We start from the raw sequence: 61,652 nt of genomic DNA, 5'->3' as shown, positions 1-61,652 counted from the left end.
TCCCACCAATCATTGTTGTATCGCTAGCGCTGACCCAATTACCCTAATATAGACGTGTAATATATTAAAATTTACGGTAGACCATGACGATCACAAATAAAAGGTCTATTTTAGGGTAAAACTATGTTATTACCAAAAAAAAATAGTTGAAACGTAAAAAAGCTTATTTTTTTACTATTATTTTCAAACATTATGAATAAAAATTCTAAAATAGCAAAAAGGATGTGTATAAAAACGATAAAAAAAGAAACCTGCATTGTCTACGGAAAAAAACGTCGCAAAAATCACGTCGTTAGCCCAACAAATAAAAAAGTTATAGCCATTTAACGAACACGTGCTAAAAAGGGCTAAACGGTGTCTGGTCCTGAAGGCTCAAAATAGCCCGGTCCTGAACTGGTTAAAGGGATCCTGTCATCAGCATCTTACCTTATAAAACCTCCTGACCCCTTAGTGGCCGCAGCTGTCCATAGTTCATTGATGTGTTCTTCTCTCCTCACGTCCTCCTCTTGCCCGAAATATTGTCATTGAAACTTTTACCGCCTTTTATGGTAATTTATTTTAACTTTCTGACGCAGGATCTTAACTACGCCCACCTACGCCGCCTGTCCAGCCCTAAATGGCGAAATCTCGTTTCAAATATCGCGCATGCGTGCCTCACCACCCTTCCCTGCTTTATTCATACTGAAATATTTAACTGCGCATGCACCGCGCGGGTACACACCTCCTTTCGTCGTCGTTGTCGTAGCTTACCTCTTCACTGCTTCGTTCACTCTGCTGTCAGGAGACGGGGGCTGGATTAGAAGAGGAACCGACGGCATATTATGACGTCACACTGAGCGCCGAGCATGCGCAGTCCAATAATGTGAGAACAGCTTTCATGTGCAGTGGAGTGAGAGAAGCTGTCAATCAAAAACAAGGAGGCGGAGTCAACTCTGAAACGCCGGAGGAATGAAAATCGGACTCTTTTCGAGTGAAGATTTGACTCTTTTGTGCTCATTTGCATACGTCGCGGGACCACTGAAAACCGGAATACTAAAAGGTACAGAGCCGACTTTGAACATATTTATAGGTTAGCTAACAATGATTTTTCACCCACTTCCACAAGGTATTGCTGGCTTGATACCAAAAATTCTGGTGACAGGTTCCCTTTAACCCTGTGTAGTTTGATCCATTCACACTCTCATCTATCTGTCCCCTGCTTCTTGCCAATCCTCAAAATGTATGTTAGGAAGAAGTAGGGGAGTAGAGGAGCATGACGGCAGGATCAGACTACACAGGGTTTGTTTGCTGTCTGTTAGCATAAATATGCATAGGAACTGTAAACATAAAGAGATTTTTTTGTTAAAGACTTTTTAAAAAGTTGCTTCAATTTGGGTGTATTGCAGAAATAAAAATGTTTTTGAGAAGACGGACGTTGCTGCTAATGACTAATATAGGCTGCGTGGTTAAAGGGATTGTTCTCTTTGAACAATCCCTACTTGTTAGAAGGGTCCATTGACTATAAGGCTGGATTCACACGACCATGTTACGTCCGTAATGGACGGAACGTATTTCGGCCGGAAGTCCCGTACCGAACTCAGTGCAGGGAGCCGGGCCCCTAGCATCATAGTTATGTACGACGCTAGGAGTCCCTGCCTCTCCGTGGAACTACTGTCCCGTACTGAAAACATGATTACAGTACGGGACAGTTGTCCTGCAGCGAGGCAGGGACTCCTAGCGCCGTACATAACTATGATACTAGGAGCCCGGCTCCCTGCACTGAGTTCGGTCCGAGGCATTCAGGCCGAAATACGTTCCGTCCATTACGGACGTAACATGGTCGTGTGAATCCAGCCTTAGTGTCCATCTGCTGGGACTCCCATGGATCAGCTGTAATCTGTGGAGAAACCTGTCAGAAAGTGTTCAATTTCCCTGCAGCGCCACCACAGGGGAAATGAAACATTACACAGTGCCCATTCAAATCATTAGATTGTCTGTGTAATGCAGGACAGGACAGGTCCTCCCAGGTAGCCGCTCTCCGCACTGGTCAAGAGATGTGTATGGCTGATCAGAGGATCCCCCTCTATTAACTATGAATAGGGTATATGAAAATGGACTTTCTAAACTACGCAGCCTCTTTAAGGGGTTAAATAGGATTCCCGACTAAAAGTAGAACAGAAGCCAAAGTTTTTCAGTTATGTTATATATATAACATAACTGACAAACAAATAAAACAACCCCTTCTGTTATCTGTTATGAAAGGTATGCAGTAGTTGGGGCAGGAAGCAGATGACTCCATGAACTTCATAGCGGCTGTACTGCAGCTTGGCCGCTATTCCGTGACAGGAGCCGTCTGTCAAGTGCCCGGAGGCAGCCGGTGCAGCTGATCGGTGGGGAGTCCTGGTGTCAAATGCAATTGCGGGAATCCGATGGGTTGCCATGGCAGCCGGGGGCATAACAAAGGCCCCCAGGTCTGCACTGGCTATATACTTATTAGGACGTGCCAGAGGCATGTCCTAATAGATGCCTATCAGTTTTATACTGACAGGCAGTAATGCTCTGGTGTACGAAGTATACCAAAGTATTATATCTGGAATCTAAAGATCGCATAGTGAAGTCGACTAGTGAGACTGAAAAAATAATTAATGTGAAATAAAAATTAATAAAAAGGTACACATTAAAAAAAATAAAACCATTTTTTTGCCATAAAAAAATTGTTTTATTCAGTAAAAGTATAAAAATAAAATAAAAACTACACCTATATGGTTTCCCTGCAATCGCAATGACCCAAAAAATAAAGTTAGTGTATTATTTAAACCGCAAGGTGAACGGCGTAAAAAAAACCTGCAAAAGCCAATGGCATTTTTTCCCATCCCCCCCCCAAAAAATAATCAAAATGTAATCAATAAGTCCCATGTACCCCAAAATGGTAGCAATGAAGTCCTGCAAAGAACGAGCCCTGATATGGCGACATTGATGGAAAAGTACAAAAGTTACGGCTCTTGGAAAGCAGCGATGCAAAATAAAGTTATTTTAGTTTAAAGGGAATGTGTTAGCAAAACATGTTTTTTTTTTTTTAGTTAAACAATTAGTGTGTAGGTGATTAAACATTGTTCTAATTTTTTTTATTTTTTTCACGAGTCAGGAAATATTATAAATTGGATTAAATTTATAATATTTCCCAGTGCTGGTCACTAGATGGAGCAATTCCCAAAATTGCAGCATTGCATGTGGTAAAGCAACCACATTGCTTTATGCTGCAAAATTGGGAAAAAATCCCTCGCTCTAGTGAGCTCTCAGAATCCCCCCCTCCTTTATCCTGGCTAGTGCCGGGAGAAATGAGGGGATTGAACGGTCTAACCTCCTACACTGTGTGTCGCCATTTTTTGAGCTAACACACAGTGTATAAGGTTTACATACAGTAGTAAAACACACTGAAACACGAACATACATAGAAATCACTTACCTGCTCCAGTCGCCGCCGCACCCTCCGGTCCATCCGCTCCGTCTGCTGCCGCTGCTCCAAGTGCACAAGTCCGGAAGCCGCGACCGGAAGTAGTAATCTTACTGTCCGGCCGCGACTTCCGGTCCACAGGAAAATGGCGCCGGACGGCGCGCATTTCAAAGTGGACTGTGTGGGAGCGGCGCATGCGCCGTTCCCACACACACGGCGTACACGATAGTGGATGGAACGGGCCCCGTTCACAGTCCCTATGGGACTGGAGCTGCCGTATTCCATGTCTGTATGTGTCGTTAATCGACACATACAGAAATGGAAAAAAAAATGGCAGCCCCCATAGGGAAGAAAAAGTGTAAAAATAGAAAAAAGTAACACACAAACACACAAATAAATATAAACGTTTTTAATAAAACCCTAACATAAAACTGATATTAAAAAAAAATAATTTGGTGACACTGTTCCTTTAAGTGTTTTTATTCTGCAAAAGTAGAAAAACATAAAATATACATATTTGGTATCGCCGTAATCGTGCCGACCCATAGAATAAAGGTAACATGTTATTTATGCCGTAGACAGTAAACGGCGTAAATGTAAAATGCATAGAACAATAGCTAAATTACTGGGGGTTTTTATATCCCCCCCTCCAAAAAAAAGTTAATAAAAAAATTCTATATACCTCAAAACGGTGCCATTGAAAAATACAACTCATCCCACAAAAAACAAGTCCTCATACAGCCATGTCCACGCGAAAATAAAAAAGTTATAGCTCTTTGAATGTGACAATGGAAAAACTAAAAAATTGCTTGGTCATTTGGGCCCAGAATGTAAGCAGGGGGAAGGGGTTAAAGCTCTGCCTCATTTACTTTAATGGGGTTAAGCTGCGGCACCAGGCACGGGCCATGGACAAAAGTGGTTTTGTTTCTGAAGGAAAAAGTAAACCCTTTTTTCTAATCCTGGACAAAATTATCGACCGGCTACATAACACACAAGATAGTTTATCACACTAAGCACCTTCCACTTTAACCACAAGAGGCGCTGCTGAGCACAACCACGGTAGTTGCACTTTCCACTTTAGCCACACGAGGCGCTGGTGACCACAACGCTGCTTTAATACTGGGTGGGAGGTCTACACGTGTGGCTGACAGCTAGTTCCGGGTCATGTGATTACCGGAGAACGCGGCCTCTCTGTCACGTTCCGGTTACCGGCGGGTTACAGTCACGCTATTGTAGTGTATACGGGATACCGCGGCTTGTCAACAGCCATGTCGCTTCTCCACGACAGCGAAGCCCAATCTTCTGTTCCGATGTTTCGGGACATCAGCGCCGATGATGAGGAGCAGCAGCCGGCGGAGATCGAGTCCCTGTGCATGAATTGCTATCAGAATGTGAGTACAGGGGCGGCTGCTTTTATTTGGGGTCGGTCTAGAGCAGTGTGCACGGGGGAGGCTGCAGCCTGGACGTGAGCGCGCACGTCTAAAACTAAAACAGGTGTGTTTATTGTTTTACCAAAGTTTTTTTTTTTGGGGTGGTCACAGATGAGTCAGGTTTTGTTGGGGCTTCTTTCCCCGAGATGGCCCCAGTTCTCCTACGTGAAGCGTCTTCTGCACAGCGTCTGTGGCATTTGGAGGATCTTATAAGGCCGTGTGCTGCCGACCTGACACCGATACTCCTGTATACACATGGTGGCTTTCATGTCTGTCCTGTGGCTAGTGAATGTTATGATGTCATCATTCTAATGTGCGATCACTTTCTCTGCAGGGGATGACCAGGCTTCTTCTCACCAAAGTGCCTTTCTTCAAGGAGATCATTGTCAGTTCGTTCACATGCGATTCTTGTTGCTGGAGCAACACTGAGATCCAGTCTGCTGGCCGCATCCTGGAGCAGGGGGTCCGATTCTCACTCAGCGTCACAAACAAGAGGGTGAGGCACCGTGTAAAAGCAAAGGGGTATTCCTAGAATCGACAATTATCACCTATCCACAGTCTGATTGCTGGGACCCCTACAGATTGAGAGAATGGGCGTCCTGACCCCCCCTCCCCTATTTTTCCTCACTGCGGAGGACATTGAATAGAGCGGCGGTCAAACTTGCCCGCTCCGTTGAAAGTCGATGGGAATGATGGAGACAGCGGAGTACAGCTCTTGACCATTTCCGTCAGTCCCATAGGTGTTGAATAGAGCGGCGGACACATGCTCCACCGACGCTCGATTCAAGCTCCTCCCTGCATGGGGTGCAGTGAGAAGGATCTGGAGGCTTGGGACCCCCGTTCTCGTGGTCTATGGGGGTCTCTGCAATCAGACAATTATTACCTTTCCTGTGGATAAGTGATAATTGTCGATTCTGGCAATAACATTACTCGTTTGGTATAAAGGGAAATACTTTGTTTCTAACAAACACTTTAACAGGGAGACAAAAAGTTCTCCCTACTATCACAGACCTATATGGTAGGTCCTACCTTTTTGATCCGCACCTATCTGGAGAACGGGCTCCCAACTGTTTCTATAACTCATAGAATGGGGAGCCGCCCCTGCTTTCACTCTCCGCTGGGGTGCAGCAGTCCTTGGCCGACGTCACCAGGCCAAGTGGGGGTCAGGGCAACCCTGTTTTCTAAATAGTTATGGGTCCCCGATGTAGGACCTGCCCCAATCAGACATTTATGGCATATCCTGTGGATATGACCTAAATGTCTGAGGTGAGAATACCCCTTTAAGAAATAAATTCCCAGAGTGCTGGATCCCAGCCACCATCTTTGTTTCCTTGGCAGCAGGACTGGAGGTGATTGTGGCAGGTACTAAAACATAATACAGCACGTCGGTTCAATGTGAATGACAACACCGGATCTCCACAAGAGAGGGGAGATCGGCCATTGTCTCCCACATATTGCGCCCTTTGTTGCTCAGCAACAGTCCAAACACATTGGGACCGCAGTTTAGTAATCTGTGCAAGTACCGGACCCCCCACCACCCTGAATTTAGATCACTATAGAGCCCTATCACTAAGGTTGGTTTACTAGAACCAGGTGCGGTCAGTGTCTTACATGACGCTAGATGCCATAGTATTGGCCTCCTCGGAAGATGCCCGGTTCTTGTTTGCTTAACCTTGGATGTGACGGTCCTGCACATAGTGGATTCTGTATGAAACATTTGGTTTTGTCCACGTGATGGAAACCTAGGATATTCATAGTGTATAAATGCTTCTCTTGTGTTAATCGTATGGCAATATCTAACGTTTCTTTCTGGTCAGGATGTGAACCGTGAGGTAGTAAAAACCGACTATGCAACCACACGTATCCCTGAGATAGATTTTGAGATTCCTGCTTGTACCCAGAAAGGAGGTATGTATAAGTGTATATAGTCCACCTGTAGTCGATAACATGTACCATGGCTTACGGTGTGTTTTGTCTTCTACAGCTCTCACCACCATTGAAGGAATCTTAGAAAGGACCATTGTGGGTTTGGAGCAGGAACAGCCCCACAGGCGGGTAAGAATTTACTGCTGCGGTAGGACCAATGTTAACCGTACACTTTACTGATGGATCGCATACGTGGAATTTCCTTGTGAGTTAAGCGATTACATTTCTCTAATGGAAATAAGCAACCGCAAAGTGTTAAAGGCTAGGTTCACATGTCGTGGTCAAAATGTGTTTTTGCTGCGATTTTACGAAGATCACGGCAACAAAAAACGCATTTTGATTGCGACGTATGGGCAACTTCATTTCATTGTGAAGGTCCCTCCTGCGACTAATTGACTGAACATCAGAAATCGGTGAAAGGACAGGGCTACACTGAGCCTGGTTTTTCACATCACGGTAAAAAAACGCATTTTGGCGCGACGTGTGAATTCAGCCTGATACTTTTTGTAGTGTTACTGATTGATTTTAACTATTGGGCCACAGCTGCTGTCCAAATAAATACATTGAGTTGTATTCAATCTTGCGGACTGCAGCCGTCACTCAATAGTTAAAATCAATCAGTAGCGCTACAAAAAAAAGTCTCCGCACTTGCTAAAGTCATTGTAATGCATGCTCGCCTGTGCTCCTCCAGAGCTGCTGTTCTGGCTCTTTGCTCTGGCTAATGGAGAGGATTAAAGGGGTTGTCCACCTTCTGATGACCTATTCACCGGATAGGTCTTTAGTATGTCATCGATGCGGGTCCAACACCCGGACCCCACACCGATAAGCAGCTCCGGTGGCCTGCGGGCACTGGGACATAGCATAGCGGCCGTACTGCAGCTTGGCCGCGATTCCGTGGCCGGAGCCAACGGCTTCCAGCATGTACATCCGGTGCACGGTGGCAGCGGACCAGCTGATCTGTTCGGGACCCGGGTGTTGGACCCCCACAGATCATGTACTAATGACCTATCTGGTAGATAGGCCATGAGTTGTCAGAAGCTGGAAAACCCCTTTTAAGGATTTATCAATAATGTCGCAGGGAGATCTGGTGATGTATGAGGGTATGTTCACATGCTGAACAAAAAACGGCTGAAAATACGGAGCTGTTTTCAAGGGGAAACAACCCCTGATTTTCAGCCATTTTTTTAAGCAACTAGCGTTTTTTGCGGCTGTTTTTGGAGCAGTTTTTCTCTTGAGTCAATGAAAAACCGCTCCAAAAAATGGCTCGAGAACTGACATGCACTTCTTTTTACGAGGCGTTTTTTTTACGCAGCCGAATTTAAAAACGGCTGCTTAAAAAATGCCCCGTGGGCACGGAACGCTGTTGTTCCCATTGAAATCAATGGACAGATGTTTGTAGGCGTTCAGCCCCCGCATTTTTAGCCGTTTTTCAGGCCAAAAAACGGCTGAAAATAGCCCGTGTGAACATACCCTGAAAACTATAATTAATTTGAATCTCCAAAAATTTCTCGGCTGTATTCAAATGGGGAGCAAATCATCTGTGACGGTATTTCGGACCCTCTTACTCCAGTTTTAGAGATGAGACACAGAAATCTTTCCTAGTACTTTGTATAATAAACCATATAGGTAAGTCTTATTTGTATGTACTAAATTACAATAAACCTTTTGATATTTCAATGTTAGCGAATGTTCCTGCTACAATTACCTGGTCATGACTATTGTATAAGAGTTGGATATATTTTCCTTTTAGGCTGAGAATATACAAGTTGCAGAGAAAATTGATGCGTTTATCACAAAACTTCAGAGCTTAAAGGACGGAGAGATTCCCTTCACGTTTGTAAGTAGATTGTTCGCTGATACCTGAATATCTCTTAGAAGAGTGGGTCTAACTTTAAAGGGTCGTCCCATTAGGGCAAGCCCTGACATTATGCCCTATTGGTGCTTATGGGCATCATAGATGTAGGTCTCGAGTGCAGAGCCGCTGCAGGAGAAATGTGCCGCCATCCATAGCTTTCTGTGCTGTTGATAACTGACCTTCCGTCTCTAGATGGGTGGGGTCCCAGTGATCAGATCACAATCCCGGGCTGGGTCCTGATCGCAGTCTTCCTCTCAGCCTTTTTCTGGCAGCTGGGACAGAAAGCTGGTGATACAATTCAATATGTGCTATCCGTCCTTCATTTCTATGTGAGTAACACCGGATCTCTGCTAGAGCGCGGATATCTGCCGCTGTCACTCATGGATCGCATACTTTGTAGCTACGCCGTGGTCCAAACACAAGCTCAGCTGAAAAATGATTTATTATGGCAATTGAAAGCTTTCTATATGAATGATTCTAATCACCCCAGGAAAGTTTTCTCCTATTACTAATGGGCTATATTAATTTCACACACACAAAATTTTCTTTAGGGGTTCTTTTTGAGATCTTTTTATTAACACTGGCTTTTGGCTCTAATGGAAGGCTAGCCGAATGTATGTATTCTTGGACTTCGGTTTATTACCAGTGTCTGGTAATAATGTAATATAAAAAATATACTGCCACAGAACTGTGAGTTTTAAAGGGATTGTCCCTCCTGTACACCCTTTTCAGATTAACACCACCCGGCGATCAAGTGGTAACCTGCAGGGGAAATGTAGCATTACATGGCTGCCATTCAGCTGTGTCAAACCGTGTAATACATGGTCGCATTGAGGGGGGTTGTCTAGATGTGAAAACCTCTTTAAGGCCTGTTCACACGAAGTGTCTTGCAGGCAGAAAATTCTGCCTGGAAAAATCACCTCAGGTTTTTTTGGGGCGTCTTTCCGCTCGCGGGGGAAAAAACACCTTTACCTCCCATTGAAAACAATGGGAGCCAATTTCGGTCTTTTTTGCCACGGCTTCCGCGGCAAAAGACTCTGTGTGAACTGGGCCTTGGGGTACGAACAAACACAGCGTGAGCAGGGCGTGTAAAGCAGCGCCAGGAAAAAAACAAAAACTTTCAACCTTACCCCTTCCCTCTTCTCTGCGTGTACTCCAGCCCCCTGGGATGACGTTGCAGGCCATGTGGCCACTGCAGCCTGTGATTGGCTGCAGCGGTCACATGGGATGAAACGTCATCCCAGGAGGCCGGACTGGAACCAGGGAACTCTGGGTAAGTCGAACTTTTTTTTTTTCCCTCGATTTTTGGGGAAAGCCCGCAACAGAGCTGCGATTCTGCAGCATTAATTGACCTGCTGCAGCTGTAGAAACCGCGCCGCAGGTCAATTTATTTGCGTTTTTTTGGTGGCTTTCCCCCCCCCCCCCTTTGTTGGGATGAGACTTGTTGAAATCTCGCTCACACTGTGCTCTACTGTATTACGCTGCAGATTTTCTGCAATGAATCCGCTGTGGAAGAAGACGTCTGTTATCTTCGCTGATTTTCGGTTATTTTTCTATTAATTGCCCAGCGCTAAGTGACACTGATAGAAAGGGCTGTAGCCATCTGTATAAGTGGGGACACACAAATTAGGAACACAATTTTTTGGGGGTTATGTTGACAGCACGACTATATTAAGTGTCCTGCATATAGGCGAACTGTCTTCGTAGAGCGTGATTTTCTCATAGGCTTATATGCAGATCATATAATTACTTGTGGAAGCCCATATACTCCTCTAGACCATTTGATAAGTATTAAAATTATTCAGCGGTCTCCCTTTATAAGATTAACATAAGTCACGATTATTACCCGATCACCTACCATTAAAGGAGGAGGCGGAGCTTAGGAGTAGGTTTGACTTTACACGGGTGAGGAATGGATTTCTATACTTCGGGATTATCATCGCACCACGCTTACAGGACCTAATTGAAAATAATATGGATTCATTCTTGGCAGACATACGAGCAGAAATCATGGATAGCGAAAATTAATATAAGGGGGTTGTCCAACCACAGAAAATGTTCCTAATTAGTTAGGAAATGTAAAATGGAGGCACTTACTAATATACTTCTACTTTTGAAACTGCAAGAATGTCCAGATTTCCCTGTCCTGTGATGGGGTCCCGGAAATGGAGAAACCACCAATGAAACATTGCGTGTGCTGAAGTTCTTGCTGAACTTACCATTCGCAGTACTATCTGTCCATCACTGAGGTGGGGGCACGGTCCTCTATCTCGTTTCTTTGAAATTTTAAACACTTGTTCCTGCTGACTTCCTAAATCTGTGAACTAGAGTGTGGCGTTCTGCTGCTGCTGACACTCTGTATCCCCACAATAGAGTTGCTACGTATTGCACTAGGCTGATCATTGTCAGCTGCGGACTTGAATCTTTTAATTTCTGTGTAGTCTGTCCTTTGCTACAATAGCTTGATAAAAATGTTGTTATTTTAATCAATTTATAGTTGGAAAACAGGGCTCATCTTGCCAGCAGGCATTCTTTTGTATCGATTCCTAATGCGCCCACCAAGTCTTGCGGTCCCTCTCCTCAGTGTTTGCTAAGAGTTCTCCATGGCCTGACGTGGGCCATGTAAACGAGTGCTGATCAACGAAACGGCTTGTTGATCAGCGCTCATTTGCACCTTTCACAAGGAGGTATGTATGGGGATTAGCGCTCATTACTACGATCGTTCATCCCCATGCATTTCTATCATGTCAGCAGCACTTCTCCCTGTTTTGCTGCCGACAATGTTTTTTGGCTGCATAAACGATACAATCCGCTGATGAATGAGCAATGATCGCGAACGAGAGATTTGTGAATGATGGTTTGCCCGATAATTGGCCCGTGTACTTTCACTGCTTACATTTTTTTATTTTTTTTACTGGAATTCAAATCTTGTCTAGAAGAGGATTATACTGCATTAGTGTACTATGCGTGAGTAACGGCTAATATAAATGCACACTTTCTCCCTTCCTAGATTCTAGATGACCCCTCTGGGAATAGTTTTGTAGAAAATCCATTTGCTCCCCAGAAAGATGAGGCCCTGACTGTTACGCACTACAGGAGAAGTAAAGAGCAGGATTCCTTGCTGGGAATAGAGGTACGACACTATTCATAGTCATATGGCAAATCCAAACATCGCTGCAAAGTTTCTACTTATTAGGATTTCACTGGATTCGGGCAGATAATTCCGTTCTGTTCTTCGAAATTAATTCCTTATTTTATTACGGATTAGAGCTCGGACGGCCAAAAGAATTCAGAAGAGAAACCAGATGATCTTAGAGATGAGGTAAGATCTATGCGTCCATAGAGCCATTGTACCGGTCACATTGTGCATGCTGGATATTACTAGAATGGTCTATTGTACTAGTACAGAAAGTTATTTTCTTAAATTCTTTTAGCTCTTTGGACATCTAATATTTTATGCAAAGTGTGAACTGTGCTTAGAGAACACACATACATCTGCTATAAAACAAGTGATCCTTTACCTTCCCTTACAGGTTCTTCAGTTCCAAACGAACTGCCCCGAGTGTAATGCTCCTGCAGCGACCAATATGAAATTAGTGCGTATCCTTTACAGCTAAATGTTATCCTTCAATAAAACAACTTAGAAAAATGTTGTTGAGATTTACAAAGTTACGTAATGTCAAACTGTCAATGCTTCTCAGTATCAACCAGCTATTGGCCGCTTTGTTAGTAACGGATGTTAACGGTTTGTAGTCCGCTGCTATGGAGCGTCTGACAGAATTGTGTCCAGCAACTAATCCGGTCAAAAGAAAATGTTGCTTTAGTTTGCTGTGGCCAATTCAAAGAACTAGTACATAATTTATTCTTTCCAAGGACTTTATAAAGGACATGGGGACATTAGTTGTGTATGGAAGAAAGATGTTTCAGACATCAATATAAGAAAGGGTTCTTTACAGTTAGAGTAGTTTAAACTATGGAATGCCCTACCCCAAGAGGTAGTGATGGCAGATACTATGTCAGCATTTAAAAAAAAGGCTAGATGTTTATTAACCCCTTCTATCTTTGGCCACTTTTGACCTTCCTGAAAGAGCCTCATTTTTCAAATCTAACCGGTTTCACATTATGTGGTAATAACTTCAGAATGCTTTTATCTATCTAAGCGATTCTGAGATTGTTTTCTCGTGACACATTTGACTTTGTTACTGCCAAAATTTGCTCGATATATTTAATTGTGAAAAAACACCAAAATTTATCTAAAAATGTCAAAAATTAGCATTTTTCTAAATTTAAACCCTTAAAGGGAATGTGACGCTAGAAAAAATTATTATTTTTTTAGTTAAACATTTAGTGTGTAGGTGATTAAACATTGTTCTAATTTTTGAAATTTTTTTCACGAGTCAGGAAATATTATAAATTAGATTCTAATTTATAATATTTCCCAGTGCTGGTCACTAGATGGAGCAATTCCCAAAATTGCAGCATTGCATGTGGTAAAGCAACCACATTGCTTTATGCTGCAAAATTTGAGAAAACTCACTCGCTCTAGTGAGCTCTGAGAATCCCCCCCTCCTTTATCCTGGCTAGTGCCGGGATAAACGAGGGGATTGAACGGTCAAAACTCCTACACTGTGTGTCACCATTTTTTGAGCTAACACACAGTGTAGTAGGTTTACATACAGTAGTAAACACACACTGAAACACGAACATACATAGAAATCACTTACCTGCTCCAGTCGCCGCCGCTCCCTCCTGGTCCGTCCGCTCCGTCTGCTACCGCCGCTCCAAGTGCACAAGTCCGGAAGCCGCGACCGGAAGTAGTAATCTTACTGTCCGGCCGCGACTTCCGGTCTACAGGAAAATGGCGCCGGATGGCGCACAGTTAAACTTGGACTGTGTCGATGGGATGAGAGGGAGCTCCCTCCCTCTCTCCAAAACCATTCAGATGCGGCGCTTGCTATTGAGCACCGCATCTGAAGGGTTAAACTGGTGAGATCGATACTAATATCGATCTAACCCGTTCGAGCAGGGACGCCCCCAGCCGTCCACTACCTCTGGCAGCTGAGAGCAGGGAGATTTGACAGCTCCCTGCTCTGTTTATTTATTCCGATTCAGCGACGTAAAAGGTCTATTGCATCGGAATAAAGCCCATTAGTGACAGATGTAAAAAGAAATTAATTTTTAATCCAGTTTTTTGTAACACAAAGTTTTACCAGAGAAATGCAACTCGATATTTATTGCCCAGGTTCTGCAGCTTTAGGAAATATCCCTCATGTGGCTCTAGCGTGGTAATAGACTGAAACACCGGACTCAGAAGCAAAGGAGCACCTAGGGGATTTTGGGGCCTTCTTCTTTGAATATATTTTAGGCACCATGTCAGGTTTGAAGGGCTCCTGCGGTGCCAAAACCGTGTAAACCCCACAAAAATGACCCCATTTGGGAAACTACATCCATCAAGGCATTTATTAAGGGGTGTAGTGAGCATTTTCACCCTACAGGACTTTTCCATATACGATTGCGCTGTGGATGGTGCAAAGTAAAAATTATTATTTTTTCCCTAGATATGTCATTTGTGGCAAATATGCCGTGCCCAGCTTATGCCACTGGAGACACACATCCCAAAAATTGTTAAAAGGGTTCTCCCGGGTATAGTGATGCCATTTATGTGGAAGTAAACTTCTATTTGGGCACGCTGTAGGGTTCAGAGGGGAGGGAGCGCCATTTGGCTTTTGGAGAGCGGATTTTGCTTGGTAGTAGATTTGTTTGAGGCTTACTGGTATTTCAGTTTATAATGTGGGGGCATATGTAAGTTGGGCAGAGTATATCAGGGGCATATTCAGGTGGTATAATAATGGGGTAAATAATCCATAGATGGGATTGCTTCACAGTATAACACATTTCTGCACAGGCGCCGGTGTCGTGCTGATAAATGGTCCTTCCTTATCCCCCTTTTGGTCCACACTCCGCATTTTTGCAGTTTGGGGAATTTTACTGGGAAGCTGTTGTCCTGGTATAATACGGGCGCCCTCGCTTCCAGCAGATATGTTTGGGCCCTCCCCTTCCTGGTTCCCTAATTTTAGGTCCTTGATAATTCGCCTCTTGAAACAGAAGAAATGTTCCCCTCGGGTCGGCACATCTGCATATATTTTTTATTTCCTGACTTACTGGAGCCTTAACTAATTCTATTTTTTGATAGACGTAGTGGTATGAGGGCTGTTTTTTGCTGCAGGATGAGCTGTAGTTTTTATTGGTACTATTTTTGGGTACATGCGACATTTTGATCACTTTTTATCCTATTTTTTGGGAGGCCAAGTAACCAAAAAACAGGATGGATATATATATATATATATATATATATATATATATATATATATATACACACACAGTTCACCATGCGTTATAAATTACATGTTCGCTTTATTCTGCGGGTCAGTCCGATTCTGGCGATACCTAATTTATAGCACTTTTTTTTTTTGTTTTACAACTTTTTGCACAACAAAATTACTTTTGTAAAAATGTATTTTTTTTCTGTCGCCATGTTGTGAGAACCATAAAGTTTTTTAGTTGACGGAGCTGTATGAGGGCTTTTCTTTTGCGAGACGAGCTATAGTTTTTATAGGTACCATTTTTGGATACATGTGGCTTTTTGATCACTTTTTATTCCAATATTTGTAGGCCAAAGTGACGAAAAAACAAATTCCGGTATAGTCTTAAATTTATTTTTCTTGTGTTCTTTTTTTTTTACGCTGTTCACCGCGTGGAATAAATAGCATATTTTTATTGTTCAGGCAATACGGTCGTGGCGATTCCAAATATGTATGGTTTGTTTATTTTTTTCAATAATAAAGGACTGGAAAAGGGCGCTTTTGTATTTTATTACTTAACTTTTTTTTATTACACTTTAAGTCCCATTAGGGGACTTGAAGGTCCAACTGTCTTTTTTTTAAAAAAAATTTTTATAATACAATGCACTACCCATGTAGTGCAATATATTAGATCTCTGTCATTCACTGACAGTAAGCCGATTATGCTTCACCTCCCAGCGGGGTGTAATCCGCTTTCGTAATGGCAGCGCAGAAGGCCATTGTTAGGCGATTGCAGAGCTGCCGATCTGCTAGCAACCTCTAAGATGCAGTGATCGCTTTCGATCGTGCAACTAAGGGGATAATGGCAGGGATCGGAGCTAGCTGAACGGCTTCTGTGCTAGGCAGACTTGGAGGCTAGTATTAGGCCTGCGGTTGCCGTTGCAGCCGCCGGAACACCGGCAATTTCATTGCTGGGGTGCCGATGAACTGCAAACTTCATAAATGCAGCGATTTGCTTTTGACCGCTGCATTTAAGGATTTAGTGGCAGGGATTGAAGTAAATTTCAGTCCCCGCCATTACAGCCGGATGTCAGCTGTAATACACCGCTGACATCTGGTGATGATGGCACCGACTCAGCTTCTGAGCCGGTGCCATTCATTTGGCGTATGGATACGGCAAAATGCGGGAAGCACTGGCTTTCTATGACGTATCCACACGACAAATGTCGGGAAGGGGTTAATGCCATTCGTCCTGCATGACATGTAATTGGATGAAAAAGAGACACAGGTCCAGCAAGTACAGCCTTTTTCAAACTATGTAAAGTGTACCTCCCAATTATAGAGCGAATTCTAGTGCAGGATTTAGATAAATTATTATTTTTCTATAAACTTGTCAAGCTGATTCTCAATGTAATGTGATCCTACAGTGCTGGTTTCCATGACCGGTCTGTGCTGCTATTCAGGAGCAGAATCTGCTTAACAAGTTTTATATAGAAAAACAATAATTATTCAAAATCCTGCCCCAAAAATGGAACTCCAAATACCTTCATACTGGGCTGAAACGTCCTGTTTTGTTCACTTAACAACTTTGCTGTATAGACGGATGCAGGGACAGCAGGGTCATCTCATTATCATGAGGACTAGGTTAACAATGAGTGATATCTGTGTTGCACTGCTAGAGGCCTAAATGTTATGCGTACACAACGGTCAATAGGTGATGGATTCTCAGCTAAGGACAACCGCTTTGTATATGTCCTATTAAGGCATAAGGACACCCGGAACCTCTAACAGACAAAGTAAGGAATCGCTGCAAAGGGCAGGTCTTGCTCTGGTGGACACAGCGCTACCAGGTATACTATGGTTGCACGTTTACGTTTACTTCAACAAACACTGTTAATGACACATTCGCACAAATAAAACCTGAAATCTAAAATAAAAAAATCATGAAAAAGGCATCCAGCACTCTAAAATCTTGGGCTCCTTTATGCAATTTTGCAAATGCATAAAAATTAACGTTTGTGGCTAAAAGTTTGACCCAAGCAGAGTTTGAAAAGCACACCACTTATGTACAAACACAAAAAAAGTTCAAGATGTGCACAGTTCAAAACAACGCAGTAAAAAAAATGTATGCATGTTTTCTGGGTGAACCGTGAGGGTATGTTAACACGGCCTATTTTCAGCCGTCTTTCGGGCCGTAAGCGCCATGAAAAACGGCAAAAAATACGGGGGCTGAACGCCTCCAAACATCTGCCCATTGATTTCAATGGGAAAAACTGCGTTCCGTTCCCATGGGGCTTTTTTTACGCTGCTGTTTTTAAAAATGGCGCGTAAAAAAGAAATGCATGTCAGTTCTTGAGCTGTTTTTCATTTTGTCAATAGAAAAACTCCAAAAACGGCCGTAAAAAACGCTTAAACGGCTGAAAATCAGAGGCTGTTTTTCCTTAAACTTTGATTGCCGTGTGAGCATACCCTTAGGGCAGATTCAGACGAACGTTGCGTTTTTGCGCGCGCAAACAACGCAGCGTTTTGCGCGCGCAAAAACCACTTGACAGCTCCGTGTGTCATCCGTGTATGATGCGCGGCTGTGTGATTTTCGCGCAGCCGCCATCATAGAGATGAGGCTAGTCGACGCCCGTCACTGTCCAAGGAGCTGAAAGAGCTAACTGATCGGCAGTAACTCTTTCAGCACCCTCGACAGTGAATGCCGAACACAATATCGAGAAACCTGTTAAAAAAAAAAAAAAAAAAAAAGTTCGTACTTCCCGAGAACTTCCCGGCCGTTGCCTTGGTGACGTGTCCTTGGTGACGCGCCTCTCTTGACATCGGGCCCCACCTCCCTGGATGACGCGGCAGTCCATGTGACCGCTGCAGCCTGTGCTTGGCCTGTGATTGGCTGGAGCTGTCACTTGGACTGAATTGTCAGACTGGAGGAAGAAGCCGGGAGTTATCGGTAAGTCAGAACTTCGTTTTTTTTTTTTACAGGTTCATGTATATTGGGATCGGTAGTCACTGTCCATGGTGCTGAAACAGTTTAACTCATTCAGCACCCTGGACAGTGACTATCTCCTGACGTCACGTACCGGAATTTTTTTTGCCGGGTTCGGCCAAAACGAGTTCGGCCAAACCCGGTGAAGTTCGGTTCGGTTGTCCGGGTTCGCTCATCTCAAAGACACGTGGTGCTTTTCTGTTTACATTCATCCTTTTGACAGCTGGTGCGCTGTTTCAGTCGGTTCGCACGGAAGTGCGACCTGCGTGGTTTTCACGCACCCATTGACTTCAATGGGTGCGTGATGCGCGAAATACGCGGAGATATTGAGCATGTCGCGCTTTTTGCGCAGCTGACAAACGCTGCGCAAAAAGCACGGACTGTCTGTACTGCCCCATAGACTTGTATTGGTCTGTGCGTGGCGCGTGAAAACCACGCGGCCCGCACGGACCCAATACACGTTCGTGTGAATCCCCCCTTAAAGTAACATATAGTGATGCAACTCGGGTGATGTCTGTTTCCACTGCCACCAAACAACAAAGTAAAGTGCTAACTAAAAACTAAGTATACATGTAGAACATTTCCTTCACGGATTCCCAGAAATCCCTCACTTTAAAGATGTCATTATTATGGCCACAAACTGCGATGCCTGCGGCCACAGGACCAATGAGGTACGTTCTGCTTCATATTTTACCTTATTAGAAGTGAGCACAAAAGTCCATAATTTAATTCTCTATCTCTGTTGTACCTGCAGAGCAGCTTTTATTTCTTTACCTGATATTGAAAAGGTCCATGAACCTGTATTGCAATTTTCCTTCTGTGTATAAAGTGGCCTTCCAATTATATACAGTCATGGCAAATAGTTAGGATATGCCATAAATGTGTCATTGGTGAGAGTCGGACCACTGGTACTCCCACTAATCTGTACAACAAAAGGGCCATCTTCTAAGAACCATGCCCCTTTGGCTCAACTCAGAAGACTCCATGTTTGGTCCACTATAATCCATTTAACAAAAATATGCTGTAAATGCAATTTTGTTGGAAAACCCTTATAGGCGTATTCAGAGGTAGTGGGATTTTTGGACAATTAGGTGTCAGGCACTTACTATGCTCTTCTATGTAGTGTAATGTCCAACACACTCATAACTCCTCTCCACCTTGGTTTTACTGGCCTGCAAAGACTAAAACACCAGACTAAGCGGTAATTGCCTGCGAGGGGCTAGAACCTGTGGAAGGATGTTGTTGTTCAGTATGTTGTTTATTCTAGGTCAAATCTGGAGGAGCTATTGAATCTCTTGGTACTAAAATTACACTTCACATGACTGATCCATCTGACCTTACAAGAGATGTCCTTAAAGTAAGACCTGTTTTATACCATTTTATCTGTATGGCACAGGTAGAACAAAACTGCATTTACATTCTGCCCTTTATACTTTGTTTATTTTCTTTTTTTTAATCTGGAGATTGCTTTTAGATATTCTGCAGACTTGTTTTGTTGTGACACATTGTAACTTGTATATTGGATGTAGTTGTATTGACTCATTTAACAGTTACTTAAACATCCATAGTTACGTAGTTGAAAAAAGACACGGGTCCATAAAGTCCAACCTATAATCCTACCGTGTTAACCCAGAGGAAGTCAAAGCCCCCCCCATGAAGCTGTTGCCAATTGCCTCATTAGGGGAAAAATTCCTCCCCGACTGCGAATTTAGGCAATCCGCATACAATTTTTGGATCTATGTCCCGTCTCCAGAATCTTGTACTCCTAACCTAATAACTTGTAAAATTTATATTTTTTTTTCAAGAAAGGCATCAAGGCCCTTCTTGAACTTGTTCAAAGAATCAACCACCACAACATCCTGTGGCAGAGAGTCCCATAGTCTCACCGCTCTTACAGTAAAGAATCCCTGTCTGTGACGGTGGTGAAGCCTTTTCTCCTAGATATAGAGGATGCCCCTTGTACTTGTTACGGGCCTAGGTGTAAAAAGGTCATTAGAAAGATCTCTGTACTGTCCAATTATACATTTGTACATTGTAATTAAATCGCCCCTAAGCTGTCTTTTTTCTAAACTGAATAGTCCCAAGTTTGATAAGCTTTCTTGGTACTGCAATCCGCCCATTCCCTTAATTACCTTGGTCGCCCTTCTTTGCACCCGTTCTAGTTCAGACATCTCCTTATACACAGGTGGCCAAAATTGTACACCATATTCCATGTGTGGTCTGACTAGTGATTTCTAAAGCGGCAAAACTATGTTCTTGTCATGTGTCTATTCCTCTTTTTTGATGCATCCCATGATTTTATTGGCCTTGGCAGCAGCTGCCTGGCACTAGTTGCCTAAGGGAAATCACCTAGTTTTATTAGTGGCAGTTTTTCTCAGTATTTTACCATTTAATACATAATTGTAAAATTTGTTTCCTCGGCCCAAGTACATAACCTTACATTTATCCACATTAAACTTAATTTGCTGTTTCTCTGCCAAAACCTCCAGCTTCCCCAAATCCCTCTGTAGTATTATATTATCCTCCTCTGTGTTTGATTAATTTAGAGTTTTGTATTATCTGCAAATACTGAAAGTATACGCTGTAAACGGTATACAAGATTATTTATAAACATATTCAAAAGAGGACCCAATACTGACCCCTGTGGAACCCCACTGGTAACTACGACCCACTCTGAGGATGTACCATTAATAACCACGCTCTGTTTTCTATCACTGAGCCAGTTGTTGACCAAATTACACATTTTCCCCCAGTCCCAACATTTTATTTTATATACCAACCTTTTATGCGGCATAGTATAAAAACGCCTTTGAAAAGTCCAGATACACCACATCCACAGCCTTATCCAGGTCCAGTCTAGAATTGACCTCATAGAAGCTGATCAGATTGGTATGACAGGACTGATCCCTCATAAACCCACGCTGATGCTGCGTTAACCGCTTATTTTCATTGACATGCTCCAGAATAGCATCTCCGGGAAAACCAGGTCTATAGATTCCAGGCTCACTTCTTGACCCCTTTTTGAATATTGACACCACATTTGCTATGCGCCAGTCCTGTTGAACAGACCCTGTGATGATGGAATACTTAGGAGGTCTTATTCACGCGGTGCTAAAAAAAAACGACGTAAAAACGCTAGCGTTTTTTCAAAGTGCTTTATGAAATACAGACATTTTTGCTGTGTTTTCGGTGCGTTTCTTGGCCACGTAATTATGACTTCCATTGACTATGGGAATTAGGCGCGTTTTACGCGCTAAATTGACCTGACGCTGCTTTTTTTTTTTTTACACTGCGTTTTTAAACGCGTCGTATGCACTAAAATGCACTTTCCCATTGATGTCAATGGAAAGCTTAAAGCATGTGTTTTTGGGCGCGTAAAACGCGTCGAATACACGCCATGTGAACAAGGCCTAAAATATTAGAAATAGAACTGTTTTTAAGCTGATGCTGCAATTCTTGCTGGGTTAAGCAGGTGACATTTAATGGGGAATTTTACTTTATCCCTAATCATGTCATCCATAGATTTAGCACTTGTAGGAAGATAATTTAGCTATTTTGCTCCAACAGTCTGATACCTGCAACATAAGTATTCCAGAGCTGGAGTTTGAATTGGGAATGGGAGCTCTTGGAGGGAAGTTTACCACACTGGAGGGACTCTTGAAAGACATCAGAGACCTGGTAATAGATGATACTGCTTGACTTTGATTAATTTGTGAGAGCGGAGCTTAAAAGGAAGTGGCACTCTGTGAGCAGCGGGTACTACCATTAATGCGGATGAGCAAGATCAGGAAAAAAAAAAAGGTTGAAGTTTCTTTTCAGAGACAGCACCACTCTTCTCTACGGGCTGTTTCAGGAATTGCAGCTCCGCCTCATTTACTTCAATGGGACTGAGGTGCAATATCCAATTTTGCCAATGGACAAGAGTGGTGCTGAGTCTGTGGAAAAGGGAATTTTACTTATTCTAACAACCCTTTTACCACCATTGAATATGGTGTAATGATACTTTTCACCACACTGGTATATTCTTGCATACTCTAGCTATATAATAAGTAAGCTGTTAATTTAAAGTGTAAGCTTCATTAAATTTTTTACCATATATCAAGGGCACAAGCGGTGATAAGAAATGTTTAAATAAATCTTATTACAGAAAAATGCCTCCTTCTGCACTTATCAGATTCCTCTTCTCCACCCACCTCCTGCACTGATCATTCTCTCTGTTCACTGATGAAATCTGTATTCATTGTGAGGCTGAAAACCGCTCACTGAGAGATCAGGTTACTGCTCTTGCACACGACAAAGATTGGGCCGTGAAAAACGGTCCGTGACGGACGGGTTTCCTGGCCCGACCACGGTACAGGTGAACGGGACTCCTGGCGTCACAGGCATTTATGATGCTAGGAGTCACTGCCAGCCCTACTGTTCCGTACTGAAAAAAATGATACAGTACAGAACAGCAGTTCCGTGGGGAGGCAGACGCTCCTAGCATCAATGTCTGACGCCAGGACTCCCGTTCACCTGTACCGTGGCCGGGCAGGGAAGTCCGGTCGACACACGGACGTTTTTCACAGCCTGATCTCGGTCGTGTGCAAGAGTTGTTGCATGCTGCTGATAGAAGTCTTTAACCCCATTCCCGACATTTGATGTATCCATACGTCCTAGTCGGGTACGGGAAGTATGGAACGGGCTCACGGAGTGAACCCGCTCCATATGATGCGGGTGTCGGCTGTGTGTTACAGCCGTCACTTCACAGTAACAAGCTGGATCGCAAAATATACATGTTGAAAGTTTAAAAAAAAATATATATTTTCCCCCTAGAGCATAGTAAAAAAATAAAATAAATGAACATAATTGGTATCGCCGCGTCCGTAAAAGTCTGAACTATTACAATATATCATGTAACCTGCACGGTGTACGCCGTAAAAAAAAAAATGTAAACGCCAGAATCTCTATTTTTTTGGTCACCTCATCTCCCACAAAAAATGAAATAAAAGTGATAAATTAAAACCGTCGCATGTACCCCAGAATGGTATCATTAAAAACTACAGATTATTCCGCAATAAATAAGCCCTCATACCACTTAATCGACTGAGAACTAAAAAAGTTATGGCTCTCAGAATTTGGCGACACAAAATAAATTTTACTTTTTACACTTAGGTTTTTACTTTTAAAAGTAGTCAAATATGGAAAAACCTATATATATTTGGTATCGCCGTAATCGTATTGACCCACAGAATAAAGTTAACATGTTGTTTTAATTGCAGAGTGAATTCCATAAACACGAAGCGCAAAAAACAATGGAGGAATCGCCTTTTTTTTTTTTTTCTACGCCACAAATACGTTTTTCCCGTTTCCTAGTACATTATATGGCACAATAAATGGTGCTATGAAAAACTACAACTCGTCCCGCAAAAATCAAGCCGTCATAGGACTATATCGATGGAAAAATAAAAGTTATGGCTTTTGGAAGGTGGAGAGGAAAAAATTAAAATCTGAAAAATGGCTGCAGCGGGAAGGGGTTAAGGAGGGGAGGAGGGTGAGCTGCTGCAGATAGACACAGGGAGAGAGAGACACACATTCTGTTTCTAGTAGGTGTTTTACTAGAATCCAGCACTGGGGTCAGACGTAAAACTCTTGCAAGAAGCGGCAGCAACATGGAGAAGATCATAGCAGTACTGAGCATTATGAATCCAGCCCTGGGTTGAAACAGAAAAACACTTATTAGAACAGCAGCTGCACCCACCTCCTCCCCTCTCCATAGACTTTTATTGGCAACACCTGTAACCTAATCCCTCAGTGAGAGGATAATGTCTCTTCAGCTCTGCCTCACTAAATATGGATTAAACCAGTGCATTAAAAGTACATGATTAGTGTAACAGGCAGGGGGAAGGAAAGAGGCCATTTTCTGTAACGTGGTTTATTAAAGTGTACCTATAATTTCCAAAAACTTTTGACACGTCAGAAGTTTTGTTCGGTGGGGTCCAAGCACGGAGACCCCCACCAATCGCTAAAAAGAAGCAGCAGAAGCTTTCAGGTGAGCGCTGTGCTGCATAGTTTCTGCCCTGCTTTCCTCGGAAAGCCAAGCGAGCCGTGTACTGACTTATGGACTTTGTTGAGCCTGTACAGCACTTGCTCAACTTTCTGAGGAAAGCCAAGCAAAAACAAAGCAGCAAACCACTCACTGTGACACGTCAAAAGCTTTTTGAAAGTATAGGTACACGTTTTAAGTTTCTTATCAACGCTTGATTTATGGGGAAACAAAATTAAAGGACGGTTACACTTTAAGATAATGTGAAAATGGTGTTCGCAATATCCTGAAATGGGAAAAGAGATGGTTGATCTCCATTAACCGTAGTATGAATGGTCTTTGATTCTTGCTACTTGTATTTTAGCTTAGACACCCTGTCAATTGTAAGAATCTAGAATGAGCCAGACCATTCATAATGCCGAAAATAAGTTTGTGTCCTCCGAATTTGCTCATGTTGTGCTTTTTACAGGTGGTTGACAAAAATCCCTTCACTCTGGGTGACAGCACTATGTCAGACAGGAAGGAGAAACTGCAGGAATTTGGCAAGAAAATTGATCAGGTAGCTCAGAGTAATGGGTGATGCAGGTCAATACTGACATTTTTATGTTAAGTGTTTGTCACTCCTTCTTATGGGTGAAATTTGTATCAGAACATCTTCAGGACTTTACATACTTGCATTAGATTCATCGGATTTCCATGGTTTTTGATTGTTACTGGATAGCATAGCCTTCTACACCATTCTATCCAGTAGCAGACCGGACTGATTCATTGTCAGTGAGCGAAAATATTGATCCATTGTGGGTGTAAAAACAGAAGCGAGAACTTCAGTGTGAGTCTAATTACTTCATCCGCTTATTGGTCTTTCAGGTTCTTAATCTTTTGTTTTCCCCTGCAGATCTTAGAGGCACAGATGAAAATTCATTTTGTTCTGGATGATCCAGCCGGGAACAGCTACCTCCAGGTATCTCCAAAAAATGTTAGATAAAAAAAATAGGGCTCAGTAATGCATCCTCACAGTATTCTCATTTTCTTTCCTTGCAGAATGTTTATGCACCAGAGGAGGATCCTGAAATGAAAGTGGAGAAGTATGAGCGATCATTTGATCAGAATGAAGACCTGGGACTCAACGACATGAAAACAGAAGGTTATGAAGTATAGACAGTGGGTAGTTGTTAGCGGTCTATGATCCAAGCTATACTCTATGGAGAAAAGCAGGGGGTGATTGTTACTTTCTATCATCTCCTTCTATAACAGAAGTCCAACAACTACCTCGCTGTGTGGCAGATGTGATGAGGAATACATTTCCTTTATATTGGCATCTAAGCCTATGAATCAGTGAGGCTATTGGTACCTCTCAACTACAGAGTTCTTAGAATAGGGGCACCATTTTTTATTTTTTTCCTGGTTTTTCATACTTACTTTTTTTTTTTTTAAGAAACAGCTGGAGAACATGGACAATTTCAGACATGGAATCTAAAATACCCACGGCAATGGGAGAGGGTTATATTGGCAGAACACCATTAATTTAAGTTAAGGGAAAACCTACAAAAAAAAACTTTCTTGAAGGGTGTGGGTGGTTTAAAGACAAAGATACAATCCTTACATCACAAAATGTTTGTAACGTAAGAACAACTAGAGACCGCTCTGTGTACCTGAGAAGTTCCATTAGGGATATAATAATGTATATTATGGAAAGCTTAAATCCCAAACTGGGCTTACCTGGACAAGAGGACAACCCACTTTTAAGGGGTTGTCTCATCAAACATTTGTGGCATATTGTTAGGATAGGACGCCAATGTCTTCTCAGCAGAGGTTAGACCACTGTGCCCCTTCCAGGCTCTATAATAAAGTGGCAGCGGCGCCAGGACAGCACCATGGCGCTTCCTATTCTGTCGACTGTTTCTTCATTTTTGCAATCGGCAGGGTCAAAGTGGTCAGACCCCTGTCAATCAGATATTGGTGGCGTATTCTAGCAATATGCCACCGTGTATTTGATAAGACCACCACTTTTAACATTTATTCTTTGTGTGAGGAAACACAATTGTTCTGGAGAATTCCACATTTAAGAACATCTGTTGGCAGACAATGCACTGTAAATTTAGGGCATATTTTCAATGACCGAGGAAAGCAAAGCAGTGGATGCCAAGACTGCCCATTAAGTAACAGACTGCACGTTGGAGGACTTCACTTTTTCTTCTACCAGTTCGTCAAGTGCAGTTTGGGAAGGAATATATCCCGATCTCCATTCTCTCCTGAGTTGGCAACACTGGGAGGACGGACATGAAGATAGTGATGGTGTCTTGGGGGGAGCAAGGAGATGAGCACGTATACCTTTTACGTTGTACCCCATACTGATTGGTGAAGCTTTTAGAAGCTGGGTGCAGCTCTCATATCCATTTTTAGGGAGATGTTTTACATTTATAGAACAGTTATAGTATTGAAGTGCACTGTCTGCTAACAAATGTTTTTTTAACATACAGGGAATTGCTCTGGACTTTTTCTTTTTTTTTGGCTATGATAAACTGTCAAACAATCCTTAACTCTCTTAGATTACTATTTCTTGAGTTTTTTGTATCTGTTCACTTGGAGCTGTTGGTGTTCCACATCCTTTTAGAAACGAAATATTTTGTTTCCAAGGCTTCGTTCACATCTGCGTCGGCTTCCTTCTGGCGTTCCGTCGGAAAGCTCAGACCGAACGGAACACTTACTGAAACAAACGGAAACCTACTGATTTCAATGGTGACTGATCCGGTTCATATGGTTTCCGTTTGTCCCCGTTGTGCAGGGGTTCCGTCGTTTTGATGGAAGCAATACCGTAGTATTGCTTCCGTCAAAACGACGGAATCCTTGCACAATGAAGACAAACGGAAACCAATTGCACCAGATCCGTCACCATTGAAATCAATGGTGATGCAAACGGAAACCTACGGTTTCCGTTTTTGTCAGGGTTCCCCTGTCTGAGAACTCAGACGGAATCCCTGAGCGGAGAGCTGACACAGATGTGAATGAAGCCTTAGGCTGCATTCATGCTACAGTGAAAAACAGCCGTGTGACGGACGCTTTTCAGAACAATGAAGTTCTATGGGTGTATTCACACAGCCGTTGGTGTTTTATTTTTTATTTTTTTACTGCCTGTGAATACCGGCTGTCAAAAAACAGGACATGTCTATTTTAGTAAGTACTTGTATTTCCCATGGAATAACCATTCTGGAACTTTGCATTGTGCCATTCCTCTGTTATTACTTCTAGAAATGTATAAATAAATTGACAACTGGGTGTTGCCACTCCCAGTGTCAAAAGGGCTTTTCGCAATCTGAAACGGACAGCACTGTTTGGACATTGTCAGTCTTTGTAGGGACGTGCCCCCAACTGGTGACACCCAGTTGTCAATTTATTCATACATTTTTAGAAGGAATAACCGGAACAGCACAACATAGTCCTAAGAAAAGATGCTCCAGAAACGTTATTTCATGGGGGATACGATAATTTACTAACAGACATGTCAGGAAAGGTGACAGGTCCACTTTAAAGAGGATCCATCACTAGTTTATGAATTCTCTATCTCCTAACTAATCTAATAGGCGCTATGCTGCTAACTACCGTGTCCTTTTTCTAAATATGCTAATTTGGCTATATTTGCAGAATTGAAGGTGACTCTTTCTTTTCACTCTGGGCGGTGTAATGTTTTCTGTATGACGCGGTCTAATCATCATACAGCTTCTCCCCCTTCCCTGCCCAGCAACAGTGTGATCATATAGTCTACAGCTTCCATTCCCGACTGTGTATTCAACTGGTGATACCTCCAGTTGTTTCACAGCTAGAACTGCGATCCTGGTGTCATATGAAAGATTAGAATCTCATCTTTCATAAGCCTCAGTCTCTCACACTGTGTGAAGCAGCTTCATGCTGATAGGACAGCGTCAGAGGCTGTGAGGTAAAGCCCCCTCAGGAGATTCGCTGGTGTTGACACCCGTTTGTCTAGTATAGCATCATTTGCATATTTAGAAAAAAGCTCATAACTTTTAAAATATTTTGGGACACAATTTTTCACTAGCATTATTAGTGTGGCAGCGTCTATTAGATTAGTTCGATTGGGCATTACCAAACTGGTGACAGATCCTCTTTAAGAAAGTTGTGTTTTGAGATGGAGTTTAAAAAAAAAAAAAAAAAAAGAATATGGTAGCAATTTGTAGTTCCATAAACCCTTATTTAATGTATGTAGTACCAGAGTCCTGCTCAAGAATATCATCATATTTATTCTCTTGTGGAAAAATAATTCTGATACTGCAACTGTTTAATGCTTGGATGTAGAGGACTGGTTATTTTTTACAAAGAGGGTCATGTACCGTAATTAAACTTTCCTTTGAAATAAAAACTATTTTTGTTTTTTACTTTTATGGCTCAAGTGAGTTTTTTTTTTTTTTTTTTTTTTTTTTGTTTTTTTCTTTTGCTATGTTTGTAGACCAGATTTATACCGTCTATGGATAACCTGTATTTTTCCAAATTATGAATTTAGCAGTTTTTGTTTTTCTTACAAGAAAGATATGACTTGAAATCACAATTAACATTGATGTCTGGGAATCCCTCCAATACTGCATCTAGCAAAAAACAAAAGAAGCAGTCTGGTTTTTGTTCTTTCCAGATTAGCTGTTCTCGTGAATGTAAGTGAACTACAGTCATGAACGTTTGTATTTGATGTACCTACATAGTACTTCCTGCGCCGTTCTCGTGCTACCGCCATCTTGGATACTTATTTTTGCTCATCTATTCTGCTGAAACTGTCTTCAGTGCATCGAGCCCCATGATGCCTCTGCAATTTTCTCATGAATTTAGGCAACACATTAAAGACGCCAAATCGGTGCCAAAAGACTTCCTAGATTGTTCCCCCCTCCCCCATTGATTTCAATGGGGAGCAGAGGCGTATTTTTTTTTTTTTTTTTTTTTTTTTTACCTGGGCAGCTTTTAGCCGCACGTGGGGGGGGGAAAAAAAAGCTGCACGTCGGTTCTTGCTGCGATTTCCGCGTGATCTCCCATTAAACATTTTTTTTTTCGTTTTTTCAATTCGGATTTTATTAAAGAGTTTTTTGAACGAAAACCTAGATAATATATTATGACACTAAATGACCGGGAAAAGATTCCGAATACATCAGTTATGAGATTAAAATAAAAAAACTATCAGTAAGACCACGCACGACCTCGTATAAAGAATATAAATGTCTTATGTGGCTATCTTACACTCCCACGTCCAAGCTGTCAATAGATATATAAAAGAAGTACAAAAAAAGACAACATTCCAAAAACTAAGTATTTACAATAAAGAATGCGCTCTTAGGTGTACTCGCCAGTAGGGAAGACTATTCACGTATGGTGCAGATAGGGTAAATATGGGTTGTTAGAGACAGCTCCTCCTGTAGCTGTTGTAATCGGGATGTATAAACCTACATAATTTGTATTTTCTCCAAATTTAAGCTAGAGGAAACAAATTGTCTAAGAGGGTAGGGAAGGGGATTAAGGATTCTGGGAAGCAATTATATGGAGGTTGAGAGAATCAGGTCTATTACTTCCAGGGGGCCAAACCATCATGCATTTCGAATGTGATCTCCGTTTTCCAACTACCCAACTCCTCCATTCTACAAATGTGATCTAATTGGTCCTCCAGCTGGGTCATAGTTGGGGGAAGCATAGATCACCGCTTGAGTGGGATCCACAACTTTGCAGCTGTGAGGATATGTGTAGTGAGATCGTTTCTGGACGGGGCAAACGAGTCCATCGGTAGCCAGACTAGTATCGGGGATGCCTGCAGAGATGTACTATTGCCAGTTGTGTGGCAAATTAAGAAGGAAACTCCAGCCCAAAATGGTTTAATTAGAGGGCAATCCCACCAGATATGAGAGATCGACTCCCTACTCCCACCACAACGCCAACAAGAACCATCTGGGGATAGACTAATTTTAAACAGAAATTCAGGGGTTCTATACCACTTCGTCAAGGTTTTAAAATAATTTTCTTATTGACGCATTTTCGAGAAACTGTGGGAATGTTTCAAAATTATTGCAATCCCAGATGGGGACCACTTTACTTGAAGTTCCGATTCCCAGGCCAAAATGAAACTGGGCCTATCTGGAGCAGTGAGATCTGAGATCTGAATATATTTTAGATAGTTTGATGGGTGTAGGTGGGAATCGAAGAAGGGTGTCTATCCAGCATAACTCTGGGAGTAGAAAATTCCCTTGCCTTGTGATAGATCACCTCACAGACTCTAACGAGGGGGTAGCAGAGGTTTGGAAATGAGAATGTAATGGAGTGAAATCCAGGTCTTCCCAAAAACTTTCTGGGGGGGGGGGGGCAGGTTTTTCCCAGAGTGAGGGGTAGGAAATTTATAGGTGTAGATGGTGAGAAGGATCTAGGGGGGGGGGGGGAAATAAATATCAACAGCACCACCAGCAACCAGACCATATGGACCACATAGAAATCTGAACTTTAGAGGGGAGCTCACAGAAGATAGTCCAGGGGAAATAGCAGATCCAAATAAAGAGAAGGAAACCATGCTTGAAAAATACCCTTTGAGGGTTGAAATGTTGCATGTGATTTGTTGGTGAATTAGACACATTTTTTTCACTGGAGTGCTGTGGTTTCCTTCTCTTTATAAGGATCTAGGGGGAACTAGTGAGGCTAGGTGTTTATGAAACACTAATATAGTGACTTTAGATACGGGGTAAATGTTAGTTAAAGGGGTAAGGTACTTAAATCTGCCCCCAGGAGTGGGAGGAGACAGGGTCCTAGTAAGAGTCTTTCTAATTCCACGTGGGGGGGGGGGGGGGGGGGGGGCGTGTGCGCGTATCTTGCCACTTATTAAGTAGAACCCATCTACTAAGGTGATTTGCTCTATCGTAGGAGTAGATGTCTGGGAGGCCCATACCACCCTGTGTGTGTTTGAGGATGAGAAGTCTGTGAGGAAGTCTAGGGTTTCTACAAGAAGGCCCCAGACAGACTTCTAACCGTGTTGAAAAAAGTTTGTGGGAGAAATATAGGTACAGTCTGTAACACATATAGCAGTTTTGGTAATATATATGTTTTAAGAAAATTTTTCCTACTCATCCAGGACAGAAAAGGGATTTTGAAATTTCGGAATTGGGTTTTTATTTGAGTAATTAGGGATCTATAATTCAGAGCGAACAATAGGGAGGTATACCCAGGTATTTTAAAGTTACATCTGGACATTTGAACGATGTATGGGAAGTGATGTCAGAGACCGGTGCCGTGATATTGAGGAATTCAAATTTTGAAAAATGTATTTTAAAGTTGGAGATCAGACCAAAATTGTCAGATCTACATGAGCTGAAGGATCTCCAAGATTGGGTTAGTTAAAATAAACAGCAGAACATCCGCAAATGCTGCAGTAGAGTGGGTGAAGTTACCAACCTTCAGGCCTTTCATACTGTTTGATGTAGTTTTTGAATCCAGATGTCCAGTCAAAATAAACAGAGAAGGGGAGAGGGGACATTCCTGTCTTGTACCATTACGGATGGAAAAATATGGGGACAGAGTGCCATTTAATCGTATCCTGGCCTTCGTATCTGCTATTCTCTCTATTCAGATACCAACTGTTCAGGAAACCCAAACTTTGTCAGAGTAGCTCTCATGAAGGGCCAGCTGACTCAGTCGAAAGCTTTATCTGCATCTGTTCCCAAATACGCCAAAGGGATCTTTTTAATCTGTGCATGGTGAATGAGTTGGATAAGACGTGGTGTTATGCTTGCCCTCCCTGCCAGGCATAAACCCTGTCTGTTCCAGCCCGACCTGCCTCTGCAGCAAAGTTTTTATGCTGTTTGCCAGAATTTTCGCCGACCATTTCAGGTCTGTGTTCAAAAGGGATAGCTATAACAGGAACTAGCGTCTTTCCCTTCCTTTAGGATGAGGGTTATGTGCGCTTCTAAAGTTTGAGAGGGGAGATGACCACCCTTAAGTAGATGATTACATACTACCAGGAACTTAGGGAGAAGAGTAGAGCTAATTTTTTTGTAATAAGAAATTGGGAATCCATCTGGGCCAGGGCTTTTGCCAACACCAATGGAGGTCAACTCCTGAAGTGTAAACCGGGATGTGAGTTGGTTTCTCAGTGTCTGACAGAGAGGGCAAGTCCATGGAAGCTAGGAATCTGGATGTTAAATGTTCTGCATCTGGAACCGAAGGTAGGTTGTAAAGAGGAATGGAACGAGAGAAACTCACAGTGATGCCCACTATATCTGATTGAGGCTCTCCCCTCTCATCTTTAATAGATGAAATATGAGAAATTTCAGTTCTCTGTTTAACCAGAGAAGACATCACTTTTGAACCCCTAGCTCCATGTGCATAGAGTCTAAATGGACTATATGGATAATTTCTAGCAGAGAATGTTCAGAAGGTCCCTGAGTTTTTTTAAGTCGTAGGGTAGGTAAACCTTGTTGCACTGTGACAGTTCTGGATCTCTTCCCCAGTGTCTCCTTTTCAGAGATTTGTGCAAGTATAGAGTTAAGCTCCATTGACCTGTTTTTTTAATTCGGGAACCCAGAGCTATAACCTCACCCCTTGTATAAGCTTTGTGTGTCTCCCACACCACTGGGGAAGGGAATTCAGGCATTTCTGTAATGAACATGCTCCACCTTTTTGTCATCATCTAATAAGGTCTCATTGAGTCTCCAGGTCCACATTCTAGCGGGAATATTTGAAAAAGTCAGTGTTAAATGTACTGGGGCATGGTCTGAGAGGGTCACCGCTTCACTTTCTGCATTAATTCTCATGGGAAGATGATGTCTGGAAATAAACCAATAATCTAATCTATGAAGTGAGTTGTGCAATTTAGAGAAGGAGTAGTCTCTGTTCTTGGGGTGTAACAAGCGCCATGTATCTATTAGACCTAGAGTGTCGAGATGTTTACGGACTGCGCAGGACCTAGAGTGAGAGGATTGTTGTAGAGAGGTATCTAGAAGTGGGTCCAGAGCTAGGTGAAGGGTCCCCCCCACCAAAAGCACTCCTGCAAAAACCTGAAACTTTTCTAATGTTGCAGTCAACCAGTGAACTTGTCCTGTATTAGGGGCATACGGGTTAGCGACTGAAATAGTTGCATTCGACAGTGTCCCTTTAATAAATAGAAAGCAACCTTCCGGGTCTGATTGTGTCCATGTATGTTGATATGGCAGGCTTCTACTCAAGGCAATGCTTACTCACCTAGAAGATGAGGTGCTGTGGAACCACTTTGTGTAATGATGATGGTGTAAGGAGGGTATAGGTGCAGTTTTAAAGTGAGTTTCTTGTAGTAAAAGAATATCCAATTCAGATTTTTTTTTTAGGAGTGAAAGTATCTGACTTCTCTTCCTGGGTTCATTCAGTCCCCTAACATTATAGGAGGATAGGCAGACAGTATTGTAAGTTATCCTGGGATAGACAGTAGGGGGGGGGGGGGGATCATCTGCAATACCTTATCTCCTAAAGACCGAAGCTGAAATCTGGCAACAGGAGGTGATCTTTCTACTGGCACATTTGCTCCCTGAGCGCTAGGGAGAAAACCATAAAAGTGGGATACAAGGGTTAGGACAAACATATAAATGAAGTAAGTAAAGTGCGACATTGGCTTATTAACAGCAGAAGGTAATGACAAGGTTCGTCATTATTATTAGAAGAAAATGTAGGGGCAACCAAGCCCATATATAAGTAATTAAAGAAAACATCTAACTGTCATACAATTATGTCCACGACATAGATCTATCTATCTTAAGGTAAACGATTTAACAGTGGTACACCTAATGTAACAGAATAGGATCTTAGTCAGAGAGGGATTTACTAAGTGAGTGTCTATTCTATAGCTGTAACTATAGCAAGGGTATAAAATAACCATCGTTTAACTAGGGGTGCTCAGTGCCAGCCTGACAAAGCTAGGGAGAAAAATAGCTGCAACCCCTTCCAGTATTGTGAATGCACCTATATGCGTGTGGTCTGCTAGGGATTGGGAATCAATTAGAACCGCGTGGTACCAAATTAATGGAAAACAAGATGAGCAATAGTGGGATAGTCTATTACCCAGTCCCCCAGATGGGGGGAGGGTATCTCGTTATGTGATCCCATGAAAGTAAGCTAACCCAAAGACCCCAACTAAAATAACCCATCTAAGGAGGGGGTGACCACTAGCCGGTAAATCTAGCCAATACAAGACAGAGGCCAGTAAGCCGAATATGGTAGTCATGTGATAAAACAAGCAGTCTCATATCATAAGGGGGTTATCCTTCCATCAGGCATAGTAAGCCTGCACAGATTGCAACTCGGGTACAAGGTGGAGGTCAGGTAACTGATCCTAGATCAATGAGAGCAGTCCATATCTATCCTTTTGGGAGCAGCTTTCCATGTTTCTTATGAACTTTTGTGCCTCTGCTAGAACCAGCAACTTCCCAGGGAGTTTGAGGAGCGGTAGAAGGGAGAGAGGTGACATCCTGAACCTGTGCCCAGTCAGGGATATTTAGATCAGTAAGGTCCATAAGCGAAAGCACCGGTTGGAGCTCTTCCCATTTATTAATATTGAAGCGCTTGCCTCGGGTATGTAAAGAAATCCCGAAGGGAAAAAGCTATTTGTATGGGATGTTGCTGTTTCGCAGGAATTCTGTGAATGGCCTCACAGCTCTCCTTTTGTGGAGGGTGACCAGGGACAGGTCTTGGGAAAAAAAGAGTTTGCATCCTTCGAATTACACAGTCCTTTTCCCTGGACAGTCGCAGAATATTGTCTCATATCTTGGAATTAAAGAGTCTACATATAATGTCTCTGGGGGGGATCAGAGGGTTTAGGTTTCGCCTTGAGGGCTCTGTGTGCTCTCTCTATGGATATCTCCTCCCTGTAGCTGTCTCCCAGACTGGAAATGAAGACTTGTTTTACCGTAGAAGGCAGCGATTAAGGAGGAGTCTATTCCGGGAGGCCTTTTATTCTGATGTTGCGCCTATCCCTGTTGTCCTGGTCCTCCAACCAATTGGCCATATTATTTAGGTGAGATTGGCATGCATTAAAGGAGTTGGTGGTGGCTTCAGTGTAGTTAGCAACTTGTGCCTGGGTAGTTTCCAAGTTTTCTACTCTAGCCCCAATCTGTTTCATATCCTGTTTGATATCATGTAAGTCTCGGATGATGGGGTTAAGAGCTTTGGTCAGAGCACGATTGATAAATGATCTGGAGATCGGAAGGTCTAAATCTATCCTCTACCTGAGTGGAATCTTGTGGATTCTTAGCCGCCATCTTGTAAGGTAAATTTAGAGGGAGGTCTGCCACATGTGATGCAAGGTTAGGTTTGCGTATGAAGTTGTCCAGTTCTAGGATTAACGGATGCCTCCCTGGATTTGCTCGGTCCGATCTTGACCATGTTGTGGGATGAATGTTAAATATGGGTGGCTGCTCCAAATGGTACAATGTTTCACATGTTTTACCTAGGCTACTAAGGTTTAGAGTCCAGAGGAACGTAGGTCATGAAGAAAGCCTTTGGTTCGCCATAAAAATTGGGGCCTGGCCCCTTGAGATAGGAATAGGTCAGGAACAGAGGAGAAATTCTGAGAGGTTCCTCTATATACAGAGGGCGTTCGAGAGGTAAGTGTCCCCAGTGTTTGTCTCCCAATATGAGGCGCGCGAGGGTTGCTGACGGCTGGTCTTTGTAGTTGGAGGTGTATACACCAGGGATTTCACCTCCACGCAGCACACCAGATCAGGGAAATAGATGGATCCACTAGGTCCTGTGTGCCTCTCCTCTAGAGTGATCCAGGTACCCCCTTAGTTGTAGGTCAAAACATAAACTCACCGCCTCCACTGTAGTGTCCCGGCGTCTTTGCAGGCCTGCAGGATAGGTATATGCCTGGATTTAAAATGGTGGCCGCGTCTCCAGGACTCCTGTATTTGGGAGAAGTGAGTTCTCTAGGGGCACTCCCGAGACCTCCAGCCAGCTGGGAGTGGTAGCGGAGAGGCCCAGGGCACTTTCAGGCCGGTCTCTGGTCTCCGGAGCTCCGAAGACCAAGGTGGCCGCTAATCTTGGCCGCCGCTTCAGGCCAACAGGTAGGCCTCAAAGTAAAAATAAAGATAAAGGAAATGAGCCGATTCTGGGCTCAAACTGTCCGGCAGCTGATGCAGGGTCAGAATATAGTTTCCGAGCATTTTTATTTTCCCCGCGGTCCTTGCATTAGTTTCAATGGCCGCGGGCGAAAGATGCCGCAAAAGCCATAACAGGTCAAAATCTGCCTCCGAATTCCTTCAGGAATTTTGGCCCAGTTCAGTTTTTTTACGCTAATTTTGACGCAGAAACCGCATCGGAATCTGCATCAAAGAATGGCCTAAATCGCCTCCCATTGATTTCACTTTTTTTTTTCCCCGGGCGACTTAGCCGCTTGTGGGAAATGAAAGCGGCATCTCCTTTCCTGCTGCGGAATCAATGAGATGCAGAAAAAGCGCTTTTCGCTGTGGTTTTTGCCTGCGGTTCTCAATGGCCGTGGGCAAGAAACGCTGCGGCAAAAAAAAGCAGGCAGGTCAAAATCTGCCTCAAAATTCCTGAAGGAATCAATTTCTAGAACGGGGTCCCCTAAACCCAGTTCTACTGCTGCGTGTTACAGAGGATGCGTCTGATTCCCGACTGTGCCCCCCTGTAGATAGCGCCACCCAGACTGTATATATTGCTACCCCCCTTCCCCTGTAGATAGCGCCACTGAAACTCCATCTAGCAGCAGGGGTTACTCCCTGGACGTAATCCCCGTCCACATCATTGCCAACGCTGTGGCTGGGGAATTGAGTGGAATCCCCGGTGCCGACTCTGGCTGGGGATTCCACTCCAGGAGGAGCCCCTGACGTCAATGTCCATATATGGACAGTAACCTCAGGGGTTTCCTCTAGGAGCGGAATCCCAGGCCAGATCATTGGCAACGGGAATTGCGCTCAATCAGCAGTCGCTGACGTCACAGTCCATATATGGACATTGAAGTCAATGGTTTCCCCGAGCACAGCGCTTAAAGTAGCGCTGTGCCGGGGGAATCCTCGGCAAGCGGAGGCGCTCCCTCTGCTCTGAACTAATTCTGAAGCTGGGAGCTGATGGTTCCCTGCTTCAGTATTAGTTCAACTATTGACAGCGGGACATACCCCCGGCCGCCTGGAACAGCGGGACACCGGACAGAATCCGGGACTGTCCCGCTGAATCCGGGACAGTTGGGAGGTATGGCCTCTGCTTGGAACGGAATCCCCAATTACGGCTCCAATTACGCCCAAAGAAGTGACAGGTCACTTCTTTGACGCGGGCGTCTATTTACGCACCGTGTAAATATACGCCTCGTGTGAACAGACAAACGTCAGCCCATTGCTTTCAATGGGCAGATGTTTGTCAACGCATTCAAGCCGTAATTTCGGACGTAATTCGGGGGTTAATACGCCTGATTTACGTCCGTAATTAGTGTGTGTGTGAACATACCCTAATAGTTCAGATTTGTCTGACGCAGCAATACCAATTTTTTTTTTCTGAATTGTTTCGTTTTATATGAGAAATAGGAAAAAAGGGCGTTTTGAATAAACCAATCCTACATTCCCATAATAAAAATAACTCGGGGCCAACCCGACACGTTACGGCTTGAGCCTTTGTCTGATCAAGGATAGTATCTTAGCAGCATGGTAGACTAAACTGCAAAATAAGTCTGAGGTAACCTAAAACATCTCCCCCCCCCATACTTTACACTGCAGCTTAGATAACTACTTCAGCATAGTCTAGCTGTAACCAATGGCAATCAATATTTAAAAAAAAGCTGTTGTAAAGCGCAACTACCAGCATGCCGGGGGTTGTCAGGACATGCTAGGAGTTGTCGTTTCATAGAAGCTAATAAGCCACACGTTATATGGAGCATCCTGAGACGTACATCATACATTTACTGATGCCACGACCCAAACGGCACCATAGCGCTATATAAGACCCGCTTCTATATGCAACCGCGCCTCCTACACTGAAGGGTAAACCCCCTGGGATACCGTGAACAGAAGGCCATTACTGTATTTTACCGCAGCCATGTGAACCACGCATTACCTCGGACTGTACCACCCCCTCAAGAAGCATCATAACAGGCGCCACATATAACAACCCCCTCCCAGTTAATAATGTAACAGTCTAACTTTACACAGACTCCACTTTGCACCATGGCCGTGACGTCATCAACAACCTTGGCACACCCATTAGAACCAATACCACCGGAAGTTCTACTTTTTATCTAACCCGGAAATGTTTTTTTTACTTTAACTTCCGCCACTGGTAACATGGCTGCGCCCGCAGGTAAAGTGCAGGGGATCTCTAAAGCCGACTATCTGAAGCGCTATCTGGATACAGGGAGTTTAGATGATGGACCAGCCGAAAAGAAGAAGAAAAAGAAGAAGAGGGTGGAGGCAAAGGGGTAAGATAGGAGCAAGTTCGACGCAGCTTTGCGTATAGTAACCACCTCCCAGTTATTGAGCAGTCTGTGTTGTACTACAAGTCCCACCAGATACAAGAAGCGTAATTTTTTTTATTTTTCCGTCGATGTGGCCGTATGTGGGCTTGATTTTTGCGGGCCAATGTGTAGTTTTCATTAGTACTATTTTGGGGTACATTGAATTTATAGATTAACTTTTATTTTATTTTTTTGTGGGGAGAATGGGAGAAAAGAGAGAATTTTGCCGTTGTTTTTTGCAGTTTTTTTAGATGCCGTTCATCCGGCTTTTTAATTAATGTGTTCATTTTATTGGTCAAGTTGTTACGATCGCGGGGATACCATATATGTGTATGTGTGATTTGTTTTGATACTTTTACAGAATAAAACCACTTTTATTTTGACTGTAATTTATTTTATTTTTTTTCCACAAACTTCACTATGCGAGGTGCCGATCGCATATATAATGCTTTGGTATACTTAGTATACCAAAGCATTATTGCCTGTCAGTGTAAAACTGACAGGCAATCTATTACGTCATGCCTCCGGCATCGCCTAACAGGCAGTTGCTGAAGGCAGACCTGGGGGTCTTTGTTAGACCCCCGGCTGTCCTGGAAACCTGACGGCGACCCGCGATTTGTTTGCCGGGGCGCCGATCGGGTGACCAAGGGAGCTCCCTCCCTCTGTCAAACACATTAGATGCCGCTGTCAGTATTGACAGCGGCATTTAATGGGTTAAACTGCCGGAATCGGAGCGCGCTTCGATTTCCAGCAGTTGCAGCAGGAGCCAGGCTGAGTATAACAGCCGTGCTCCTGCCACTGATCGCGTGGGTACAGTCTCAGTACCCGCGCCATCACAGGACGGATATATCCGTCGTCCTGCGCGAACTAGCAGCTGCTGAGGACGGATATATCCGTCCTTCGGCGTTGAGGAGTTAAGATGTTGTTTACACTGCCTGATGAAATGGTGTAAAAATAAAAAGTGCTGTAAGGCCCTGTTCTCACAGTTCGGATATTTGACAAATTTTGCATGTATTTTTTCCAGCCATAACAGAACCTGAAAAAAAAATAAAGGCTGGCCTTATAGGTCTGCTCTTCTGGATCCAATTTTGTCCCCAAAAAAAAAAAATGCATGCAAAATCTGCAGCAAATCTGCACTGTGTTGTTTTTTTTTTTTTTTTTTTACATAGCCCAACTAAGAGTGAAAAAAAAATGTTTGCTTTTAACGTTGTATCTTACAATCGTGCCATTAAAAAGTACAACTTAACCCAGATGAGGCATGCCTATCTATTGAAAAGTAGTAAAGTTGTGGCTGTCAAAATGGGAAAAAAAAATGTTGTGTATTCTCAGCATCTCCTTAGAGAAATGGCACTAGGAAGAAGTTTCTAAATGTAATATCTTTTTGCAGATTTTTTTTTTTTTTAAATGAGTGTCAATGTAAAACTTTTTTAAACTTAGGTTTTCATTTATGGGACTACCCCTCCTAAGTTTTAGGGTATGTTCTCACGGCCTATTTTCAGCCATTTTTCGGGCTGTAAACCCCCCGAAAAATGGCTAAAAATACAGAGGCTGAACACCTACAAACATCTGCCCATTGATTTAAATGGGAAAAACGGCGTTTCTTTCCGACGGGGCAATTTTTTTACGTGGCTGTTTGAAAAAACAAGCCGTTTTTGGAGCGGCCTTCCATTGGGTCAATAGAAAAACAGCTCCAAATACGTCTGCAAAAAAAACTCCTCAAAAAACGGATGAAAATCAGAGGCTGTTTTCCCCTGAAAACAGCTCCGTATTTTACAGCGGTTTTTTGTTTGCCGTGTGAACATACCCTTACAGAATTTGTCTAAACCTGCCAGTAATCCTTTCCTCCTTTTAGCATGCGAATAGTAGATGATGATGCAGAAGACTGGAAGAAGGGACCTATAAAAAAGGAAGAAGCTGTGGAAGAAGAGGATGACCAGCCCTTGGTAAGTACCTGATATGCAGTCATGTAATAGTGCCACTTTTACACCCAGAGCAACCAACATTCATTTAGAAAACCGCATTAGAAGTTAATTAAAAAAAAAAAAATGCAGATTCTGATTTGGGGACTTTATACAATTATTTGGAGCCCTGTAATCAAATATAGTTGGTGCACCTTCCCTCCTCCTCACAGTAGTCACAGCAGGCCCCCTACCACTATTCATCACTGCAGGTCCGAATCCCTCTCCCAGTAGCCACAGAAAGGTAAGCGGGTGTAGTCCAGATCTGCGCTAGAGATCTCTTGCAAATTACTGTAGGCAGATACACATTGATGTCATATAGTTCCACATTTCGCTATTTTTGGTGCATCATAGACATTTAGTAAATTCAGTCCATATCATGGCAGCAGTTCTTAGATCATGTTCTTGTATTGCACAGGTGGCAGAGTTTGTAGATGAACGTCCAGAGGAAATCAAGCGCATGGAAGAATTCAGGAACACCAATAAGTGGAAAGTGATAAAAGGTGAGATGTTGTCTGGTCTAGGTTATTGAGATATATATATTTCTCTCCTGTGATGTATGTAATGGAGTGGGGGCTCCTTCTAATAAACATGGATTGTCCGAAGCGGAGAACCCCTTTAATGAGTATTTTCCCTTTAAAATTCTTTCTTACAGCTTAGTTCTCTATGGGAACTCTGATGCTGGCTGTGCTGGTTGTCGTCCAGGTTTAATTGAGACCTTATTTATGCTCTCCCGCCCGAACTGACATTGAGTGTGGAAAGACACGCTCCTGCGTGCTGGGTGGCACGTGTGCAGTGGCAACCAATCAATGCCCATAGAGCATCGTGCACCGGTCCAATGAATTGGAGTTGTACCCATGCGGGATACACTGAGCCTCGTGCGGTTTCCACGGCAGCAGTACCGCCCAGCATGCAGGAGCACGTCTGTCCACGGCCAGTGTTAATCTGGACGGGAGGGTAGAAGTGGAGAGACACTTTAAGGCCGGGTTCCCACGTAGCGTAAACGCTTCAGGATTTCCAAAATGGAATTCTGTGCGGAAATTCCGCAGCGTTTACAATACCAGCGCAGTGGATGAGATTCAGAATATCTCATGCCCACGGTGCGGAAAAAAAATGCAGCGTAAATGTTAATAAATTGACCTGCGATTTCTTTGTACTTGCAGTGGACATGTTGTCTACACATCTCGATGCTCTGTATTTACTTCTGATGTTTTACAATAAACTTTATTTGTGAATTAATTTTTTTTACCTGTGGTCCGGAATATAAATCCGCAGCATGTCAACTTATGCTTTGTTTTTGTTGCTTTTCTGTTGCAGGTTTTCCCCGTTGAATTCAATGGGGATGCAAAACCCGCAACAGAAAGCAAAGTATTGCGACTTTTGCGGCGTATTCGCAGTGATTATGCCGCAAAAATCGCAACTACGCAAAAATAAAAAAAAATTCATACTTCCCCAAAACGCTCTCCTTCTTCCTGCAGTCCGGCCTCCTGGGATGACGTTGCATCCCATATGACCGCTGAAACTGTCACATGGGAAGCAACGTCATACCAAGAGGCCGGACTGGACTGCAACGGAGGAACGCGTCGCCATAACAATGGCCTACGTTTGTATGAACGTTTTTTTACTGCTGCTTTCCGCAGCGGAAATTCCGTCCGAAATGTGCGGTTTTCGGACAGCATGTACTGCGGTTTCCAGGTCGAATACGCTGCGTGGTTTTTACGCAGCGTATCCGTCCCTCGGGAACGCGATTTTTATATTAAAGGAAACTCATGTTTGTGATTGAGGTGGAGGAGGGAGGACACTTGAGGCTAATGCACATGTTGCAGAAAACCGCAGGTAATTTTTCAGGTAAAATCTGCAGTTTTTTTTCTGTTTTTAGGTGCAGTTTTTACATTTTGATGCGGTTTTATGCTGCAGATTTTGTTGCGTTTTTTTTTTCTAAACTTGTCAGATACAATTCTGAGGTGGAAACGCAAGCTTGATTAACATTTTGCAGGTTTTGAAATATGTACCGCGGGTAAATGTATGCGCGGAAAAATTCTGCAACGTGTAGATAAAATGACTTCAAATTGACTTTGCTGGCACTGTATTACGCTGCGGATTTGCGTGCGGAAAATCCCGATGAAATATGTGTCATGTGCAGGGGACCGTAAACATATTTATGCTCTAATGTTGTACAATGATTGCAAGCTCCACTTGAGTTCCTTTAGGCTCCTTGCACACGTTGCGGAATTTGATGTGGAAAATCCGCATCAAAACCGCAGGTAAAATCTGCACTTACACCTACATTTTTATGCGTTTTTATGCTACGGATTTTGGTGCGTTGTTGATTTTTTAAACTTGTCTGGTACAATTCTGAGGTGGAAACGCGACACAAATTGCCGATCTTATTTGAAATCTCATTTACTTTGCTGGTTCTGTATTACTCTGCGTATTTGTCGCAGGAAACTCCCTGCGCAAAATCTGCACGTAAGACGCATCCTGTTCAGGGGGCCTTAAAGGGTTTTTCCTATCAGAGACATTTATGAAATATCCATAGGATATGTTCTAAATGTGGCATATGAGTATAGTAACATACTGTATCATTTCTATACAGCAGTTGATCAAACTGTTGACTTTAGCATTTTAATGTATGAATGAGAACAAGTTCCCTTTTACTGAAAGAGGCAATGTAACAATTCACTACATAATGAAGGCGGCGCTGTATCAAGAAAAAGAGGCGCCACTTCGTTCTAGGAATTATATATATTTATACTATATTTTTGCTCTAAGTGATTGACTGACTGTAATTGACTGATCTATCGTAGGTGATGAGTCCCCTGAAGATGAAAGATCCCAGGATGAAGATGCAAGGTAATGCCATACAATGTGTAATTGAAGCTCTCCGCATTAGTACTGTACCCCACATTCAGATGTTGCAGACTGAAAATCTGCAATAAATGATATCACCATACAAGAGAATGTAGTGTAAAAAATGTTCACATGCCCTGCTATACTGACAATGCAGAATGGGATTGTATTCTCCAATGTGGCTGCCTCCAGGGAAGATTTGAAAACGGAACTAAATAGCTGTGACAACAAGAAAAAAAAACCCCCCAAAAAACATTATTGCTCTTCTACAGACTTCCATCTAGTTAATGAAACTAATATAAAATACAGGAGTTCCCTTTAAGGCCCTGTTCACACAGACTTTTTTTTGCAGGCAGAAAAATCAGCGATTTTGACGTGCCTGCAAATTGTTTTTTGCTCGCGGCCATTGTGCGCCGCAGGCAAAAAACGAAGCGAAAACCACTTTCTCTGCCTCCCATTGATGCCAATGGGAGGCCAAAGACAGAAACGCCCGATGAAAGGGACCTGTTGCTTCTTTTTCCCAGGAGTGGGGAAATAACACCTCCGCTTCCCATTGAAATCAATGGGAGGCGATTTTGGATGGTTTTTGGCATGGTTTCTGCATTAAAAACAGCGCCAAAATACTCAGTGTGTACTAGCCCTGATACTCACCTACAGCAGACCTGTCTTCTCCCCTGCACCACATTAAATACTAGAGGTAAATGAACTGTAGTTTCTATTGTGGCGCACGGGACCTAGAGATGCGCCAGAAATATTAATAGTTAATAATTCTCGTGCATCATGGAGCTTCTCCCCCCCCCCCCCCCCACACACGCACACAACCTACCCCTCCAACACATGCACCCACCGCTAATGCTCCACACACGTGCACACAACCCCCCAACACACGCACCCACCGCAAACACCCCTCCCCACACACTCAAACAAGCAGCCTCCTACAGGCACACACCCCCACAAGCACCCAGAACGCACCTCCGGTCTGTGTGGATCGTCGCATATTTTCAGATTCTGCTGGACTTCTGCCATATACCGGCGTTTCAGGCATCCTATTGCCTATTTATTTATTTTTTGCCTTAATGTCCGCCCCATTTACTTCGATGAACGAACAGTACCCGTCCTAATGGTATACACAGGCTATGGGGGGTTATATACAGGGATGATGGAGGGCTGGTATATACAGGGATGATGGAGGGCTGGTATATACAGGGATGATGGAGGGCTGGTATATACAGGGATGATGGAGGGCTGGTATATACAGGGATGATGGAGGGCTGGTATATACAGGGATGATGGAGGGCTGGTATATACACGGATGATGGAGGGCTGGTATATACAGGGATGATGGAGGGCTGGTATATACAGGGATGATGGAGGGCTGGTATATACAGGGATGATGGAGGGCTGGTATATACAGGGATGATGGAGGGCTGGTATATACACGGATGATGGAGGGCTGGTATATACACGGATGATGGAGGGCTGGTATATACACGGATGATGGAGGGCTGGTATATACACGGATGATGGAGGGCTGGTATATACACGGATGATGGAGGGCTGGTATATACACGGATGATGGAGGGCTGGTATATACACGGATGATGGAGGGCTGGTATATACACGGATGATGGAGGGCTGGTATATACACGGATGATGGAGGGCTGGTATATACACGGATGATGGAGGGCTGGTATATACACGGATGATGGAGGGCTGGTATATACACGGATGATGGAGGGCTGGTATATACACGGATGATGGAGGGCTGGTATATACACGGATGATGGAGGGCTGGTATATACAGCGATGATGGCAGGCTGGTATATATAGGGATGATGGGGGTCCTTGTATAGTGCCCCCATCATCCCTGTATAGTGCCCCCATCATCCCTGTATATTGCCCCCATCATCCCTGTATATTGCCCCCATCATCCCTGTATATTGCCCCCATCATCCCGGTATATTGCCCCCATCATCCCGGTATATTGCCCCCATCATCCCGGTATATTGCCCCCATCATCCCGGTATATTGCCCCCATCATCCCGGTATATTGCCCCCATCATCCCGGTATATTGCCCCCATCATCCCGGTATATTACCCCCATCATCCCGGTATATTGCCCCCATCATCCCTGTATATTGCCCCCATCATCCCTGTACATACTAGACCGCCATCATCCCGGTATAGAACCCCCATCTTTCCTGTATATACCAGACAGCGGACACTTTGGACCAATACGATGAAATGCTGGTATATGGCAGAAGTCCAGCGGACTCTGAAAATGTCTGCCGAGCTGTGAGGCAGTGACGTCTACCATAGGATTGAACTGTATCTGCGCCCTGAGGACGCGGATACAGTTGAAACCGGGGGGAAAAAAACGAAATGTGCAAGATGTCAGTTATTTGTGCTGAATTTCGGTTTGTTTGTTATTTCCGATTAATTGTCCAGCCCTAGCCACACATTACATTTGTCAGCCCATATTTATCAAAAGTGGCATTTTAGCCAAGGTCTAAGTTAGAGCTAGACTAAACATTCACATTTTGCGATAAACTTATGACTGCATGTGTCCTATTTTATAAATCTTTACAAAATTTGAAAGACCCTAGTAGTTGGTGGGTAAAAAAAGTTTTTTTTTCCCCAAATACTTCATAACTAATAGAATAGGATAGTACAATAAGTGAAATACCTTTTATTAAATTAGGGACAAACAACATGGAAATGTAAAACTACAATGTGTACTGGCACGTGCAATTTCAGACATAAATCTCTCTATAGAACATGAGATATAACCCAATGCAAAGTTGACACTGACTATTGGGGTATGTTCACACGCTTAGCAAAAAACGTCTGAACATACGGAGCTGTTTTCAGAAAAAATAGCCTCTGATTTTCAGGCGTTTTTGAAGCTGAAAATGAAGCTTCTTTTAATTTGGAGCTTCTTTTGAGGCGTTTTTCATAGTGTTCAATGGAAAATCAGCTCCAAAAAACGCCTCAAGAAGTGACATGCTACTACTTTTTACGGAGCGTCTTTTTACGCTCCGTTTTTTAAAACAGAGGCGTAAAATACGCCCCGTATGAACGAAATGCTGTTTTTCCCATTGATTTCAATGGGCAGATGTTTTGTAGGCGTTCAACTTCCGTTTTTTGAGGCGTAAATGCCCAGAAATACGCCTGAAAACACTGCGTGTGAACATACCCTAACTGCTAGCTATAGTAGATTATATGAAGGATCAGCTCCAGTTAACATTGCACTAAAAGACTAGTATAGCCCCCCCGACACAAGGGTTTTAGGGGTGTGTGTGTGTGTATATATATATATATATTAGCTTTATGCCCCTAAAACCCCTGAGGATGCTGCATCTGTGGCAAAACATGTGGGGGGGGGGGGGGGCTATACTAGTCTTTTAGCGCTATGTTAACTGGAGCTGACCCTTCATATAATTGACTATAGCTAGCAGTTATACACAGTGTCAGCTTTGCATTGGGTTATATTTCCTGTTCTATAGATGGATTTATGTCTGCAAATTGCATGTGCCAGTACACATTGTAGTTTTAAATTTTCATGTTTGTCCCTAATTTAATAAAGGTATTTCACTTATTGTACTATCCTATACTATTAGTTAGTAAGTAGTTGGGGAAAAAAACGGCAATTTTTCTATCTATTTTATACATCTGTCACGACATATATCACTACCATCAAGTTCCACACTGACTAAAATCATGGAACTAATCCATGCCCTCTTTTCACTCCACTTTAACACTGACATTTATGTCGCAAATGGTTAATAAATGTCACAGAAGATTACACACTATTGTGGAGTACAATGTATCCAAGATATGACGTTTACTCAGAATTGGGTAAAAAAAAAAAATACACAACCTTACATAGATCTACTAATAATTTGACCAATTGCCAAAAATCTATACAAAAGTAGGATGCCGAGGACAAAAGCAATTGCAACCCCTTAACGACCGCCTGCTGTCTTTTGACGACGGGCGGTGCAGGTCCTTGGTATACAACTACGTCTTTTGCTATCGCTATAGAAAAGGCTTATGGGCGCACATCCAGTGAGCAGAAGCTGTAACTAACCGCTCCTGAACACGGCTGCGATTGGTACAACTTTGACCCCGGCTATTTAACCCTTTTTTAATTGCCACGGTTCGGCAATGCGGCATGATCATAGAGGATTCCCCTTTTTTCGATAACCTCACCAGAAAACCGTTGACTCTATTGGAGACTGGGGGAACCCTCTGCAGTCAGCCCTGGGATCCTAGAAAGGATCGATCCCAGGGCTGCTGTTAGTTCACACTTTGTCACAGTGACACATTGTAATGTATTAGCATACAGGAGTATGATAATACAATTATAAGAAAAAATAAAAGTTGTAAAAAAGTTATCCCTTTGTGGGAGTAAAAATAAAATAAGATGTACAGTGCATTTGGAAAGACTTCAGACCCTCTCACTTTTTTTTCAGATTTTATGTTGAGGCTTTGTGGAAAAAAAAAAGTTTTCCCCCCATCATTCTGCACTTAATACCCAATAATGACAAAGGGGGGCCCCTAGAAAAACCCGGATATACCGGCGAAACGCGCGTCGGGCGAAATTCTTTTTTTAAACAATGAACATTGGTGTATAGCTCTAAAACTAGCTAGGACCTAACTTTTAGTGCGTCCCACCTCTTGTCCCAGTCTGGCTTTCACTTACGCCGCCAGGCCGTTCTTGCTCTGCACACGAGCAGAGTCTCTATAGAGCAGGGGAGCAGAACTCAGCGCTTCATATAGCCCGCATTTAGCCTTCTCCTTTTTACTGCTCTCTCGCTTCCTCTGTTCAGTACACGAGCGGAGGAAGCTTTGTATTGATGAGCAGGGTAAAGCGCTCCGGCATACAACTAGAACGCTAGAGGCAACAGGTATATAGTGGCTCAGAGCGCACAAGATCCGGTAGGTGCACGAATAGGGTCCCAACCCAATTACATAGTAAAGAAATATTCGGCACACAAGGTGATGATTTTAGCAAATCTTTCGGTTTTATTTGATCAAAAGTTGATGCCAGAGGCTTAGTGCGAAGTTTCGGTCGTATATTAGACCTTCATCAGGCACTTGTACCTCTTGGTGTCTGATTCATCCAGTCGTTGGCGCTGCGTATTTTAGTAGCGGTTTGCCGCTTTGTCATGGCACTGAATAAAACTGAAAGATTTGCTAAAATCATCACCTTGTGTGCCGAATATTTCTTTGCTAGAGGCAGCAGGTTTACACAGGGAGAGTGGCTTACGCTGAAAGCCTCTACTTTACTCGCCCTGCATTCCTTATACGTGGTTTAAATAGAGCACCCATGGCAGCGCCAGTTGTGCATGCTTGGTTTCAATCAAGCATTGTATCTACACTGATATTGCCTATTAACATATACCATGTAGCATTGCCCAATCAGCATATCCTATACCGTACTCTCAAGATATCAGCAATAGGGCCAACAGCTCACACTTTTTATAGTCTGGTGTCAGCATAGGTCTTTCCATTACAGTTTAGGTGAGGACAAGTGCCATACACCTAATCTATCATTCAAGGCACTTGTACTTATGCCAAGTTGACTACTATAATCAAGCACGGTTGGGCACATATAGGACAACAGGGCCAACTGTCCCTATAGAATGCAGAAATAGGGGTCTCTGCATTTATCAAACTTACACCAATTTTTAACATTATCTATTAATAAAGATTTAATTTTAATACTTACTGTTATACACCCACACACTTTTCCCTTTCCCCTCCATTAGACTGTTTATTGATTGGTGGTGTACACCTTGTGTGGTTTTCTGCATAATTAGTGTTTAAAATTTGGAGGACAATTGCCAAGTCTCCCTATCTATATAAGGTTTCACAGCTGACTATGCATATCGGAGAAAAACAGCTCAGAGACAGGTTTGTGTGGAATCTGGATAGAGAAAAACGAAGAGAGGAGGACACGGCGCTCCTGTAAGGTAATTTTGTAAGGAACGGGGGACAATGTGAGCAAAAGGCGAGCTGAAACACTCACCTGGCAGTGTTGTGCTAGGATAGGCACAACAATATGGCTGAGCATGGAAAGGAGAATAACATGAAGATCGTTGTGGACGTCGGCTGCCACCCACTGCTATCCCACGAGAAAAAGTTCTGTTCCCGGGGAAAACGAACACAGGATGTGAAGGGGAAAAAAATGCAGTATTTGGGACACGGCGCCTGACAGGTAGATATTCAAAACGGAGTATGTTACAGTAGGCTTCATTTGTAATAGATACTACGCGTTTCAGGACCGGACAGGTCCCTTCCTCAGGTGTGTCCGGTCCTGAAACGCGTAGTATCAATTACAAATAAAGCCTACTATAACATACTCCGTTTTGAATATCTACCTGTCAGGCTCCGTGTCCCGAATGCTGCATTTTTTCCCCCCTTCACATCCTAGGTTTGTGTGGAAGCACAGATCTGGAGAAGGGTACAGAAATTTCTGCTGCACTGAAAGTTCCCAAGAGCACAGTGGCCTCCATAATTCTTAAATGGAAGAAGTTTGGCACAACCTGGACTCTTCCTAGAGCTGGCCGCCCCACCAAACTAAGTAATCGGGGGAGAAGGGCCTTGGTTCGAGAGGTGACCAAGAACCCAATGGTCACGCTGGCTGAGCTCCAAAGATCCTGTGTGCAGATGGGAGACCCTTCCAGATGGTCAACCATCACTCCATCAATCTGGACTTTATGGCAGTGTGGCCAGAAAGAAGCCTCTCCTGAGTAAAAGACACACGAAAACCTGTCTGGAGTTTTCAAAAAAGCACCTAAAGGACTCTGACTATGAGAAACAGATTCTGTGGTCCGACCGATGGAACAGAGATTGAAGTTTTTGACCTCAATTCTAAGTGTCATATCTGGAGGAAACCAGACACTGCTCATCGCCTGCCCAATACCATCCCTACAGTGAAGCAGGGTGGTGGCAGAATCATACTGTGGGTGTATTTTTCAGCAGCTGGGAAAGGGAGACTAGTCCGGTTTGAGGGAAAGCTGAATGGAGCAAAGTACAGAGATATTCATAATGAAAAATATTACCACCAGCGCTGCCTCATCTAGAATATGCATTTCAGTTCTGGGCTCCAGATCATTGAAAGGATGCCCTGGAGTTGGAAAAAATACAAAGAAAAGCAACTAAACTAACAAGGGGCATAGAGAAGTTATGAGGAAAGATTAAACCTATTTAGCCTTGAAAAGAGACGACTAAGGGGGGGGGACGTGATTAGTTTGTCTAAATATATGAATGGCCTATACAAGAAATATAGTGAGAACCTGTTCCATGTAAAACCCCCTAAAAAAAAACAAGGGGGCACTCCCTCCGTCTGGAGAAAAATAAGGTTCAATCTGTAGAGGGACAAGCCTTCTTTACTGTGAATCTATGGAATAGTCACCGCAGGAGCTGGTCACAGCAGGGACAGTAGATGGCTTTAAAAAAGGGTTAGATAATTTCCTAGAACAAAAAAAATATCCGCTCCTATTTGAATGTGTAGAAATTTTTTTGTTTCATCCCTTACCTTTTCCCATCCCTTGGTTGTACTTGATGGACATGTGTCTTTTTTCAACCGTACTAACTAAGTAACCTGATCCAGAGTTCTCTAAACCTCAGACTGGGTCAAAGGTTCACCTTCCAACTTGACAATGACCCTAAGCACACAACCAAGACAACATAGGAATTGGCTTAGGGACAACTCTGTCAATGTCCTTGAGTGGTCCCAGCCAGAGCCCTGACTTAAACCCAATCGAACATCTCTGAAGAGACGATAAAATGGCTGTCCACTGACAGTCTCCATCCAAACTGACAGAGCTTGAGAGGATCTGCAGAGAAGAACGGCAGAAAATCCCCAAATCCAGGTGTGCAAACCTTGTGGCATCATACCCCAGAAGACTGGAGTTATCGCTGCCAAAGGTGCTAAGTGCTGACTAAAGGGTCTGAATACTTGTCAATGCAATATTTTATTTTTTTCCTTTTTAATAAATTAGTAAGGATTGCTAACATTCTGTTTTCATTATGCGGTATTGAGTGCAGAATGATGGGAAATTTTTTTTATTTTTTTTAAGCACAAGGACTCAGCATAACAAAATGTGAAAAAAGTGGTAGGGTCTGAAGACTTTCTGAATGCATTGTAATAAAAAAAAAAAGTCCAATAAAAAATAATTAAATTTTATTGTCTATACATTACATAAAAACGAAACACATTGGGTAAAAAAATACATCTTCTACCGCATAAAACAAGGCTTCATTTAGCCACACTAATGAAAAAATAAAAAAAGTTATGGCTGCTGAAAAGCAGAGGCAAAAACGGAAAGATTTAGCTGGTCGTTAAGGCCTTTAAATAAAAAAAGGGAAAAACACAAAAAGCACTTCTGCATTGGTCTGGCACCGCTTTTGTAGTTAAGCAGTAAGGCCTCATGCACACGCCCGTGTTTTGGTTCTTGAGATACGGACCGTATGTTGGCCACATTTCCCGGACCGAACACAGTTCAGGGAGCCGAGTTCCTAGCATAATAGTTATGTGTGATGCGTGGAGTCCCTGCCTCACTGCGAGAATACTGTCCCGTATGGAGAACATGATTACAGGACGGGGCAGTATTTCCGCGGAGAGGCAGAGACTCCTAACATCATACATGACTATGATACTAGGAACTCTGGCTCCCTGAACTGTGGTCGGTCCGTATATCGTGGGCCAAACATGGTCCTGTACATAAGGCCTTATTTATAAAGTCTCTTTAAATCTGAGTTTGTAAATAATACATTTATGGTGTTCGGTGTGACGGGGTTAATATACAGCTGAGCTAATGGTAATGATATAGGAAAATTTGAATACTGGTATGGCAGTAGTAATGACCTGGAAATACTAGTGTCCTCAAGATAATGATACAGGATTAATAGATGATACATACAAATAGTGATGTGGCATTTAAACTGGTTTTGCTTTCATTTCACAGTCCGTTCAGACATATTGAGATTTGAGAAGGGTCCAGTACCTAAGTGGTATGAAGTACTGAATTTTTAAAGCGTATTAAAGTTTTTAAAAGGAAAACCATGACAAATTACCTTCAATTATTAAAAAGCTTACTCCTATGTCCGTACTGCTCCAGCTATGTTATTACCATTATTTTTCCTATTTACCATATTCTCACTCCCCATCTATAAAAAAAAAAGCATGCATTTTCTTGACTGCAGCATTTATTAGTTACAAGGATGTATTGTCAATCTTGTAATCTTAGTCTTCAACAATTAATTTTTTTTATGCCGTCTATAGGGCCAGAGAAGATATCTCTGCCACAGCTATGAAGACTGGTCATAGTTCTCCTGTCTGTTCAGACCACTCTTCAAAAAAGGACAGACCTGACTCTCCAGACCCTTCTTCACCTCAAGAGGGCAGAGATGACTCTTCAGACCCTTCTCCACCTCGAAGGACCAGACATGACTCTTCAGACCATTCCCCTCCCCCAAAAAGGCTACAAAATACATTAAAACCACTTTCCCCCAGGAGGGCCAGACGGGCCACCCCAGACGCCTCTCCTCCCAGGAGGGCCAGACGGGCCACCCCAGACGCCTCTCCTCCCAGGAGGGCCAGACGGGCCACCCCAGACGCCTCTCCTCCCAGGAGGGCCAGGCGGGCCACCCCAGACGCCTCTCCTCCCAGGAGGGCCAGGCGGGCCACCCCAGACGCCTCTCCTCCCAGGAGGGCCAGGCGGGCCTCTCCAAACGCCTCTCCTCCCAGGAGGGCCAGGCGGGCCTCTCCAGACGCCTCTCCTCCCAAGAGGGCCGGGCGGGCCTCTCCAGACACCTCTCCTCCCAGGAGGGCCGGGCGGGCCTCTCCCCCTAGGAGGGCCAGGCGGGCCTCTCCGGACGCCTCTCCCCCTAGGAGGGCCAGGCGGGCCTCTCCAGACGCCTCTCCTGTCAGGCGGGCCTCGCCAGACTCGTCTCCTCCCAGGAGGGCCAGACGGGCCTCTCCAGACGCCTCTCCCAGGAGGGTCAGGCGGGCCTCTCCTCCCAGAGGGGGCAGGTGGACCTCTCCGGACACCTCTCCTCCCAGGAGGGGCAGATCAGCCTCTCCACCCATGAGGGGCAGAAGGGCCTCTCCCGATGCTCCTCCACCCTGGAGGGCCAGACGAGACTCTCCATACGCCTCTCCTCCCAGGAGGGGCAGACGGTTCTCTCCGGACGCTTCTCCCAGGAGGGGCAGACGGCTCTCTCCGGACGCTTCTCCTCCCAGGAGGGGCAGACGGCTCTCTCCGGACGCTTCTCCCAGGAGGGGCAGACGGTTCTCTCCGGACGCTTCTCCTCCCAGGAGGGGCAGACGGCTCTCTCCGGACGCTTCGCCCAGGAGGGGCAGACGGCTCTCTCCGGACGCTCCTCCCAGGGTGGGCAGACGGCTCTCTCCTGACGCTTCTCCTCCCAGGAGGGGCAGACGGCTCTCTCCGGACGCGCCTCCACCCAGGAGAGGCAGACCGGCCTCACCACCCAGGAGAGGAAGAGGGGCCTCTCCACCCAGGGGGGGCAGACGGGACGCTCCAGACTCCTCTCCACCCAGGGGGGGCAGACGGGACGCTCCAGACGCCTCTCCACCCAGGGGGGGCAGACGGGACTCTCCAGACGCTGCTCCACCCCCGAGAGGCAGATGGGATTCTCCAGATCCATCCTCTCCCCAAAAAATCAAGAGACTCTACACAAATTCTGCTCAGAGGAATCTAAATATCTCCCCAGATTGTCAAAAAGAAAGGTGTGAGACAAGTTTGGACTCTTATGCTAAAGGATCAAAACGTAATCTAAAGAAATCTGATCGCATATCTCCTCATTCCTCCTTGCGTCATGATTCTGATTCCGACGAATCTGCACCTCAGAATAGATCGTTGTCACCACCACGAGAGAGTCGGAAAAAAGGTGCGTTTGAATATTAATTATTTTTAGTACTTCTAATATTAGAGAGGTCTTAATCTTGATGAACGCGTCTTTTTGTAACAAAACTGAGTAATCCTTTTACTGCACTACACATGTCATGCCAGGAAAATAGGAGGGAAAGCTGGAACCAGATTTTTAACTACTATTGCATTTCACCCAGAACAACCCCTTGTTTGTTTTTGCCTGTATTCAAATCTTTGTGAGACCGGTTTAATGGTTCCACACAAGGTTGCTTATAGTTCTCATCTGATTTATGTTCAGCCAACGTTACAAAAATGCTGAGCTTTAACATTTCTGGATTTTAAACCGGTTTTGGCTTTAATGTTCATCCATCCCATATTTTCCAGCTATACGACAGAAGGACTTACAAATGTCTCCTCAAAGGGGTGCTCCGCTTAAAGGTTCAGACTCTGACTTGTCACCTCCTCGCCAAGTGCAGATAAGAGGCTCTGATTCAGACTTGTCACCGCCACGACGAAGAGTTGAGTCTGAAAAAAATACTTCATCTTCACAGGTGATGATATGCCGAATGTGTAGTCATGTGACCCTTTATAGTGAAATTGTTGTTCTAACGCTTCACATGTGCTGCAGAATTGTTAAGCTATGTTATTTTGCGTTCACCCTGTTTTGCTACTTAAAGGGATTATCTGCATTGGACAATTTAATTTTGGCTAGAAGGGTACCCTGAATATAAGCTGATTACGGGCAATGTCCCTGCTGGGACATTCAGCGATTGCCTTTTAATCTTTGGGGGTACTTGGCAGACCGCACATGTTCAATTCCACTGCAAGGGACACGAAGCATTGCACAGTTCCCATTGAAAACCATGGATTGTCTGTATAATGCTGGAGATTCTGATGCCTTCATTGCACTCTTGATGTGTAGGTTCACCTTTGAATAACACATCTATGTGCACTACTACATATAACCTAATACTACAAATATACATTCAATGTTAAGTACAACTGAATACAAACTACATCATTTATCGTTTACATAATGCCTTATAATTCCTTCCATCCATAGTTGCATTACAGGGGGTGCCAAAAACGTTTTTATATGGGCCTGTAAGATAATAAAGTTTCCTGGTTAATATTATTGGGGGACACATCACCATGGGTATAGGTCTTTGCAGATAGGCGGCTGACCCTAGGTAGGAAGGAGTCTTGACTTTGCCCAGGCAGGCCATATGCTTTCCACAGACACTGTCTTAAGCCGTTTTAGCCTAGTGTCCGTAGGAGGCAGACATGATTCTCTATTTTTCCTTTTTTTTTATCCTTTGTTGCATGTGGGTTGTCAGCCTGGGCTGCTAGGCTAGTTAACCCCCTGCATGTGAATATATGTAATGCACAAATGTATTTTATGTTTGATGTAGTGTTCTTTTTTTTTTTTTTTTTTTTTATACATTATTTCTATTTATATTTTGTAAAATTGTTTTTGGATCTATGCTTTTAAATGTATATGAGCAGACTTATTTCAGCCTTTTTTTGCCTTTTTAGATGCTCTCAGGTAGCAGAGCTGGCCTGGTGTCTGCAACTGTTCTGAGAAAAGAGAAAGAAGAACAGAGAAGAGCAGAGAAAAATAACAAGAACCTGGAAGGTGAGCGCACAATGTGCTATTTGTATCTGATTGCAGAATTATGCAGCATAATGGTCTCTAAATTTTGACCCCTGGGGTACTTTGCTAAGTGTTAAATCTTTAAAAAAAAAAATCCTATTTATTCCTTTCTTATACACTGGGTGACACAAGTATCATTTATACATGTGCTCCATTTGCTTGTGTGTTTTTGACCAATAGCGACTTGTTTATAGAGGACCTGTCACTAGGTCATATAAGTTGAAATAGTTAACTGGCCTGAATAACTCGGTCTCCCTGATTCCAGCGCTATATTTTATTTTTCCCTGGACCCCGGTCCAGAGCTATGGCCCACTGTTGTGTTGGCTCCCTATATGCTAATTTGCTGTAGTTAGCTGGGGTGGAGCTAGTTTCCCTGCCTCTGATGATGACCAATCCGCATGAGGCAGCTTGAGGGCAGTTCACGCCCTGTTGGCTAACTATAGCAAATTAGCATAGAGGGAGCCAACGCAACAGTGGACCATATTTCTGGGACGGGTGGTCCAGGAAAAAAAGAAAAACAGTGCTGGAATCAGGAAGACCGCTCTATTCAGGTCAGAAAACCAGTTCAACATAAAATGACCTAGTGACCGGTACCCTTTAATGTTTAGGAGATGGCCAGAACATAGTGTTATGTAGTAATAAAAAACATGAGTAAAGGTTAAAGAGGCTCTGTCACCACATTATAAGTGCCCTATCTCCTACATAATCTGATCGGCGCTGTAATGTAGGTGACAGTGGTTTTTATTTTGAAAAATGATCATTTTTGAGCAAGTTATGAGCAATTTTAGATTTATGCTAATTCATTTCTTAATAGACAACTGGGCGGGTCTTTACTTTTTACTATTATTAATAATAATAGCGGTGCTTTCCCATAAATTTTTCTTGCATGGAAAACCTCACATTTATAAAGCTTTAGTTACCTATAGTTTTAAGGAATACTCGTTAGCCATATATATCGGTCATCAATGTATAGTGTCAATTTAAATTTATCCTGTGGTCCTCTTTCTAGTCAATTCTATAGGCATTGCATACTCTCATTTGCCGCCGTGAATGCTTTGGCCCCAGGAATTTACTGCCTGAGATGTTTGATCGTTTTTTAAAATGTTTATTTTTTAATATGTGTTTTTATTCAGATGATTCAAGGACCACAGAGACCGTATTTCGAGACAAAAGCGGAAAACGTAGAGACTTAAATTCTGAACGGAAACAGCAACTGCAGGACCAGGCCATGCAGGAGAAAAAAGATGAGATGTATGCCAAATGGGGCAAAGGGTAAGTTGTAAAAACGTCTGGAGACCTGATAAACCCCCAAGACATATAGACATCCCATTGAGAAGATTAAAGATGACCTGCCAGCTCTCCTGTCATGTTTGTTTTAGTAAATACTTGTATTCCCCATGTAACAACAATGCTGCAGCCTCTTTTCTTGGGAATCTGCATTGTGCAATTCCTCTGTTATTCCTCTTGGAAATAAATGAGTAAATTGACAACTGGGTGTTACCATTATCCTCGTCATTGGGGTGTGTCCCTACACAGTATGTCACTGTCAGCACTGATTAGACCGTGTCAGAGTTGATAGGGTTAACTAGTACTGTCCCTCTCTGAACATAGGAATCTATAAAGAAGTGTAGGCAGCTTGTATGACTCCTATTAGAATAAATAGAAGATTGTAATCAAGCTGCTCTACCGGTCAAGCTGCAACAGCTTTACACAGAAGTAAAATATTGTAGGATGAAAGAAACTTTCTTGGACAAGCTTATTTTGTTATCCGAACACACATTGCACTTTATTAAAAGATGCAGAATCGTGGTTCGGTGTTGTTAAATGCCGTGGTACTTTGAGTTAGTGAATAACTTCTTTATCAGATGAGATTTATGTGGTATTCTTATACTTTTCTATTTTTCCTTCTTCAGTTTGGCCCAACAGGAACAGCAGCGTCAGAATTTGGAGAATGCCGCCCGAGAAATGTCAAAACCTCTCGCTCGCTACATTGATGATGAGGACCTGGACCGCATGTTGCGTGAACAGGAGAGAGACGGAGATCCAATGGCAAAGTTTCTGAAAAAGAAGATGGATAAAGAAAGCAAAGACAGGAAAGGTAACGTTCCAGTAATCGTGGTTATTAATATGGGAATTTACTATTATGAGATGATAACGTGACTTTAACTTTTTCTTTGACTTCACACTGTTCTAGAGCGCCCAAAATACAAGGGTCCTAATCCTCCAATCAACAGATTTAATATTTTGCCAGGGTACCGCTGGGATGGTGTGGACAGGTAAGTGATCACATGATAGAGCGAGCCATTGTGTGTGTGTGTGTGTGTGTCCCATAGCAGGATGGAAAAGTTGCAGCTTGTGTTGACTGAATAAATCACTTTCTATAGGGAAAAAAATATTTGTTAAAAAATAATTTATTCTGAGAGCCCAATTTTTTTTTAAATATTATCTTCATCGATTTAGCGGTGTGAGGGCTTACTTTTTACGGGACGAGCTGTAGTTTTATTGGCACAATTTTTTGGTACATACGATTTTGTTGATCACTTTTTTTATTTTTTTATTTCATATTTTAAGCACTAAGGTGTCAAAAAAATGATGTTTTAAACAGTTAAATAATGATATATTATGGATATATCATAAATGTCCTTCATAGAAAAACCCCTATAAATGCCGCACTCGCTATTGACGCTATATAGTTAAAGGGGTTTACCATAAAACACATTTATCCCCTATATATATATATATATATGATCTCTCTATCTATAGAGCTATCTGGAACAATGTATGTTTTCTGTCGTTTTTTCATCCTGCTCAAAAATCCTTTAAAAAAACAGAAAACATATCTGGGCAAGAAGTATAGAATACATTTCCAAGGAGTAAACATTAATAATCCAGTTTCCTACCATACAAGCTACGATGCTACACACGTGATTTAGGGTGTGTTCACATGTTGTATTGATTTGCTGTGCCATGATTGTCTCATCTCTGGGAGCGTAACCGCTGGGAACCCCCACTCCATCCCGTTCCCAGGGTCTGGGGTGAGTAATCACTCTTCTTTAACATTTGTGGCTCTTACAGAAATAGCCAAGAGCGCTTGCTCATCTTATTCCATAAGGACTTGAGTAAAAAGTGATCAAGCACACCAGACCAACTGAGGGGCTAAACCCCTCCGATGTCGGGATAGGTATAGGACCCCCACCAGTCAGACATTTATGACCTATCTTATCAGTATACCATAACACTTAATTGTGTTGAAAACCTATAATGAAATCGACATTAGAAAATTAGGGTAATCGTTAATCTGGACATGTCCTTCCAGATCATAAACCAAAAATCCATAATTCCCCATCTTTTAAACGCGGCAAAACGTATAATTGCTAGACACTGGAGGGACACCGAGACACCATCCGCTTCGGAATGGATTGACGAGATCTGTTCGGTAGTCATTCGAAAAACCAAATTGTCAATTGAACAAAATTGAGATAAATATCATAGGATTTGGAATAGATGGATAGATGCTCAGAACACAGATACTCTGTCTAACATGATGGGATAGACCTCATTATAAACTATCAAACCTAAATTAAATTGGTGCCAGAAACGAAATGTGTACAACCTGAAGTACGTGTAACTTTCTATGGAATTTCTATGTTTCTTTCTAATTTAAATATAATACAGCAGAGACAATTGTTGTTGTTGTTTTTTTTATTGTTTTGTATCTTGTTTACTTTGTACTCCTGACCCTCATTCCTTCCTTTCTGTGCCCTCTAACCCTTTCCCCCTCCTCATTATGTCTCCAAAAAAATTCAAATAAAGAATTCAAAAAAAATAATACAAAATTCGGACTATACAGGTGCTCTGCCGGGCTTTCCTTCTATACAACATATGAGTAGCTTAATTTCTGAATATCATCTTTGACTTGACGCCTGCTCCGGCCTTATGTCTGCCCTTTTAGGTCCAATGGATTTGAGAACCAGTATTTTGCAAGAGCATCTGAAAAGAAAGCTACACAGGAGTCTGCTTACAAGTGGAGCGTAGAAGATATGTGAAATCAAGTGTCATTGGTCAGCGCACTAGACGACATCGTGTCCTACAGTGATGCTTTGAAGACCGTATATTTATCTACATTCTCTGTATTAAGTGAGATGCTTGTATATCACAGGAGCTACCTATGTCAGTCCTTACTGAAGAGAGCGGCATGCTTACTGCTAATGTGATGTCATGTCCTCCCGGTTGAATTGGCAGCCCCTGTGTTTCTTTTTAGTGATCTCACCAATACGAGTTGTTAAAAAAAAACAACAAAAAAAAACAACAAAAACATTATCTATAGAGTTTCTGTATTACCTCTGAAATGTGATGGGCTCTTATTTTACACGTGTTTACTGATGGACTAATGTAGAGCCATTTTTTATCTACCCCATGGGTACGCATCACTACATGGGTTCCTCTGAATTACAAGAGGATGTCATTTGGATTCTTTGGTAAAGGGAAAAAGCATTTTAGCCAAATTCACCCATTGAAACCGTTGCTCTTGTACTAATGAATTCTAGTATGCAAGATATTAAATGTTTTTTTTTTTTTTTTGTATTCCTGTTGTATGTACAGTTTTATTGTTTAGAATTGATGGCGGTTACTTGTAGGTATGGTCTATAGCAGCGTTACTGGAATTATTGTTTAAACTGAAAATGTATATTTTTCTTGTTTTAATTAAAGAATAAATATAGAAAAAAGAAGTTGTTAAAATTTGTAAAAAAAAAAAATGTTTGTACTTGTCCCCCTGTATTCCCCACTAATAACTGTGCTGCAGTGAGGAGAATATGGGGATTCAGGATACCCGTTCTTGCAATTGATGGGGCCCCCAGCAATCAGACTATTCTAATCTATCCTGTGGATAAGTGGTTGTTTTCGATTCTGGGACAGGGACAACCCCTTCAGGACGCAGCCTGTTTTGGCCTTGTGGACAGAGCCTCATTATTCAAATCTGACACTTTATGTGGTAATAACTTTGGAATGCTGTTACCTATCCAAGCGATTGAGTGAGTGTTTTCTTGTGACATATTGTACTTGTTAGTGAAAAAATTTGGTTGGTAAATTCAATATTTGTGAAAAACACCAATTTAGAGAAAATGTGCAAAAATTTGCATTTTTCTAACCGTAAATGTGTCTGCTTGTAAAACAGATAGTAATACCACACAAAATAGTTACTAGTTAACATTTCCATATGTATACTTTTATGTTTGCATCGTTGTTTTTCAACGTCCTTTTATTTTTTCCAGGACTTTACAAAGCTTAGAACTTTCACGGCAATTTCTCACATTTTCAAGAAAAATTCAAAAGGCTATTTTTACAAGGACCAGTTCTGATCCGAAGTGACTTTTAGGGCCTTATATATTAGAAACCCCTCATAAATCACCCCATTTTAAAAACTGCACCCCTCAAAGTATTCAAAACAGCATTCAGGAAGTTTCTTAACCCTTTAGGCGTTTCACAGGAATTAGAACAAAGTAGAGGTGAAATGTACAAATTTTCATTTTTATTTTTTTTTGCCGAAATTAATTTGTAATAATTTTTTTTTCTGTAACACAGAAGGTTTTACCAGAGAAATGCAACTCAATATTTACTGCCCAGATTCTGCAGTTTTAAGAATTATCCCTCATGTGGCTCTAGTGCGGTAATGGACTGAAGCACCGGCCTCAGAAGCCAAGGAGCACCTACAGGATTTTGGTGTCTCCCTTTTTTTTTTTCTTTTAGAATATATTTTAGGCACCATGTCCTGTTTTGAAGAGGTCGTGCGGTGCAAAAACAGAGGAAACCCCCCCAAAAGCGACCCCATTTTGGAAACTACACCCCTCAAGGAATTTAGGGGTAAAGTTAGCATTT

At 43.0% G+C, this 61,652-nt stretch overlaps 2 protein-coding genes and 1 long non-coding RNA gene across 4 annotated transcripts; 2 read left to right on the top strand and 1 right to left on the bottom strand.

The window, feature by feature from the left end:
- Positions 1-3,871: 3,871 nt before the first annotated feature.
- Positions 3,872-28,348, top strand: ZPR1 (ZPR1 zinc finger). The gene is made up of 14 exons (XM_075839798.1): positions 3,872-4,824; positions 5,198-5,359; positions 6,681-6,771; positions 6,848-6,918; positions 8,540-8,626; positions 11,655-11,777; positions 11,913-11,966; positions 12,178-12,244; positions 18,533-18,603; positions 19,200-19,289; positions 21,500-21,610; positions 24,427-24,516; positions 24,853-24,918; positions 24,999-28,348. The coding sequence occupies exons 1-14, from the start codon at positions 4,702-4,704 to the stop codon at positions 25,113-25,115; spliced, it is 1,323 nt and encodes a 440-aa protein (XP_075695913.1). The 5' UTR covers positions 3,872-4,701; the 3' UTR covers positions 25,116-28,348.
- On the bottom strand, positions 24,531-38,127 carry LOC142661999 (uncharacterized). 2 transcript variants are annotated; one of them, XR_012850858.1, is made up of 2 exons: positions 38,013-38,127; positions 24,531-25,023 (listed from the first exon to the last, which is right to left on the bottom strand). It is a non-coding gene; the product is annotated as an uncharacterized LOC142661999 (long non-coding RNA). The 2 variants fall into 2 exon arrangements; XR_012850859.1 differs by lacking the exon at positions 38,013-38,127 and adding an exon at positions 33,415-33,492.
- On the top strand, positions 37,549-60,484 carry BUD13 (BUD13 spliceosome associated protein). Its single transcript, XM_075839797.1, has 11 exons — positions 37,549-38,373; positions 40,262-40,352; positions 40,786-40,870; positions 43,175-43,220; positions 52,513-54,140; positions 54,506-54,672; positions 55,658-55,757; positions 56,909-57,047; positions 57,689-57,873; positions 57,970-58,051; positions 59,728-60,484. Exons 1-11 carry the CDS (start codon positions 38,240-38,242, stop codon positions 59,819-59,821), a joined length of 2,751 nt encoding a protein of 916 aa, XP_075695912.1. The 5' UTR covers positions 37,549-38,239; the 3' UTR covers positions 59,822-60,484.
- Positions 60,485-61,652: the final 1,168 nt, after the last annotated feature.

The sequence above is a fragment of the Rhinoderma darwinii genome, chromosome 10, assembly GCF_050947455.1.
Source record: "Rhinoderma darwinii isolate aRhiDar2 chromosome 10, aRhiDar2.hap1, whole genome shotgun sequence".
NCBI lineage: Eukaryota > Metazoa > Chordata > Amphibia > Anura > Rhinodermatidae > Rhinoderma > Rhinoderma darwinii.
Note: the sequence above shows the minus strand (reverse complement) of the source record. Positions and strands in the feature narration are given on the sequence as shown.

Excerpts from the sequence above, each read along its gene's own strand:
- ZPR1 (XM_075839798.1), top strand. The coding sequence starts at position 4,702 with ATGTCGCTTCTCCACGACAGCGAAGCCCAATCTTCTGTTCCGATGTTT. Across the intron at positions 21,611-24,426 it reads TGAAAGACATCAGAGACCTG|GTGGTTGACAAAAATCCCTT; the intron begins GTAATAGATGAT and ends TGCTTTTTACAG. Across the intron at positions 24,517-24,852 it reads TTGGCAAGAAAATTGATCAG|ATCTTAGAGGCACAGATGAA; the intron begins GTAGCTCAGAGT and ends TTTCCCCTGCAG.
- BUD13 (XM_075839797.1), top strand. The coding sequence starts at position 38,240 with ATGGCTGCGCCCGCAGGTAAAGTGCAGGGGATCTCTAAAGCCGACTAT. Across the intron at positions 43,221-52,512 it reads TCCCAGGATGAAGATGCAAG|GGCCAGAGAAGATATCTCTG; the intron begins GTAATGCCATAC and ends TGCCGTCTATAG. Across the intron at positions 55,758-56,908 it reads AAATAACAAGAACCTGGAAG|ATGATTCAAGGACCACAGAG; the intron begins GTGAGCGCACAA and ends GTTTTTATTCAG.